Source organism: Rhipicephalus microplus, chromosome 4 (assembly GCF_043290135.1).
Source record: "Rhipicephalus microplus isolate Deutch F79 chromosome 4, USDA_Rmic, whole genome shotgun sequence".
Taxonomy (NCBI): domain Eukaryota; kingdom Metazoa; phylum Arthropoda; class Arachnida; order Ixodida; family Ixodidae; genus Rhipicephalus; species Rhipicephalus microplus.
Genome location: NC_134703.1, coordinates 226,151,017 through 226,223,105, shown reverse-complemented (window position 1 = coordinate 226,223,105; position 72,089 = coordinate 226,151,017). Strand labels below are relative to the sequence as shown.

General features: G+C 42.7%; 3 protein-coding genes and 1 long non-coding RNA gene across 4 annotated transcripts; 2 read left to right on the top strand and 2 right to left on the bottom strand.

Annotated features, from left to right (window-relative positions):
* Nucleotides 1-15,189: 15,189 nt before the first annotated feature.
* Nucleotides 15,190-24,945, bottom strand: LOC142814768 (uncharacterized). The gene is made up of 3 exons (XR_012895087.1): nt 24,592-24,945; nt 23,986-24,064; nt 15,190-19,937 (listed from the first exon to the last, which is right to left on the bottom strand). It is a non-coding gene; the product is annotated as an uncharacterized LOC142814768 (long non-coding RNA).
* A 5,605-nt stretch (nt 24,946-30,550) lies between these two features.
* On the bottom strand, nt 30,551-46,902 carry LOC142814771 (uncharacterized). Its single transcript, XM_075894029.1, has 6 exons — nt 44,659-46,902; nt 42,849-42,943; nt 38,318-38,410; nt 36,831-37,010; nt 33,023-33,257; nt 30,551-30,683 (listed from the first exon to the last, which is right to left on the bottom strand). Exons 1-6 carry the CDS (start codon nt 44,849-44,851, stop codon nt 30,574-30,576), a joined length of 906 nt encoding a protein of 301 aa, XP_075750144.1. The 5' UTR covers nt 44,852-46,902; the 3' UTR covers nt 30,551-30,573.
* A 75-nt stretch (nt 46,903-46,977) lies between these two features.
* Nucleotides 46,978-50,463, top strand: LOC142814770 (uncharacterized). The gene is made up of 2 exons (XM_075894028.1): nt 46,978-49,175; nt 49,519-50,463. Exons 1-2 carry the CDS (start codon nt 47,780-47,782, stop codon nt 49,737-49,739), a joined length of 1,617 nt encoding a protein of 538 aa, XP_075750143.1. The 5' UTR covers nt 46,978-47,779; the 3' UTR covers nt 49,740-50,463.
* Nucleotides 50,464-51,699: 1,236 nt separating this feature from the next.
* LOC142814486 (uncharacterized) lies at nt 51,700-62,737 on the top strand. The gene is made up of 3 exons (XM_075893246.1): nt 51,700-51,708; nt 52,210-52,447; nt 57,635-62,737. Exons 1-3 carry the CDS (start codon nt 51,700-51,702, stop codon nt 58,330-58,332), a joined length of 945 nt encoding a protein of 314 aa, XP_075749361.1. The 3' UTR covers nt 58,333-62,737.
* The last annotated feature ends 9,352 nt before the right edge of the window (nt 62,738-72,089 follow it).

The window sequence follows — 72,089 nt, the reverse complement described above, 5'->3', positions numbered from 1 at the left end:
AACCGTGTGAACACCACCATGCCCGACTCGGAGAAGATTCAACACATCCTCAAAGGGATAAATAACGGTGCATATCAGCTGCTCCTGGCCCGTAATCCTGCCACCGTTGCGGAACTTGTCACTTTGTGTCAAAGTTTCGATGAGTTGAGCAAGAAGCGCGCCCTGACTCGGCCACTTTCCTCGCACGCCGACTCGCTCTCCAGTGTCACTTCCGTTCCCGACCACTCACCAACCCTGCAAGAGATTAAAGACTTCGTGCGTGAAGAAGTAGCTCGGTAACTGTCATTGATTTTCTTCACGCAGCAGCCGCCGTCCTCTCGTCTGCCCTCACCACTCCGCGACGTTATTGCCGAAGAGGTAGCTAAGGCTGTTCCCGTCGCTGCCCACCAGCAGCCTGTGGCCATGCCTGTTGCCCATGCGCCGGCTATGCAGCCCATGGCCGCGCCTCTTACGTATGCCCAGGTGGTACGGAGCAGAACCCGCCAGCAGCATTTGCCTCCCATGTCTTCAGTTGCTCCCCACTTCGCCCCTTTTTCGACACCTTGGGCCGCACCACGAGTCAGCAATTCCTGGCGCACACCTGAAAATCGACCGATATGCTACGCCTGCGGTACTCCAGGACACGTGGCACTATATCGTCGCCGTCGCTTCCAACCACTGCACGACGCTACTCGGCTGTTACCGTATGACTCACAGCCCATGCACATACCTGCTCCCTATCCCTCACCGCAGTATGGATACACTAACGTTCCTGAGTCTCGGTCACCCCAGCCCTCACCTCAGACTCACTATCCCCGCTCCCCATCTCCTCGCAGGCGGTCACTGTCCCCAATGCGTCCTAGACCCGCTTCCTCCAACCGGAAAAACTGAACTCCGCAGTTCCAGAGGCAAGAACTGCGCCGTCGTCGAAATGCTCAAGTCCTCGCACTTCACCAGCTAACGTCGTCGCCATATCTGTCGATGGTGTTTCTACCTTTGCCCTCGTCGACACAGGTGCTGCCGTTTCTGTTACAGCCGCCCAGCTCTGCCGCTCCCTACGCAAAGTGACCACGCCGCTCTCTGGACTATCGCTTCGTACAGCTAGCGCAAAACCAGTTCGACCTCTCGGCACCTGTACGGCCCGCATATTCATCCAAGGCTCTATGTACGTTGTCGAGTTCATCGTCCTTTCGATGTGCTCACATGACGTTATCCTCGGGTGAGACTTTCTGTCAAATCATCATGCCATCATCGACTGCGCACGCGCTGAAGTTGAATTTTCGCACCTGTGTGATGAACCTTTGCACGAAACCCTTGAGCGGTCGCCAAAACTTGTCGTGCGTGAGGACACTGAAATTCCGTCAGCCTCTCTTGCCATTGTCCCGGTTTGCTGCGATGACTATAACGATGCTACGGTAATGTTTACACCTTCCGGCAATTTCATGAGCCGCAGAGTCGTTTCTTTGCCTTTCGCTACACTTGACGTCAATACTGGCCGAAGCAATATTTTCCTCCACAACCCCCTTTCTGCACCGCTTACGCTACTTGCCGGCGAATGTCTCGGTCGAGTGGATTACCTTGATTCTTCTTTATTTCTTAACATGCCAGACGAATCGTGCAGTAGCGCCTCTACCGAACTTCATGACTTTTCCCCACTGGAATGCTCGTCGAGTGACACCTTCTCGAGTTCCATCGCCGACACCTTAACTGCTCAAGAACGCACCGAGCTTCTTAATCTCCTCCAGCACTTCGCGAATTCATTCGACGCTTCTCAGCCGCAATTGGATCGCACTTCGGCAGTGCACCACTACTTTGACACCGGTTCGCACCAGCCATTGCGTCAAAGACCGTACCGTGTCTCTGCTGCAGAACGTCACGTCATCAACGACCAGGTCGAAGAGATGCTACGTCGTCGCGTTATTCAACCATCGCACAGTCCTTGGGCATCTCCTGTCGTTCTAGTTCGAAAGAAGGATAGATCAATTCGATTTGGCGTCGACTACCGGCGATTAAACAAGGTGACGCGGAAAGACGTTTATCCAATACCGCGCATTGACGACGCCCTTGACAGCCTCCAAGGAGCCGAGTTCTTCTCCTCCTTAGACTTACGATCTGGATACTGGCAGGTCCCTATGGCAGAAGCTGATCGCCAGAAAACTGCATTCATTACACCAGATGGCCTGTATGAATTTAACGTAATGCCATTTGGGCTTTGTTAGGCCCCTGCCACGTTTGAACGACTCATGGACAACACACTGCGTGGACTGAAGTGGTCTGTGTGTCTATGCTACCTCGACGACATTGTCGTTTTCTCTGCCGATTTTCCTACACATCTGCTTCGGCTCCAACTGGTTCTGACGTGTTTAACCAACGCTGGGCTCCAACTGAACCTTAAAAAGTGCCGCTTCGCTGCGCGAGAGCTGTCCATCTTAGGGCACATCGTGTCCAAGCATGGTGTTCTACCTGACCCTGCAAAACTGCGCGCAGTCGACGAGTTCCCGAAACCTACTACACTGAAAGAATTACGCAGTTTCATTGGACTATGCTCCTACTTTCGGCGATTCGTTCGAAATTTTGCGTCGATCATGTCACCACTGACCAACCTCCTACGCGCTGACGCAGACCTTTCATCCTGGTCTCCTGACTGCGACGTCGCGTTCGCCACGCTCCGCAGTCTGCTATCATCTCCTCCCATTCTATGGCATTTCGACCCAACAGCTGCAACGGAAGTTCACACAGACGCTAGCGGGGTTGGTCTTGGCGCTGTCCTCGCCCAGCGCAAGCCGGGCTACTCCGAATACGTCGTGGCTTATGCGAATGGCACGCTCACTAAAGCTGAGGCCAATTACAGCGTCACTGAAAAAGAGTGCTTAGCGCTAGTGTGGGCGCTTCGCAAGTTCCGCCCTTATTTGTACGGTCGCCCATTCGACCTGATAACGGTTCACCATGCACTTTGTTGGCTCGCCACATTGAAAGATCCTTCTGTCCGCCTAGCTCGGTGGGCACTGCAAATTCAGGAGTACGACATTCGCGTGATCTATCGCAGCGGACGCAAGCATTCTGACGCTGACGCCCTGTCCCGTTCGCCTTTACCTCCCGACTCGGCCTGCGGAACCACTGGTACCAACTCCGTCGCATCTCTCGACCTGGACTCGTTTGCCAGTGAACAACACAAGGACCAATGGATCGCTTCCCTTTTTGACTGTCTCTCTGGATCGTCAACCACTGCGGTATCACGATCTCTCCGACGTCAAGCTGCTCATTTCGCCATTTGTGACCGGCTGATACACCGACGCAACTACGCCCCTGAAGGTCGTAAGTGGCTCTTGGTTGTCCCCCGCAGCTTGCGATCACAAATATGCACCACCTTTCACGACGAACCCCAATGTGGCCATGCTGGAGTTTTCAAAACTAACGAACGCATTCGCCGTCGCTTCTACTGGCGCGGAATGTATAATTTTGTTCGAAAATTCGTTATGGGCTGCCCTGACTGTCAACGCCGCAAATCACTACTTTTTCTCTCGTCTGGTGCACTTCAACCGCTTCCGTGCCCTCCCAAACCTTTCGATCGAATCGGAATTGATCTCTATGGCCCTCTACCGACAACATCAGATGAAAATCGGTGGATCATAGTCGCTGTGAATTATTTAACACGCTACGCTGAGACCGCCGCCCTTCCAAGTGCCACTGCGCGGGACGTAGCGTCCTTCGTCCTCCATCGATTCATATTACGACATGGTGCTCCTCGAGAACTACTAAGTGACCGAGGACGAGCCTTCCTATCAGAAGTCGCCACGGCTCTGCTTTCTGAATGTCATGTTGTTCATCGCAAGACCACGGCATACCATCCGCAGACTAACGGGCTCACGGAGAGATTTAACCGCACACTCGGCGATATGCTCGCGATGTATGTGACATCTGATCATACAAACTGGGATCGCATTCTTCCATTCATCACGTTCGCATACAACACCGCGGCACAGTCCACCACTGGATTTTCACCTTTCTTTCTCCTTTATGGACGCGAACCATCCCACACTATCGACACTCTCCTTCCATACCGTCCTGACGCATCCCAATGCCCATCTGTGTCCGAAGCTGCCCGAAAAGCGGAAGAGTGCCTTGAACTCGCACGCACCTTTACGTTACAAGAACAGCAGCGCCAGAAATAAAACAACGCCGGCTCTTCACGAAGCCTTCGCTATTCCCCGGGATAATTTGTATGGCTGACTGTTCCTTACCAAACCCCCGGCCTTTCCTCAAAATTAGTCCCGAAGTACGAGGGTCCTTACCGCGTTTTGGAGCAAACCTCACCGATGAATTTTCTCATTGAGCCACTTTCTCCATCTGACGACAAGCGCCGGCGTGGACGTGACATCGTCCACGTCGCCCGCCTTAAGCCATATTATAGCCCTCTGCCTCCAGACTCTTAGGTCGCCCGGATGGCTCTTTTTCGGCAGGGGAAAATTGTGAAGAAGAAAACGCATCGTTGGCAAGCAAAATCGCCTCCGCTTGGGTACTGGGTCCTGGGCTTCGCTCGCTCGGCTCGTGCTGATCATCGCCGGCATCTGCTTGACCGTTGCTCTTTCCCGATCATGTTTCATCGTAGGACCACCGTCGCAACAGTCGCCAATAAACCCTTTTTCAGACATATCAATAGATTATCTCTGCCATTGAAAATCGTGGCAACAACCTAATTATTTTTATTGTGATAAGCATGCTGTTTTCTTTCATGTGGCAGAACTAATTTATACACTTCTTTCTTCTATTATTCACATACATAACATGAAGGATTGTGTGCCTTACATTTTCAGTTTCATTCTGTCTGTTATATTTCTTGTGCTTGTGAACTAAGGTGCTAACATGTGTCTCTGGCATTTGTGCCAATTATTTACATTTTCAGGTGCCTACGAAGGACCCTCGCAGGGGCGCCTGCGCAAGTAGGCGTTTGGTGTGTAGTGACACCACGGACACGAGCTAACGAGGGGGGGGGGGGGGGGGTTGGCTCCCTCCCACGCCTAGCCGTGCGTGGCTGAGCCGTGTCCGGGAAAAAGGGGATCCTGGGGGTTGAGCCAACACTGGGTGATTGGACCTTTAAGGCCCCCCGGCAGAGGCAACACACCCCTTTGGCCCCGGCTTCACGTAGACGGCACCTCTGGGCTGACCCACCCAGGGGAAATCGGCAGTCGCCTTTCCCTATCTCTCTCTATCCCTACATATTCGTCTTTTGTTCTCTTTTACATCTTTCCTGTCTTCTCCTCACTTCATTTTACTTCCAATTTTTCCTGGCGGCAAGGGTTAACGTGGTGTAAATATCCAAACTCGGATAGATATATTAGGTTATGCCAGTGGCGTACTACTGGCGTTGTGCGGACATGTTTACATGTTCTGCCATGTCCCCTTGTTGGGCTCTGTGGTGGGTGGTAAGCTCTATTATTGAAGGAACTGCACTTTTCTATGGGATCACGAAACCCCTTTTCCATTGATTGCCCCTTCAAAAGGTGACGCACCGAAGCAAATGTAATGCCGATTTCGGAAAAACAAGACCATTTCCCTAAGTACCACGTTATTCATTGCGAAAACTCGGACAAAAAAGCTCGCAACATCTCCCCATTCTTCGTGTCTAGGTGCCTAACCGAGACTATCGGAACTGGCTATAAGGCTACAAAGATGGCAAGCGGAGACTTGCTGGTAGAAGTTAAAGACAAGACACAGTTTCAGAAACTAGAAAAATTAGTAGCATTTGGGCACAAGCCCGTCACCATCTCTGTGCACCGAACGATGAACACTGTCAAAGGCGTTGTGTCAGACGATGACCTAAAAGACCTAACAATTGATGAGCTTCTGGCTGGCTGGAAGGACGAAAGTGTGATTCACGTACAGCGTATCGTAGTGAGAAGAGAAAACAAAGAAACTCCAACCAAGCACATAATTGTGACCTTCGGGTGCTCCACACTACCACAAGAGTTAGTTACGGGCTACCTAAAACTGCCTGTGAGATCCTACATTCCGAATCCGCGGCACTACTTCAAGTGCCAAAGATTCGGACATGCTTTTCAGAGTTGCCGTCGGCAGCTTACCTGTGCACGATGTGGTATCACAGGCCACTCTGCAGATGATGACTGCAAGGCCGAACCCCACTGTGTGAACTACAATGGAGAACACGCGGCGTATTATAGATCCTGCACAGCATGCAAAAAAAAGAAATTATTACCATCAAAGTCACCCACAACATCAGTTTCCGCAAAGCAAGGCATCAGGTCTCCCCTTTCTATGCAACAAAATCATTTGCTGAAGTGGTGCAACAGGGGGAAGCACCACTACAGCATCAGGTGGGCGCTCAAGCTACGCACAGCGTGCTGGAGCGACCGCCGCTTGCCCCTACTGCGGGAGCAGCCAAGGCTGCTCCGGCCTCAGTCAACAAGGCCCCACTACGGGCGTCTGCATGCATCGGCACAAGCCAGGGCAACGGGCAGACTGCGGGAACCCCGTCGACGTTTGGTGTAGAGGGTTTAAAGGCTTCGTATCTTGAGCCGAAGCCCACAACGCCCAGGGATCGCTCGGCAGAGCGACGGTCCAACGCTTCTCATGAAGCTATGGACACAACCGCCAGTCAAATGGCCCCTGCAGCACCGAAGGAGCGGCGAGTTTCTCTCGACCGCTCCAAAAAGACAACAGACAAATTACATGGCCCCCAAAAAGCCCTGTAAAATAAGTTTCGTTTTCCATAACCTGAAAGGTTATGGTACCATTCTGTTTTGTCATGAGCTTACTTTCCATCTTTGAGTACACAACACAAAACACATTTAAAACGGACACACAAATACTACAGTGGAATGCCAGAGGCCTATTTATAACCTACATGATATCAAAGACTTGCTTAATGACTATCAGCCAAAAGTGTTCTGTGTTCAAGAAGCTCATTCAAAGTCGGCTCATGTGAACTTCTTAAATCTTCGGTGCTCGCACGGACGTCTTTCGCAAATCTTTTTTCCCTGATGTTATGAAGCGTGGAACAAATTGCCGCGACATATTGTTGAAAATTCTGATGCTAAAAAATTTGAATGTGCTCTTGATATTTACTTTGCCGAGCAATGAATATGCTATTGTGTTATTGTTCGAAGTTGCTGAAAATATCAATGTCTGTATTTACTTTCCATATCCTATGCTTCCCTCTCTGTAATGACCCTCAAGTGAGGGTTGGCAGTATTATTAAATAAATAAATAAATAAATAAATAAATAAATAAATAAATAAATAAATAAATAAATAAATAAATAAATAAATAAAAGATGTGGTTTTTCGTAAAGATCGAAACGGTGGCAATTTCTCTTCTGGAGGTATGGCCATCATTGCAAAATGAGGATTTATGGTGTTTTTTGGCGCAAGGGCCATTTGATGGCCAAAGAGCGCCAGTTCATGGGATAAGAAATATGGACAATGATTGTGATTAGCGGCTGTATAAGGGCCATAAAATTCCTCGCAGTAAGGCGGGTAAAAACATACAAGTAATAAAATCATGACCATGACGTGAAAGGTGTGTGTGGTGCGAATAGATGACAAAAGTTGGTGATAATAAAAACGATGGTGGACATGTATGGCATTAGCACAAGTGCCTTACACGTTCGTACCCTTGCGCCCAAGGGCCGTGAGGCAAGTGCATTGTGGTGTAGCCACCGCCGCGAAAACCTCTCTGCAGAGGTCGTGCTACGGAATGCCCGGGTATATGATATGAAAATTATGAATTTCTTTTAAAAACGCTAACAATGATTTATAACTAAAAAGCGGCTCCCTACCAACGAACATTTCAGGGTGTAATAGTATATGTTGTCGGTAGGGTAACGGAAAATGCTGTTTTCTTAGAGATTCTAAGTGTTTGCACTGAATTAACATGCGAAGGACTGTTAATGCTTCACCACATCTGTAACGCAATGGTGGATCGCCACCGGACAAAAGATATGTGTGTGTCGTGTATGTGTGTCCTATCCTGAGTCTCGTTAGTATTACCTCTGTATGACGCGATTTTGATACTGGCAGCCAATGACCAAGGTGTGGCTTAATAATGTGTAGTTTGTTTTGTGTGTGTGAATCCCACTTGCTCTGCCAGTATACCCTGAGGTTTCGTTTGAGAGACGGCTTAAGATCAAGGGCCGGGATTGATATGGGTGTAGGGGCAGTGCTTTTGTGGACGGATGCAGCGAGCTGATCCGCCCTCACGTTGCCTTGAATCTCTCGGTGCCCTGGCACCCAGCACACTACAACATGTTGGTTGAGTGTGTAGAGTGTGCAAAAAATGGAGTAAAGTGAGACGAGGACCGAGTTTTTTTGTTTTTAAGACTGTGCAGAGCCGTTATCACACTGAGGGAGTCTGTATAAATTACTGCTTTTTGTATTTGTAAGTTTTTGATGTGTTTAGCTGCCACAAGTATCGCGTAAGCTTCCGCTGTGAAGATACTTGTGCCTGGATGTAGAGGGCCAGCATCCGAAAAGGATGGGCCGACAGCAGCGTAGGACACAGAGGAGTTGGACTTGGAGGCATCTGTAAAGAACTCAGGACGTGTGTATTTGTGTTGAAGTTCCAGGAAGTATGTTCGGATATGGGCAATAGGCGCATGTTTTGTAACTTCTAGAAAGGACACATCGCAGTCTATAGTCTGCCATTACCACGGTGGCGGATATGCTACAGGAGCCATTAAACTGTGTTCAAGTGAGACTCCAGTTTTTTCAGCTAGACTTTTTAGGGGAACTGAGAAGGGCTGCCTCATCGAAGGCCTGTTTTGAACCAGGATTGAGCTCGACAAATCATTATTAGTAGAGTATGAGGGGTGCTTCTTATCTGCTTTCACCTTAAGGAAATAAGCAAAGGACATGTAAGTTCTCTGCAGATGAAGTGACCACTCATTTGACTCAACATAAAGGCTTTCTACGGGGCTGGTGTGAAAAGCATCCGTAGAAAGGTGGATGCCCAAATGGTGCACGGGATCCAGTATCTTCAAAGCACTTTGAGTTGCAGACTGATAAACAACAGCCCCATAGTCTAAGCGGGTGCGAATGAGGCTTCGATACAGATTCATGAGGCGTTGCCTATCGCTACCCCAAGTAGTACGTGACAACATTTTTATAACATTCATGGCTTTTAAACATTTTGTTTTTAAATATTTGATGTGTGGTACGAAGGTCAACTTCTTGTCCAAGATTAAGCCTAAGAATTTATGCTCGGCTTTGACAGACAGACGTTGCCCATTCAAACGAATGTCAGGTTCGGAGTGCATGCCTCTCTTTCGAGAGAACAAGATACACGTGCTTTTTTGTGGGTTAAGTCGAAATCCGTTTTCTTCTGCCCATTTGGAGACCTTGTTTTAACCCAGCTGAAGCTGCCGCTCACACATTGCCAAGTTGCATGACTTGGAGCCAAGCTGAACGTCGTCGACATATGTACAATAGAACATATTGCGAGGGATGGACAAGTGCAAGGAATTCATTTTGATAATAAAAAGTGTGCAACTAAGTACACCACCTTGTGGCACGCCTGTTTCCTGGACAAATGTTTGTGAGAGAACACTGCCCACACGGACACGGAATGTCCGGTTTGACAGGTAACTTTCGAATATGTGAAACATTCTTCCGCGCACACCAAGGTGGGACAGGTCTCTTAGAATTACAAAACGCCATGTTGTATCATAACCCTTTTCGATATCGAGGAACACAGAGAGAAAATATTGTTTATGGACGAAGGCGTCTCTGATCTGTGCCTCGATACGAACAAGGTGGTCTGTGGTGGATCTACTTTCTCGAAACCCGCACTGAAATGGGTCGAGCAAATTGTTTGTTTCAAGGATATGTACAAGTCGGCAGTTTATCATTTTTTCGAAGACTTTGCACAAGCAGCTTGTAAGTGCAATAGGCCTATATCTTGAAGCTAAAGAAGATTCCTTGCCCTCTTTCAAAATGGGAATAATAATAGCCTCTTTCCAGGAGGTAGGGATAGTGCCAGAAAACCAGTTAGCATTGTACAAACAAAGTAAGGTTTTCCGTGTTTCTGCTGGTAGGTTTTTTAACATTTCATACACCACACGGTCAGAACCTGGGGTAGAAGTACTGCAGGAGTTTAGAGATGTTCGGAGCTCAGCTAGAGTGAAAGCTTGGTTATATGCCTCGTATCTAGTGGATTTGTGTTCGAGTTTCTGCTTTTCTATTCTTGTTCTGTATTTTTGGAAAGTGTCAGTATAGTGAGACGAGCTGGATACCCGTTCAAAGTGTGCACCGAGGAAGTTTGCCTGATCTTCCAAGGTATCACCTTGAGTGTTTACGAGTGAAAGTGTGTGTACTTGTTTTCCTGCTATCCTACCGACCATGTTCCAGACTTTGGCCTCTTGTGTATATGAATTTATCCCTGATAAAAACTTTTGCCAACTTTCTCTTTTGGCCTGCCGACGCGTTCTCCTGCCTCGAGATTTTATTTTCCTAAAGCTCTCAAGGTTTCCCGCTGTCGGCGAGTTCCGCAGCAACCTCCATGCCGTGTTCTGTTCCTTTCGCGCATTCTGACACTCAGTGTTCCACCACGGGACGTGTCGTTTGCCGGGCAGTCCAGATGTTTGTGGAATGCACTTGGCTGCTGCGTCAGTAAAAAAGGCCGTGAAGTACCGCACAGCTTCATCTATGCCTAATCCGCATATGTCAGTCCAATTTAAGGGAGTAAGCTTTTGAAATTGTTCCCAGTCGGCTTTGTTTACCAGCCATTTGGGAACATGTGGAGGACATTCATATATTATTGGTGTACTCAAAACTAAAGGAAAATGGTCACTTCCGTATGGATTATTTATGACTTTCCACTGAAGTAATGGTACAAGTGAAGGAGATGCGATACTAAGGTCTATGAAAGAGTAAGTTTTGTTGGCAAGGTTATAGTATGTTGCCTCTTTCCTATTCAACGGACAAGCACCTGATGAAATGAGGAATTGTTCAATGAGACGACCTCGTGCATCACAGCGAGAGTCACCCCACAGGTCATTATGTGCGTTCAGGTCCCCAAGGACCAGATAAGGTTCAGGTAGTTCGTTTATTAAAGACTGGAATTGAAGTTTTTCAAGACGGTGGTGCGGAGGTATGTACAAAGAGCAGACAGTGACAAGTTTGTTTAGAATAACTGCTCGTACAGCCATCGCTTCGAGGGAAGTTTCAAGGGGTAATTGGGTGCATGCTATACCTTGACTAACTATAACCGCTACACCACCGGATGGTGGCATGGCATCATCTCTATCCTTTCGGAAGATTACATAGTTACGTAAAAAGTTTGTGTTTGTCGTTTTAGGTGTGTCTCTTGTACACACAGCACTCTTGGGTTGTATTCATGGAGGAGTTCTAGTAAGTCATCGAGGTTTCGAAGAAGGCCTCGGATGTTCCACTGTAATATTTCTGTCTGCATATTTAAACAAGAGGGAGGCTGCTGTGTTTACAAAGAGTATCCTGTGTTGGAGTGAGCTCGTTAATTCAGGTGGCAGGACGGTCGTCCGGCCCCGTTATTGGTTTTTTTGTTTTTCTTGGCGCACTCCAAGGAGGCGCACCGCTCTTTCGGTACCAAGGGTGCCGTTGTATCTATTGCCTCCTCAGAGGCACTGGATGCCCGCACATGCGAGCTGGTGGTTTGGATTTTAGACCTCGCCTAATGAGGTGAGGCCTTGAGACCAGAGGACCCTGGAGTCTCCGACCTCAATTTGCTTGGAGGTGGAGTAGACTGAACTACTTCCGCCTTGGGGGCAGGCGCCACAGCCGACGGCTCGCTGTGCGCTGGCCGAAGGTGTGGCGAGGGCTGGTGCGGCGTTGCCCCCTGACGTGCCGCATCAGCATATGTTGTGCCGTAAAATTGCGACACTCTTCGTCTTGCTTCTCTTAATGTGATATTTTCTTTGACTTTAAGAGTGATTATTTCTTTTTTTTTCCAAAATGAGCAAGAGCGTGAGTATGCGGCATGATTTCCGCCACAGTTCACACAGTGTGATGGCTCTTCGCAATTGTCAGAATTGTGGCCTGACACTCCGAATTGTGCACAAGTTTGGTGACCACGACAGCTTTGTGAGCCGTGTCCATACTTCTGGCATTTAAAACAATGACGTGGGTTAGGTATGTATGGTCTGATCGATGTCTTCGTGTACCCTGTTTGAATACTTTCTGGCAGATTACTGGAAGCGAACGTGAGTATTAGGTGTTTCGTTGGTGTTACCTTTTTGTCTCTTCTAATGATGATTCTTTGTACATTGGTCACATTCTGACTCTTCCACCCCTCCAGAAGTTCCTCTTCGGTCAAGTCGACCAAATCAGCATCAGATACTACGGGTTGTGTTCAAAGATCTGTGTGGCGTTACAGTGATGGGAGTGTCACCAAAAGTTGAAAGTTTCTGTAGCTTTTCAAACTGTTCTTTTTCTCGAAATTCAAGGAGGAGGTCTCTGCTGGCCATTTTGGTAACTTTGTACCCGGCTCCAAGAGTTTCTTTGAGACATCTGGCTGCTACAAAGGGGGATACAGTTCTGGCTTGTTTGCTGGTTATCTCACTATGTATATCATGAAAATGGGGGAAGTTTTCACTTGATCGGTTAAAAAAGCCTAAGTCTTCGGTGCGTACGTGCTTTAAGGCGGTACGATCACTTAATAAGGGAAATGCTCTATACATGCCAGTTTAATTTTCTTCAGAAGCGTTGGTGGCCACCCACCACGGAGCCCAACGAGGGGACGCTTTAAGTTTGGGGATGCTAAAACCTGCAGACGCCAGCCGTACAACGCTACTATAACCCAATTTGCCTAGACCAAGGTAGGCTATTTGCACAGGGTTAACCCAAGCCGCCAGGAAGTTTGGAAGTAAACGGAAGAGAGTAGAAGACAGAACAGATAAATAGTAAGAGATAAAGACGAAGATGTAGGGAGAGAGAGATAGGAAAAGGCGACTGCCGATTTCCCCTTGGTGGGTCAGCCCAGGGGTGCCGTCTACGTGAAGCCGGGGCCAAAGGGGTGTGTTGCCTCTGCCGGGGGGCCTTAAAAGTCCAATCACCCAGCGTCGGCTCAACCCCCAGGATCCCCTTTTCCCCGGACACGGCAAAGCCACGCATGGCTAGGCGTGGGAGGGAGTCAAAACTCCCCCGTTAGCTCGGGTTCGTGTTGTCGCTACACACCAAACGCCTACTTGCGCAGGCGCACCGGCGGGGCATCATTGCACAAAGAAGCGTAGCATGCCAGCAAATTGTGCTACAAAGCTCTCTTGAGGTTGTGGCTGTTCGAGCTATTCTATTCAACCGTCTTATATCTATCTGCTCGATCTGCTTAGCTCCTGACGAACCATTCATTAAAACTGAGTTCAAAAAGCTTATTGATCAGCTTCCAGAACCATATGTGTTAATTGGAGATTTTAATGCTCACAGTTTGCTATGGTGTGATACCAAATGTGACGCGAGAGGTCGTGCAATAAAAAACTTTCTTCTCGCATCTGGAGCCTGTCTGCTCAATAAGGCAGAGCCAACATACTTCAGTACCACACACAATACATATTCATGCATAGATTTAGCCATTGGGTCACCGTCACTCCTACCTTACTTAGAGTGGAAAGTTATTAATAATCCATATGGAGGTGACCATTTTCCAACTCTTTAAGTAACAAAACAAAGGGATGACCGGCTGTCTTATCCTAAAAAGTGGAACTTTCATGTTGCAAACTGGGTGAAATTCAGAGAGCTATGTACACTACACCTCGAAGAGGTAGACCATTTGGAAGTAGAAGAGATGGCCGACTATATTTCTGAATATGTTCTTACCTGTGCAAAAAAGTGCATACCGCAGTCCAGGAATGATAAGGTTAACACAAAGCCATGGTGGAATCGGGAGTGCGAAATGGCTAAAAAACGGCAAAACAAAGCCTGGAGGACCTTTTCTCGCTACCCAACAGCAGAAAACTTGATAACCTTTAAAAGTTGCAAAGCGAATGGCAGGCGTGTTCGCCGTATAGCCAAACGGGAAAGCTGGACACGCTATATATCCTCAATAAACTCCTACACAGACGTCAGCAAGGTTTATAATAGGGTGCATAAACTTAAAGGACAAGGCCCAAATCCCTTCCCTTTGGTGAATGACGGCGGTGATACAATAGAAGAACAGGCAAATGCTCGTGGCGAACACTTCGAGAAAATGTCAAGCTCAGAAAACTATACAACTAAGTTCTTACGCCACAAAAGCATAGCTGAAAGTGTACCTCTGTGCCGGAACAAGCCTGTATCAGACGGATACAATAAACCACTAACACTATATGAACTGAAGCTCGCCCTTCGTTCCTGTGAAAGTTCTGCTCCTGGTTCTGATACAATTACTTATGAAATGATCAGAAATCTCTCTGATGAAACTCTGAACTGCCTTTTAGCACTTTACAACAAGATTTTCAATACCGGCAAAATACCCTCTGCTTGCAAAGAGGCAATAGTACTACCAATCCTTAAACAGGGCAAAGATCCCTCTTCGGTAAATAGTTACAGGCCTATCGCCCTCACAAGCTGCCTACTCAAAGTGTTTGAAAAATTGATTAACTGCCGCTTGGTCTATTACTTGGAATACAATGGCATATTGGACCCGTGCCAGTCTGGTTTCCATACAGGTAGATCCACAACCGACAATCTTGTCCTCCTCGAGTCGTATATACGTGACGCGTTTGTACACAATCAATACTGTCTATCTGTTTTCTTTAATCTTGAGAAGGCATATGATACTGCCTGGCGATACGGAATCCTGCAAGATCTACTGTCTTTCAGAATATGTGGCAGGTTGATTACCATCTTAAAAGATTACCTGTCTGAAAGGAAGTTACGTGTAAGAATAGGTACTGTGTGATCGCGCACATTTCTTCAAGAAAATGGAGCGCCGCAGGGAGGAGTATTAACTGCACATTATTTATAGTTTAAATGAACTCTCTTCGCTCTGTTATTCCACCTGCGATATCGTACTCTGAATACGTGGACGACATTCAAATTAGTTTCAAATCGTGTAACTTGACTGTATGCGAACGCCAGATACAGTTAGGTGTTAACCGACTTGCAGAATAGGCTGACGAGAATGGTTTTAAGTTTAACACTGACAAGACTACTAGTGTGCTGTTCTCGATACGACGAACGAGGTGTGCATCCTGACCCCTGCATACTAATGAATGGACAAAACATAGTTATCACGAAATAACAAAAATTCCTTGGTGTAATTTTTTATTCCGAACTCACCTTCATCAAGCACATAAAACAGCTGAAGTTAAAATGTCTCAAGACCATGAACCTTTTAAAGATTTTATCACATCAGTCATGGGGGACAGACAGGCACTGTCTCATATCTCTGTTTCGAAGCTTGGTTCTGTCAGGCGTAGACTATGGATGCATAGTTTATCAGTCACCTTCAAGGACAGCACTGAAAATGTTGGACCCTGTATACCACCTAGGTATCCGGCTGGCACTTGGTGCCTTCCGTACCAGCCCTATTCACAGCTTTTATGCAGAGTCAGATCAGTGGCCACTAGACTATCAGCGCACGTATCTAAGAGTCAAATATGCAGTTAAGATCATGTCTCTGAAGCAGCACCCATGCAAAACACTTATGAACGATGTGTCTACTACCTAGTTATACCCAAACCGTCCTTTTATCGCCCCACCGTTTCTATTGGCAATAAAACCTGCAGTAGAAAAACTTGAAATTGTTTTCAATGACTTGGAGGAAAGTGACCATGTCGAACACATCCCTCTCTGGCAGCAATGTCCAGTCACTTGTGACTGGTCTTTCATAGACATCATAAAGAAAAATTGTCCAAGTGCACTCATTGAGCAACATTTCTTGGCCCTTGAACACAAATATCGTTCAACCGCGTTCTTCTCTGATGGCTCAAAGTCTCAAACATCTGTATCTTGTGCAGCCTACGGACAAAAGTTCTCGGACACCAGAACCATGCATACGCATACCAGCATTTTCACAGCGGAAGCCTACGGTATCCTGCTTATTATACAACACATTAAACAACACAAGATACAAAAGTCTATAGTGTACACAGATTCTTTAGGTGTTGTCAGGGCCCTGTCTTGTGGCAAGTACAACAAGAACCCTACTTTCAACAAGCTCCTTAACGAAATCTATGCAGCCTACAACTTAAAACTTTCTATTGTTATTTGCTGGGTTCCAGGTCATTCTGGAATTGTGGGCAATGAAATAGTGGGCAAGAATGCACGACAAGCCGCTGGTCGGCAAACCATAGATAAAACCACTGTTCCGGGTGTAGATCTAGAACCTGTTGTACGTAGAGGTCTACGCAACCGCTGACAAGCTGAATGGGACAGAGAAGTCGACAACAAACTCCACCTTGTAAAACCCAGCTGAGAAAAGTTATCCCGCAATAATTGAACAAAATCGCCGAAGTCACTCTAACACGGCTCAGAATAGGCCACACTTGTGCTACAGATAAACACCTTTTGACAGGTACTGATCCACCTACATGTATACACTGTGGAGAGAGTCTAACCGTTGTGCATGTCCTCATACAATGTCCTGTGCTTCACCAAGCATGACTGACCCGTTTCAGGGAGCTCTATCGGTATCATATCCCACTTCATCCAGCGCTTTTTTTATCACTTGATGCAGTGGTTGACCTTAAGAGACTTCTTCATTATCTTGGGAAGGTCAAATTTTAACAATGATATCATTCCATCCTAGCCACCAGGCTGCGCCTCAAGTGTGAGGTACCGCCTGGTGCATAAAAATATGTCTGAGCCTTCGCAGTTCTTGCCCAGGCAAGGACTTCAGCTGCGAGGGTCTTAGGCCTTGCAGACTAATTTATTATCAGAGACTTCAGCCAACGAAATGAAGGTTTTAACAAAGTGTTATTCCTTTTAAATGCACCGTGTTTTAAATGGTTCATAGATATTTGCTACTCATCATTTGTTTTAATTTTTAAACTAATAACCGAAATGAAACAACACTTGTACTGGCACTCTTTGGCCTTAGATGCCCTTGCGCCAATAAAACTTAACGTAATAATAATAATAATAATAAGCCTATGAAGGACACATAAGTTCTATGGCAGTGACCTCCGATATCTACAGTGGTGCCGGAGCCTCAAGCAGCATGTCGCCGATCTCCACAAGGCGTTCATGAGATAAATACAGCGCCACACTTTCACAGTGCTATGATTATTATTTATGTTTGAAGATTTTGTTCCAAAATTGCTGTTACATTGTGTTTTGTGCCACCATCCTGTGGCTTAGGTCGAGTTCGTAAAATTACGGTGCAGTCACCTCATTTGCGTACCATCAACACTGCAATGTTGCTATTCACAGCTGGAGCACACAGACAAATAAAAAAAGGTATTCATTGTAGCAGGGCTGATGTGTAAATTAATGCTTCTCTTTTGCAAGTTCTTCAAGTCTTGCATAGAACACTGCATTATAGTGTTGCAATATAACCACCATTTATGATTGCTAGCATGCTGATTTAGTAGCTTTGTAACGTATTTTATTGAAAAGATAATTTTGCTTCCGCGTCACGACAATTGGAAAGATGTCGATGATTCAATCCCTCATAATGCATCTTTAAGAAATATTGTGATTTCTACACAGTATTGCATGTACTCAAGATGTGGACGTCTATTCAATTTACACATTAGATTGCACTAGATTCGGACGGTCATTTCATTTCCGCATAATTATACGCCTTTCCTTATCTGCGGAGCTTTCCGCATCATGCGGCTTTCCTTATCTGCGGACCTTTCCGCATCCTGAGCTTTCCTTATCTGTGGAACTTTCCGTATCTTATGGCTTTCCGTAGTCCAATATTGGCGTATGTGTGGAGCCGCACATACGGAAATTTTCAGTAGAGACGTAGGTAGTATTTTGAACCACCTTGCTAAGGAGCCAATGATAAAGTCTATATTACAGTTTACTGCACATGTTAAATCAATTGACAAACTCTGAGAATCTCAATATTAATCTGCCGATATTGTGAGCTTGAAATCTGGAACATTCGTAAAAACGAGAAGTAGAGATGGTGAAAAAAATGGCGCGCAATTAAGTTTGTTTAGAGGAGCATAAATGTCACACACTGCTTCAAACGATTGCCAGTAGCTTATTTATACGTCAGTGATTATGCTGGTACTCAGAATTGAACGGTGTACAAACGCACGAGTAACTGAGCAAAATGTGAAGTTTCCGGTATATCAACATGCTTTAACAGTATATCAACATGCAAATATCAACATGCTTTTTCGGGGGGCACCGGTCTAGTGCGGCAAAGGGGACTCAAGCAGCTTTAGAACCAAAGTCAACAAATTTTTTAACCACTCGCCACTCCCCCCCCCCTTTTACCCACCCTTTTCAGCGTGGGGCTATGTGCCGCCTCGGCTACCTTGCAAGGCGAGTTTGACCAGATAAAGTAACAACGGCACGCGCCCGTTGCCCCGGCGACGGTACCAGATATCTATCGCCAAGACCATGGCAAGGACGACGCAGCTTCCAGACAAAAACGTGTTTAGTGCCACTGCTAAGGTAATCAACGCCGGCATTTGCAGCACGTTGAGCTCGTGCGAGCCTTAATAATCCATAGCCGCGTTTTCTGGCAAGAAAACTTACATTTTCCGCGAAGGGTTGGTGGCTATATCAACATAATTTTGTTTTGAACTTCCGCCGTCCTTCTGATACGTATCTGTTGCGGTCAGCGGACCATTGAGCATGCAGTGCTGTTACTTTATCTGGTCGATCACGTCTCACCAGCATAGTCTGGGTGGCTAGATTATTTTAGGTATATGCTAGACACTGTAGTTCGGGTCTGCGTGCTTTGACTGATGGCGTAAAGCTGCAGGTGGCCGACATGGCCTGCATTGCTCACCGAATTTAGTACGCCTGAAAAAAAATTCAGACTGGCTGGGCATTTTGGCGCAACAGGGTGCAATTTAAACAATTTCACGGATTTGGCACAGCTTGGTGCAACAATCGGGAATTGTATCAAATCGGCGCAATTGGCGCAGCTGTTGCACCCCTGCTGAAAGGACCTGATGTTAAACTGTTCAAGCTTTAGCAGTACATTTTGGGGGCTATTAAGTCAGCCATTTTAATCTACCCGGTTACTGCTTTCTAATAAGAAGTTACAATTATTACAGTTATTGTTAACCCTAATAAGGGTTAACAATAACTTTTCTGCACCTTGTATTTACGTTGCCATTTTTTATTAAGACAGGTCTGCGGGTGTATGTAAACTCTTCCTTATTTCAGAGCACTGAGTCACTTAGAGAAGACCAGCCAAGTCCCAGACTTCTACGTATTTTTTACCTTGTAAAAATTTATTTTTACCCGGTAGCATGTAATAGTGATAGCGACCAGATGTTTATACTAATTTTTTCAGAGTCTTGTGTTCTATTGACCGAGTCAAAGTATGGTTTGTTTTACAAAAAATGCATTTTTTGCTCTTGTACATAATTTTAGACAACTTTGGCACACTTTCCTTTGGATCAAATGAAAGTTATTCCAAAGGATTAAGCTCAATTCAGTACACCACCATGTGTTGCTTGAGTATGTGCACAAACAATCGGCATGACATCTTTTGCCATTTTAAAATTATCATACGGACATAACAAAAAACGCCATTTCGAGAAGATGGAGTTTCAGTAGAGACGTAGGTAGTATTTTGAACCACCTTGCTAAGGAGCCAATGATAAAGTCTATATTATAGTTTACTGCACATGTTAAATCAATTGACAAACTCTGAGAATCGCAATATTAATCTGCAGTTTTGCAGTTTCTATTGCAGTTTCTATTGCTAATAAACTCCCTAGCGACGCCAGGTAGTAGGCAGGCAGCCGGTAGGAACAGAACTGCTCGAGCCGTCCAGCGTCTACAGCTCGTGCACACACTCGCGCTCCGCACTCCGAGAGAAATGGTCCCACTAGCCAGTGCCTTGCGAATTTTCCACTACAATAGAAACAAAAAATATTACCAGTCAGTAGTGATGCTCTAAATGCCATAACATCCAGAGTAAGCACTTCTAACAGAGCAAGCACGTCCCTACTTTCTTCAAGAAGTGTTAAATAAGTAGCCTCTTCTCCTCTACCACCATTTTCAGTGTTTCTATTTGCCGAGTGAAGGCGAAATAAAGCCGTGTATGCATGGGCATTCATGAAAGTTCATAAGTAGACGCACAGATGTGCATTTTTTATTCTCAGTGTTTCTTCCACTTTCACGTCAAACATTGACTGCTGACTAAGCAAGGGCCTATTCATGAAACCTTGTCGAATTTTCATTCAATCTCCAGGAGCACTTGCTGAGAATTTTTCGGTAAACACAACATACTACGAAGTCTGTACGTTCAGTAACATGTACCTCAAAACTAGAGTTGCAGTAACTACCTTACTAAGTCATCTATTACTTCATAGGTAGCCATGAATATTCAGTTGTCGAATATTATTCTGCCTGCTGTGTTGCTGATTGCAACAGCTGCATGTGCTCCTTAATTTATAACTATGCAATTGTTGCACACCATATTTGCAGGCTGATGTTTATGCAGAGATTTAGCCACATAAATTTATGCAAATCATTACCAAAAAAACTGCTTCACGAACGTAATATACATGCAGTCAACACGAGCGTAACTTGAGAAGCTTGCTTTGACATGTTCACACTCCAGAGATACAATTTAACTCATAAAATACGATGCCTATATTTTTCAGAGTCGAAATACGATGCCTATATTTTTCAGAGTCGCAATTTCATGATGCAACGCATATGTGTTGTACGATTTCTTTAGTGTGCCTGTCTATCTTATGAGGTCACAGCTCTCAGTTCTTGACGCAAAGCACCCATGTAAGCATGCCTCGGATAAGGGTGAAGTGTGTACTATATTTCAACTTTGGGGTGCTGAGCAGTGAAGTGCAGCTGAAATTCGTCGAATATTGAGCAATGTGTACAGCACGACTTTCAATACATGACAGCAAGGCACTGCAATAGTGTAGGAAATTAGAAGCATGATGCACAATATTTACAATGAAGACTGACTGAGAATGAAGCAAGTGTAAAACAATGGTCTTGTTGACTGAACGGACCAGATAATTCGGGAAAATTATTGGGTCAGAGTTTTTAGGCTGAGTGATGCATTTCCCAAAATAATGCAATCAGCTCAATACAGCACAGATGGTATACAATGGTTGGACACAGAGAGAGAGACTCCAGTGCTGCGAACTGTGTGCAGAGTCAGTTCCTAAAATGCTGACTGGCTATGAAAACAAAACGACAAACGGGTGCCATTTCGACATTTCTCTAGCACTACCATGATGTACTCCAGAACTGAAGAAATGCAGCTGCATTACAAACAGTGGAAGCATTCTGATGAGCGCAAAGAAGTTCAAGTGAACCTTCTTCAAGAAGGAGTGCATGTCTACTGTGTTTGGGGAGATAAAAGGTGGTGTTTCCTTGATAAAATAGGAGAGGCATAAACCCACAAAGACTCATGAGATTCGCTATCTGCATCGGCTTCTAGTTCAAGATATCTGTGGCAAGCTGTTTCACTGGCCATGTTTTTGGAGCCGCAGAAAGGGCTTTTTTTTCAATTGTGTTGCAATCTAGTCACTTGCACAATCATAGTCCGCTGTGCAGCTGTCGAAAACAGCGCCAAACGGGAACAAATGTTCAGATTCCCTTGGAACAAAGATAGAAAATTGAAGTGGATTTTGTGAAGAGATATTGTGAGTGGTATAGCCTTTGGATGCCTAGCGTAAGTTGAGTAATATTTATCGAAAATCCTGCATGGGTGGTTTCATTTGACACATTCGGTATTTACGTACAGGCGCTCCCAGCAAACATCCATGGCAGGTTGACTACGTGCCATCAACATATTGGCACATCAAAAGAGAATGTAAGGCGCCAAAACTGAAGTACAATAGTCGTTTGGATGTGTAGTTTTCATCAGCACGACCACTATCACTATCTACACAGCTACGACAAGCATACGGCGTTTGCTTTAAAATACACGGCCGCCATGCAACGTACAGCCAGCTTTGAGCTTGATACAGAAAATAGCAAGACAGAGCAGAAAACAGCCGCACGACATCATGCCAGGGGTGACACTGTGGAATCCACGGCACCAATTAGTAGTGGTTATACAATTAGTGGTGCACAATTAGTAGTGGTTAAGAAGGCAATGACCTCGCACCAGTTGGAGAAAATTATGTCTCAGTAATGCTTTGTAGACAAGAAAGGGCGCGTCCCTACTCTACTCATATAACAGGTATACAATAGGTTGCTCGTGGTTTCAACTGTTCCTCCAAGCATTTCTTTCGTAGCAAATTTATTCAAACCTGACCTGCTGCACATGCGAGCAGGACAGGTAACTAGGCTTAACAAACACGGTGCCTGACTGTGAGGCGAGCGTCGCCTATACCAGCTTGTTCACCAACGTGATGCAATGCGGAAACGCCTAAGAAGCTCGACATTACTAAATGAAAGTTACTGCAGACAGATTTTGCTTTCGAACTTTTTCAGCACAGCATTCTAGTCGATGTCATTCACGAACATTTGAACATTTTGTCAGGCCCTCACCACTGAACACGCAGATTTAGTAACGTATGATACTGATTGCACACGGTGAACATTGATACAAGATACTACATATCCAACAATCTGACCCAGCGACAGAGTGTTCAATTGCCAATGAAAAAACAGCTGAGTGCCCTCACTGAAGCAAACGCGTAAAAATAAGCACATTACTCTGTGATGTGTGTTAATATGCAAGTGTAAAATTAGTTGAAAAACGTGACAACCAAGCCCGCGCCACCTAAAACACAAGTGTGATAGCACATTCAGTCGGTTGTTTACCTCTTCAAATGAAAATACTATTTGGCAATCACAGCACATGCTTCTCTTTCTTTGTAAGTCGTAGGTGCAGCCATGCTATTGTGCGCTAGAAATTCGCAGCACACGCATTGCGTTATCAAGAAGAAAGCAAGCGACACGGATAAACGCCAATACTCAAAAAGTGATGCAGCACACGTAGAGCCTTTGAAATGGTAGCTGGTGCAGACTGCGCGTATCCCATGAGCTTTTGCGAGTTTATGCCTCACTTATTCATGGAACATGGCTTGACCCTCACTCTAGTATTGCAGGTCTAATTCTCAAATGCCTACAGAGCGCAAATAAAAAAAAAAGCAAAGAGAGATGTCATAAGACACCGTCTTTTTTTTTTCAAAACAAAGTGGGGCCACAGAGGAAGCAGCAGGAAGTTCAGTCAGCCAACACCATACATACTCAACTTAGCTATCTCTGATTGCCATATCTTTGCTAACATAAAATGCTGGCTTGGAGACCTGTGCTTTCACCCAGCCCTGTTCTTCGCTCTGCTGCTTGCTGCAGACTCGCTTACTGAACTTCTAGGCGGAGAGTAAAAGAAGTTGCAAGGCAGACAGCTGTGATGAAGTCCTTGATCAACATTTCTTGTACTGAATACTAAATCACTGAGACTCTTACATTACTAAGTCGAAAGTGTGGTTGCTAAATATTAGTGCTGTTCTTTTTCTTCGTAAGAATTATCCTGGCAAAAACTGACGTATTTGAGTGTGGTGCCAGTATTGTTATTATTTAATTCTGTACCATTCTCCTTTCTTGTAATTCCACTGCAGCTTGGGCTGTGCTAGCCTGCAGTATTGTGAATAAATAAGTGAGTGAGTTGGTGCTACACACTGGCAAATGTCTGAATATAAATGGCAAATATGTACAGATGTAGCTTACATATGTACCTAAACGTTTCAAATGAAGCAGTCATCATTTTTGCTCTAATTACTACTTTACGACCGAACAGAACATGAAAAAAATGTGACATAAAATGAGTGACCCTTGCCTAGCCAATTAGCGCAAATGTACTCGAATGGGCGACTATTGTATAGACGTGCGGCTTGTCAAAGCAACCAGGACATTGGAAGGTAGCATTTTGTATATGTTGTTAAAATCACTTTTGCTATGAAAGCACATTTACCTTCTAAGTTCTGACGTTCTTTTCACAGTCACTTTAGTAGGAAAGATTGTGTTGCACGGCGAGTCATTTTTTTCTCCATCTGCACGAGGTCAGTAAAAATAGTTTAATCAGAGATCACATAAATTTGGAGAGCAGACTACTATAAATAACCACACAGGAATGAAAACGTAGAATGTGTGACTATTGCACGCTAATAATAAGTAAATGCAATGTAATGCAGGTTGGTCATTGGGAATAGCGACATTGACTTTTTCAGATATTGACAACTCTACAGGTCTCACACCAGATATTTCCAGCTCCATCAGGGCCAACCCAAATACGGTTTTTTGATCGCGATCAACAGTGGCAGCTACAACTTATGTCTTTGTGCAGCCGCACATAATAGAGACATTTTAATACAGATCGGTCATGATTGCGAACGAAATATCTCATGGGACATAAACGCGCGGCATCAGGTGCCACACGCCAACATACACAACACACGGATAAAATGTGGCACATAAAAATTAAAACGCACGTATGCTCAAACATGTTTTTGTTGTGCCTTCCTTTTTTCGTCTAAATGCACGCCAGGGAAAATGTCATGGAAAATAAAATGACACTCACCTCAAAGAAGGTGGACATCCCTGCAAAAGCAGCTGTTCTTGATGTCCTTACCCGGCTCACTTTACCGATAAAGGCCTCTTTTGGCATATCGGCAACGCTCAGCGGAATGAAGCCTTTTACGAGGTTGTCCACAACGGCGCGGTAACCATCTCCGCAAATGAAAAACGTGACTTTTGGTGTACCTCGCATTTCAAATGACTCTTCACAGTTTTACTGAACCACATCTGTTTCACACTTGCCGCACAGTTCGAAGAGGCATAGAGTCTGCACACAGAAGACGTATAAACACGGTAGCAGAATACAAGCAACATAACCCATCGCACAACCCGCAAGCGCCATATTGACAACTAATGACTCCGAAATGGGCTTGTCTTGGCTGCTTGTAGTTAGCTTACTATACCGAAGTTCACATGAAAAAAAAACTCGAAACTGGCGAAAAGAAGAAAACTCATTCACACGATTTCAAATTCATAAACTCACATTTTCTGCACGCGTAAAAACGCACGCAGTAAGTTTGATTGGTCTCAATTGTTTTTTTTTCACGCTACCGAAAATTCCATTCTGGCTTCCGTAGGGCGGCTATCAGGTGGGGTTGACTTATGGCTTGTAAACATCCAGTCGCGCAGAAATGCAAATGGCAGTTAAGCATTCTGCGATGATCCCGTTGATTCTCATCAATGCAGTAACAAACTGGACCTACCTACAGCGGAGAGCATGTGAAAAAAAAAGCTTTCTTGAACTTCACTAAGCTTCCCAGCTGATTATTGTTCAGCAGCATGTCGTGATGGCATACGTTAACTGGCGTACATAACCATATATAACCGCCAAAGGAACGCGACCAGTACACCCAACGTCGAGAAGACCAACAGAAAAGAACACATCAAAGATTAAATTCATCCGTGTTATTCTAGATTAACGACGAAAACATAAAGCGCAGATCTGCGAGATGTTGACTATTTTTTGTTCAATACACATGGTGATGGTAGAGATATTCTCTTCTGGGCCCCGTAATTAGTGTGGTGTTGTTTAGAATTTTCGCACGAGCCGTAAGTGTTACATAGATGAGTATTCAGCTGATCTTACTGTATCTGTAAGCATTATTATATTCCTTATCTTGTATATGCATATGCCAGAACTCAGCGTAATAGTGTAAAAACAGCTGAGCTGTGGAGAAGAATTATCTTTGGCTAAGTTGTAAATGATGCGTAAAGCTCTGTTTTAAATAACGTGGAGCTTCTTTGAACTGCCGCTAGTAGGAAGAACAATTAAAACGTGAGACAGCTTAACGCACGAGACTGGCCTGCACATCCCTCAGCAACTTTTATGTTAACCGAACACCTAGAGTTTTACATGGCTGGCACAATTTTCATGTTTCTATAGCTGCAAGCCAGTGATTCCTGTCTTAGCACATGCTTTACCCCGTGGCGAAAAGTGATCCCTCTCGTTTAGCCACAATAATTTCTAGTGCACTTTCTACAGTCACACTCCATTTTTACTAACCGAAAATTCTACGAAGATTACGATATTACTTAACGCGAATTCTACGCGCAGCTTTTTGTTGAAGCAATGCTAACTGCAGCCACATGCACTCCGCAGCTAGAGAAACCTAACCTTAATTCGCTACATGTTGCCACTAAACTGCTAGTGCTCAAGCTTCACGCACACCACTATGTGCGTTGAAGGCGCCGCGAACTAAGCGGAACGCCTACAGCCACTTTACGACAATCGAAGCCTGCCGCACTGAATGCGCACAAACTTCGACCATAAAGAAGGAAAGCGAGGGGTGGGGAGACAGCCTGCGTGACTGAGGAAGAAAACGAGGCTGCAGTCGCTCTTGATATCTACAGACTCCGCGTTTACTCTCTCGACTTCGATCTATCGGTTACGCCTCAAACGCAGACAGCGAAGCCGCAACACCCAGGAGCACACGCCTTGAGATTAGCTCTCGCACACAACTGTATTATCGGTGCCATAAGTGAATGGTCATCAGCAAGATTTTCTCTTGGGCGCTGCCGTGGTGGTCTAGTGGCTAAGGTACTCTGCTGTTGACCCGCAGGTCGCGGGTTTGAATCCCGGCGGCGGCGGCTGCATTTCTGAAGGAGGCAGAAATGTTGTAGGCCCGTGTGCTCAGATTTGGGTGCACGTTAAAGAACCCCAGGTGGTCGAAATTTCTGGAGTCCTTCACTACGACGTCTCTCATAATCATATGGTGGCTTTGGGACGGTAAACCCCACATGTCAATCAAGATTCTCTCTTGGTGGGTGCAAATGGCTGGTGTAGGGTGAAAGCACTGCCGTAGCTTGGGTGGGTGCAAGTGCTAGTGAGGCTTGAGGGAGACAACTACCCCATTTGTTCCCCATACTGACGCCCGTGCATAAGTGTGCAAAACAAAGTTATTAATAGATACTGACAATCTTGTTAATATTAGGTTAAACAAGAAACAACCCAGTATGCATCCCTATGTAACTCCTAGCTGGCGTAGGATCCAGTGTTTCTCATGAGGGATCATTAATTTTAAAATACTAATGTCAAAGCGACATACAAGAATTCAAAAGTTAGAAGACTCGATTGCCATCACAATACAGAAATTCAAGCTTGATAGAAAGTATTTCTTTGTCTTATTTTATAAGTCTAAATCTTCCTAAAGTAAATAAGGAAGGCTGGCCCTAGACAGTTCTCTTCAATTCTTTAGAGAATGAAGTCTCTCTGCAGTTACACTACACCAACGTTCTTTTGAACCATGCTTGCATGGCATTGCAAGATTACGTCCCTCAATGAAATGAGACAGATGTCTTTAAAAGATGTTTTCTAGGCATTTAAAAAAAATCAAAACGGTAAAACAAAAATGCACAAGTTTGTGTCACGCAATTACTCAGATAACACATTTCAATCAATGCACATTCAAGTACCACATCATTCGAACTGAACAGCTAATGGTCACAGTACTCATGTCTTGAAAACAAGAGTGACCCAAGTTGTTGTTTTAAGCTTCCACGCATTGTTTTAAATGGTTTATCAGTGTGTTTGGTGGCACAAGCTTTCTTCTTTCTGATACTTGGCTGGGCTATTACAGAGAAGGTGCACAATTGCAAATAATTCTCGATGCTTTGTTCTGTGCACTTTCATCTGAACCATTGAAAACGGCTTGTTGCACACATGCGTGTACAGCATAATCCCCATTGAACAGCTATTTTCTACGATACTCATGTCTTGCAAACAAGAGGGGCTTTTTAGCTTCTTCGTATCGCTTCAAATGGTTGATGAGAGTGTTTTTGTGGCTCAAAACTTCTTGTCTGTGATAATTGGTTGTGTTTGTCACTGAGATGGTAGGAAGAGGAAATAATTCTCTACGCTTTGTTTCGTGTGCTTGCATGTGATCCTTTCAAAAGAGTTTGTTGTACGCATGCATGGAAGCATCGCCTTACTTGGCCAGGACGAAAGTATTGCGAACCAAGACATATCGGGCCAAATACGAAGGGGTAGACACGGTATGCAGTGCGTGTGGAGAGGAAGATGAAACTGCCGAACACTTGATAATGTTCTGTAAAGCGCTTCACCCTATAGTTCAGGATGATCAGAATCAGAATCAGAATCAAATTTTATTGTTACTGTGAAGTAAAGTCAATACAGACAGTATACAGAAGGAGGTCCCGTAGTCAGAGACTGAATTGGGACCTCCTGTGCATGATGAACATAAAAACAAATAAAACATCGACAGGAAGGAAAAAATTCCAATAATCATAATGATATGGGGGATCAAGCACATTTCATAATATAAAGAAACCATGTAAACACGAGATGTAAAGAGAAAAAAGAAAAAATATGTAAATATATGCACACATATATACACACATACATATATACACACATACATATACACATATATATATACACACTTATATATACACACATACATACATGTGTGAAAGCATGCTTTAGGGGCTATGAGAATGAAGTGCTACGTGTTGTATTGGTTGACAAAGAGCTTTTTTAATTCTTTTACAAACGAGTGTGGATTCATTACTTTTAAGATGGATGGAAGTGAATTCCATATGGAAAGTGAGCTAAAATGAGCGGTTTGTTTGCCATAGTTAGTCCGGGCTTTCGGTAAGATGAAGTTTTTTTGGTAAGCAAATCTAGTGTTGTTGGTATTGAGAAGTGAGGAGGATGGGATGATGGAAATGGGAAATAGCTCATTTATATGCTTTGATAAACATATGACTAGATTATACTTAACCATATCGCGCACTGTAATGATGTTGTAGCTGTAGAATAGTTTTTTTGAATCGGTGTAATGTGAACTAGAAGTGACTATTTAAATTGCTTTGTTTTGAACAGTCTGTAACGGTGCGAGGTGAGTGTTGTAGGTAGTGCCCCAGGTAGTTATACAGTAGTTGATGTGAGAATGAATAAATGCGTAGTATAAAGACAAGAGAATGGAACGTGAAAAAAAAGGGCGAGACCGAATGAGGATGCGTATACCATAAGACAGCTTTTTCTTGACATCTAAAATATGAGAGTGGAATTTTAAGTTTCTATCTAGTTTGACGCCCAAGTAAACACAATCATTACTAGCGTGGATCGAATGATTTGGGATACTAATTGAAGGATCCGTTACTAGTGATCGCTGATGTGATGAAAAGAAAATGAATTGGGTTTTTTGAGGATTGAACTGTAATTTGTTTAGCTTACACCAGTGTAGTATATTGCGAAGATGTGTGCTCAGCTTATTTATTAAACCGTCTATGCTATTATCGGAACTGAAAATTGTCGTATCATCAGCGTAGAGCAAAAATTTACAGTGTATGATAAAATTTGGTAGATCATTGATACAGATTAAAAACAAAAGTGGGCCCAGAATGGACCCTTGTGGTACTCCTATGTTCGTTGTTGTTCGTTTGGAGTAGGTACCGGAAATACTGACCGTTTGGTTTCGATTGAGGAGATAACTGCGAATAAATAACAGAGCAGGACCACATATTCCCATTGCTTACCTACTGAAACGTTCCGCATATACGGATCCGTACATACGCAATTATTGGACTACGGAAAGCCGCATCATGCGGAAAGATGCGAACACCCGCAGGTTACGAAAAGCGCCATATCATGCGAAAAGATGCGGACATCCGCAGCTTACAGAAAGCGCCATATCATGCAGAAAGATGCGGACATCCGCAGCTTACGGAAAGTGCCATATCATGCTAAATTACCCGATAAGCAGCTTACGGAAATCAGCATAATGCAGAAACCATGCAGCTATCTGCTGCATCTTGCAAAGATCAAATGGACATCTAGATTTTGAGTAAAAGCAATTGGCCGTTCACGTTGTTTGCAAAAGCAAGTACTGTGTAGAAATATATATGAATATTTCATTCTTAATAAGTTGCATGAAGGTGAAATATGTTTGCTATCTGAAACAGCCTTGATGAGTAAACAAAGGCTTGAAATAAACAAATGTGTTAAGAACCTACCTAATTAATATGCTGGACATCACAAGCTGCCTTCATACTCCAACAAAATAATGCAGGGTTTTATGTAATAGAAAAAATGCCAGCTAAATCTCCCTATAGCTGCTTAGGATGGCATAATAAATGTAGCTTCTGTTAGAACTAAATGAAATCAGTCCTTGCCCAAGAAAAGCGTTTACATGCACTTCACTAGCAGCCTTGCTGCAAGGACTAAATCTTTTTTATTTTCTGTGTATCCTAGCTGTGATATCAGTTTGCATGCATACCTCAATGTTGACTTCAAATAACATGACCTTGCACCACCACTTCACGAGTGATGGCTCACCCACAAAAAGATGGGGCAAAATAATGTGCAACAACAATTTAAAAATGAACAATTTATAAAAAACAGTTTTCTTGCTCGTACGGTTGCTGCTTTGATGTGACCTGTAGTGTCAGGTGGCGACCGCTGCGACTGGCTTGCCAGGAAAAGGAGAGGATACCCCCCCCCCCCCCCCCGCATGCTTCTTCCAGCTCATTTCTTGAGAACTTTCAATAAATCTGCCAGATGCCGGTTCATGTTCCGGCGACGCTGAGCAACTGGTAGCTGGCTTTCATGCACCTTCAGGTGTTCCTCGTATGCATCTGAATACATAAATTATAGACAGATATGAGTCAGAAGCACATTTAGGCAGCTTAATAATGCAGAAAAATGAAACATACAGAATGACACTGAAAAAGAAATGCCCATATTATTTTTTTGTATATACATCAATAACAATGGAAAGTGCGTGAATGAGCACCATTGTAAGTAAGAACATGTAAATTACGTGCTTATCTCATAAAAAATAACTAAGTACGTCTTTCTTACTAAATTGAACAGGATGATAAACCTATAGTGAAATCACATTATGTGAAATCTTGAATTAAATATTCAAATATTTCTTGGATACTAACTAAAATTAAAGTATTGCCATTAAAAGTCCGCACTCAGAATATATATATATATATATATATATATATATATATATATATATATATATATATATATATAAATATTTATATATATATATATATATATATATATATATATATATATATATATATATATATATATATAAGCACATTTACTTCCCTTAAACTTTGGTTTGTCTGCAATATTACTACTTGAACACCTTTTCAGCACAAAACACTGCAAGTTATGAATCTGAGAGATATAAACACACGTAGACAGGATCGCGCATTCGTCATTAAAATACGTGCCACCCAGACCACAACAGCCCACCAAATAGAATACGCATGAGCAAACAGCAAGTTTTAAACCTAATAAAATCATGTTATAAAAAATTGAATAACACTTTGCACTGTGCAGCATTCCTTGCAAAAGCATGACACTAGTATTCATTGCCATATTGAAGACATAATGAAAAGTAAATTGTAATTCAGCTGGATGAGTATGTTAACCTATGTGATTTCCCCTACACAAAATTAAATTTTACTATTTAATCTCTGGCAAAAGAAAATCGAAATCGTCGCACTGTTTGAGACTTAAAAAACCAAAAAGTACTAGCACTCATCAACGTTGATGATGTATATTCATTCAAAAAACAGACTAAATAAATATTCAATCACTTATCCACTAACTCCAAACACTCTTCGAAAGGGAAATTGCTTGGACATGTTAGTTGTTCATCGTTCTTCACAAAACAGGGTGCAAGTAAGAACAGAGGCACGAGAAGAGACCAGGGTGAGCAATCGTCTTGGTTTCTTTCTTGTCCCCTGTTCTTATTTGTGCTGTTTTATGAAGGTCCTAACACACTCTAGAAACTATGTAATCGAGGCTGATATGACACCATAGTGACTACCTTGATGTACTTCAAGCAAGGAAAGGTTATGAGAGGAAGTTTTAATATTATTTTAATATTATTACTTCAACAGCACATTGAGTGAATATACAGAAGCCAACACTTTATTGACAGTGAAAAATTCGAAGAAGCTTGTTTAGTTCAACTCATGGGCAGCAACAGTATTTATTCATCCTGTTTATATAATGTAGAACCATGACCAAAAGTCATTAGTCATGGTGCCCATGAGTTCCCTTTGATTTTGCCCTCAATGGCTGCCAGATCAAATGTGATATATGTAATATAAGTGTATTGTGTAGTGATCTGAGTCAGTGATGTCTGCATTTTACCAGTCTTCCAAAACTGCAAGGTTGTACTGGCAAGAACTGAATAGCTGGTGTCACAATCCATGCATAGCAATATTTTTAAGGTGAACATATTCAACAGAGTCTGGCTGGGTGAAAATCAATAAAAATAAAATAAACTTTCCAGCCGCTTGTAGTCCAATGTATTTACACTTCAAATTTGAAAACTATAAACTGATCCATTGTTTCAGGACCATTTCCTCTCCTTCTTCTGGGGTGACTGCTTGACAGGCTCATAAACGAGAATGGACAATATCAAATGCCATGCTTTTGTTGGCTCCACATAATGTTTCGTTTTATATTTTGATTTAGCTATATCAGACTGCCATGCCAAATCCAAAGGCCAAGCCTAGTTAATCGAGTGCTTTTTCTTAGCAGAGTTGTTCATACGCTAGGTATGATCAATTGCAACATATTCAAGTTTTTGACTACATATACTTCTTCAAGATTGAGTTAAAACCCCAAGTCGTTTTTATGACTATTGCATAACCACAAATGAGTTCTCACTGACCGACGAGATTTTCCACATTAATATTTCCCTGCTACTTAAATATTTTTTCAGGTAAATTACTGAAAATTATGTTGATGGTTTCAAGTGCGAGGTGCATGGTTGGTACATTCCTCATTTTAATGCTTGTAAGGATTACCTCAAACTGTACAAACTTGATGATACTCCTACGAAAAAGAGATAATAAATTTAGCTCTGGTACTTGTAATGTACTGGCTACCATAGGCAGTGCAAACAGTTACCATATATACAAAATAAAAGGCTTACTTCTCAGGGCATCCAGCTTCCTAGGCGTCAACGCTTGTTTTTCTACGCTTGGTGGCCCACCATCCTCCTTGTGAAGAAAGCGGCGACATGGGGTGCCCGTGATGCTCCTATTGTAGAGATTTTGGATCCCCCATATCGCCTTGGCTGTGTCCCTCACCAAAAGGGTATCTTTTGGCTGCGCCATCAGGAAGAGCCACTTTTCTTTGGAGATTTTGACTCCATTCCCAAGATCTTTCTGCATAAAAGAATACATAATGACTTAATGTAGATCATTCATGGATAATGAAAGCAATTTTTAATAAATGTCTTAATGCAAGTTTATATAAATTTTTGTTTATAAATCTTGACTTCTCAATTGTTAAAGAACCATTTTTGACAAAGTAACATAAAAAATTTAAGTTGGATGTAATTTCGATGACAACCAGGAAATTCCTCAGTTGAAAACTTTACCGTAAACATACATGCACGCTGATAATGTAGTGTCATCATCACTCAGCGTGAGGCACACACCCAGACCTTATCTGAAGCAATCTTCAGACCTTGAGTACTTCCCCAATTCAACCTTTGCACCTATGGTCCCACTACACATGTGCAACTGAATAATATTTTTTTCTTTCCATATATTTCTCCCAGCTGCTTCTTAGTTCAGAGGAATGCTTTTTTACTGTATCGAGAGATAGCATATGTGATGCAATGCATGACAGTACACATCAGTACATGCAGTTCCTAGCTGAACATAGCTGCAGGTGACTGTTTTTCTGGCTTGCTTTTTTCTATTTCTTCTATCATGCTTCAGCATGTACCATAATTTTTGTTTGTTCATCAGACTGGATGTAACTTGAACTTTTTCATCCTCAACATCTCTAAAGCTTTCACCACCCGTGCATTGCTTTCTGTCAGGCAGAATATACATTTCTACGCAATTTGTGTTTTTCCAAGCCTTTGTTTTCACTTAGACTTGGTTATTCATTTGAAAAAAACGCCTTAAATTTGTCATTGAGCTCTTGGCCTCATAAATAAAAAACCCTTTTAAGATTTTGAGATGCTCCTCAAGTTCTTTTGCTGTAAAAAATAAAAAAACTCCATCATACTGCAAACTGCAACACATTTGAGAACACAGGGAAAAGCTGGACTTCCTAGTCCCGAGTGCCACAAATGTGTATGCAAGCCTGAGTTGCACACAAGGTTGTCAATAATTAATGGCACAAAAATATTACAAACTAGTATTGTTAAGTAGACTACACAAAAAGGAATAGAGGTATTCTTATTATAACAAGATATTACACATAAAAGAGAACCATGAAAAGGCTAAGTAAACATCGTCTTTGGTGGCTGCACGTGATCTTCATTTCTACAATGAAAGCAGCACTCAAGTGCTGTACCAATGGTGCCACCAACCAAGTGAGCCTCAGTAAAAGCTGGCACTTTCACCTTTGTGGCAGCTAGGGATCAAGAGTGCCTGAGTGAAATTTCGGGGTAGAAAAAATTGAAACAAAACTGCCATCAACGTGGCACATGGGATACAAAGGGTCAAACATATTACTGTAAAAACTCACATATAGTCCGAAGTTTTTCTCAAACTTCATGATGCAACATTTCTGCTCCATACTATATATGCTGATTTGAAAATTTTCTTGCCAGAATTCAGTTTTGGTTTTGACACTGTGCAGTGCTATCATCATCACCAAGCTTATGCAACAGGTACTGTTGCAATCACATCATGATGCCCAAAATTTTAAACCATATAAAAAGACTGCAAAAAGCAGCATTCAGCTGCATTTAAAGCATTTTTTACGCTGAGTGGGTACTGGCAGACTTGAATCAGAAGCATGGAGCACTGCCGGGATTCTCATCTACATTTGTGCTCGACGTCTATTGGTGTCACTACCAAGAAGTGACTGCTGTGTGACTACTGCTGCGGGTCATCACCCAGGGGAGTTTGCATCTCAGCTGCACCCAGTGTGCAGCTAAGCAGAGGAGTTCAGTCCTCGCATCATTTCAGGTTAGATGGCAGTGATTCAATATGCATTCAGAAATGGGGGAAAAATGAAGGGGAAGAACACACAAAGTAGGAACAGTGTGCTGCAAAGCGATGTCCACTACAGACATGAAAAAAGCAAAAAGCAGGAAAGTTCGAAGCCTGCAGACGGTTGCCATGTCCTGCCAACACAAAAAGTTGCCGGTGATAGCAGCGTACCTACTTTGCGCATTTCTCTTCTTGTTTTTTTTTTCGTCCTCCCCCCTTTTTTTCCCCACCCTCCGAGAACATTTTGAACCACTACCGTCTAACTTGAAATGAAGCAAGGACTGCACTCCTTTCCTTTATAGTTTTTTATTTTGAAACGACGATTATGAACCGGGACATGCGCCTCCACCAGATGACGTCACTACAAACCCCCTTAAAATTAACACGCCAAGATGACAAAGATAGGTCCTCCTATCAAAATGTCGGCCAGCCTGTCTGAGACACTTACACTGTTCACTTCGATTATCCCACTACATGTTTCCATCTGTTGGCTCCTACCTTGACTTTGAGAACTGCAGCAAACGAAAGAAATAATGGCAGAGATGGCACCTAGACGGGCAGGTCGGATGCGCAGGAGACGGCCAGTTTTGAAATGCTAATGGCAATGCAACAAGCAGGCTTTTTCTTGTTCTGCTCAATTTTAGCGCGGATGCACGTTGTAGACACTGTTTACCATAAATAGAAGGTGCACATTAGACTTCAGTAAATATGATAAGTGCATAAATCAGTGTATTCAGTTTCTGCTTTCCTTGGCTTATACACAGGTAAAATGTTTTTGCGTTAGGTGTCCCCAAAATGCACCTCAGACTTTATGCGCATCCGACCTGTGGGTTTTACAGCAATATGTACCCTTGTAACACCAAGTCATGTGTCCCTATAAAGGGACACATGACTGTGTCCCCCTTCATAAAAAATGGCTTGATGTCCCGACCGCTTTTACGTTTGTGCACACAGGGCCAGCAAGTGGCACATGGGAAACAATGTTACTTGTCATAAGTTGCTGTGTCATTAAAATGTTTGTATACAGGGACATGACCAAATGCATTGTTAGTATTGCTTCTGTTCTTAACGCAGAAAGACACTGGAGGGATAAAAAAGTAGAAATGAAAAACTCTAGAATATATTGTTGGGCTAGCTGATTCATTCTGAAGAAAGGAGATGAAGGACGCAACCCACACAGATGACAAAAAAAAAAGGCTACAGAAACAACATCCTGTCCAGCCCCCCACCCCCCTCACTTTTTTTTGATATACATGGGTTGCACCTTTCACCTTTCTTCAGAAGGTAAATGCAGAATGCCATGTGATGACGATTTTCACCTTAGCCAGAGCACCAGTTATGGGAACTCGCTGCTAACTTGCTTGCAAAATTCTACAACAGTTACGCAGTCTCAAACCGTTTATTCGGCCAAACACTGGTTGAAATACATGCAGACTTGGTGGTGCATAGGCATGCATCTACAGACTAGTATTGATTAGTTTTTCAGCTACAAGGCCAATAAAGGTGCTGTTTTTGTAGGAACCTCCCCCCCCCCCCCCCCTGTTTTTTTTACACTCAAGTATTCGAACTTCACACCCATTCACACCAAGTCCATATAGACGGTCAGCAACTGTACTACCGGTGCACCTGCACAGTACTGGGCATTTGTACACACAAGATTTCTGTGCAATGAAAACAGGAGCGAAAAAAAGATGACAGTAAGTCCACCTTCATAAGTGATCATGTTATTAGTGGTGTGTGGCGTATACCAGGCAATTATGAATGTTTTACAGGGAACCTTACCTGGGTAGTCTCAGCTTCGGAACAGTGCTGAGCTCCTTGTGGCATCACTGGCATCAGAGCTGGTAGTGGTGGTGTCTGCTGCGCATCTACTAACAGCACTGCTGGTGGTGGTAGCGGTGGTGTTGCTGCTGCTACTGCTGGTGCTACTGGAGGTGGCACTGGTGTTGCAGCATGTGGTGCCTTTATTTGAAGTAAATATTCGAGATGTTAGCACTTTCAGTGATTCAACTAACACACAAATATCTCAACATCTAAGAACAAAGTAACTTTACGTGTCAAAAATGCCTTCATTTTATTGCAAAACTTTGCTATACAGGATTCCGACATTTCAGTACTGCTAATTAAGTGTGAAATTATAAGAGCATGGATGTGTATTGAAATCTTTGCAATATGTATTTCATGGGGAGACAGAAATTTAAGTAAGACGTATTATTGCGAAAATCACATTAACCAAAGAGACTAACAACAGGAGAAAAATATGCATACTGGGTCAGAACTGATGCCTATTGGGCAGTACTAAACAAAAAGCACCAGCTCATGCCAGCAGTATAGTGCAATTCCTTTTGCTCCTGGCCGTCATTTTAAAATAAACGTAACATCAGTAACAGTTTACGATGCAGCACGTCATTTGTCCCACTTTACACCAGTAGTATTTCACCATCACTATCGGCGAAAAGATAATTAAGTAAGCTATTCAACAAGGATGGTGAATAAGACTAATTCTCAGCAATTTATACCATATTTCTATAGAAGTTAGAGAGTTGCGCAAGTTGGTACTTGCATGATGCATAAAAAGAACATGGAACAAGATAAACAAGTAGACAGAACAAAAGTACCAAACACATGAAGAAAAATCTTGTGATAGGTACTATAAAGAATTGCCATTTCTTTTCATCAAAGTGCTCGCAAATTTTTTTCCTTATGTGCGTTTGGGGTGTATATTATTGGCAGACTACTAGCGCCTGCACGAGGTGCACGTGCCCTGTTATGAGTAAAAGAAGATGGCACTCTGTAGAAAGAAGGATACACGCGATTTGCTTATGTGCCGTTTGAGTATAAGCCTGTGTGGCATGTGAATTCTTCTGTGAGAGTAAATCCATTTTTTATTGCGACGTCTCATGTGAATTAAAAACACCGCAATGACAACAATCTGTATTGCATATTTTCTGATGTTAAGTTTAGTTGAGTCAGTACTTATCTTATTTTTCTTTTGTTAAAGCTTAACAATGCCCTGACAGGATGCCTGTTCAACGAGCCATATTCTTGCACAACTTGTCGTGCAACTAACTAACTAACTTGTCGTGCAATTTGGGAGTGCCTGCAGCAATGACATATTAGCACAATGGCAGGAAAACTATCGCTCAAAACCCTAGAGCTATGTTATAGTCTCATGAAATCTCATAAAAATAAGTGCTCCTACTATGGACATAATTATCCACTAACACTGCTCCAGAATGAGTTCACTTCTAACGACCATTGATGCATACCGTATATTGAAGGCTGTCAACCACGTCATCTCCAGCAGCATGGCGGTCCTCCTCCCTTGGCCCACAAAACCCCTGTGCAATTGCCTCTGGCACCTAAAATAAGACATTGCAAGTTTAAAGGGACACTAAAGGGCAAGATGACTTTTCTCACCCCATAAGTAAAGTAGCCTTCGACGATACCAAAACACCACACTTGCAGGGAGAATACACTTAATAAGCGAGAAAACCCGCAAGAAAAATACAGGTGACAACGCCACCTTAAAGTTTCCAGACCATTTGCTGTGACATCACAAATTTTGAGGGCTCCTACTAAGGTCCACGTGGTTTCTAATTGAAGAAAATTCAGTAAATTGTCATCAGAGGATGGCACAGACCTAACACATTAAGGTTGAGGAAATCGCATTTAGACAGTGGAACCTAAATACAATAAATACACTTTAAAATCTTTGACATCACACACGCAGACTTCGGCACAAAATTTAAAAATGAAAATCTGAAACATGAACATGAACATTTTTTTCTTTAGTAACAAACCAATGGTAGTGAAATAATTGACAATAAAGTTCTCAGAGTACAACTTATCAATCTAAACCAATTCACTGTTTTCTCGTACGTCCCATCAAAGGAGTACAGCAAAATTTTACATACTGTTAATTTCAATAAAATAAGCAGCTATCGACCCAATCATTAGGTTACAAATGTTACTTTACAGCAAGATAATTGGCCTGTTATTTTCGGAGACTATTTTATTGCACGAAGTTGTAGTAGAGGTACAGAAAGAACATGTAGAGGTGCGGGGCTGGAGTGGTTTCTTTGTAAACCAAGATGGCTAAATTGAAGGAATACTGTGACCCAAATTAAGCATGCAGTTTTCACCCCTTTTTCTCCAACTGTGGAATGCACTGTCGTTACATAAGTGGCAACCACAGAAACAATGCTATTATGATTTATTTTATTATTAAACTTTGTTTTTGGAACACAGTGGCACAGAGCAGCTATTTTTATGATTAGAAGCAAAGCTTCATTATGTGGGAGTGAGGAAATTGACTGTGCATTTTGAATTGTTTGACACGGTAAGTCTAACGTAATATTTTAATACCACACATAGGCCACACACTTGTGCATTAAAAATAAAAAATATGCTTTATCTTTCCTCAAAAACACAAGAACCTATATAATTTTTTTAATATGACAACTTTAAAACAATTACACACTCACACTGGGAGCGCTGCACAAGGGCCACCATGCGGCGATTCTTATAGTAACTCACTAAAAAACACACGGTGCTTGTAACCAGTTTACGTTAGTGGGAGAGTGAAATGTAACAGAGTACATCTTTTCTTATCAGTTGGGGTTTTAGAGTTTAAAGGCTAATTTCTGTTACCGGGCCTCTATTTAAATAATTATTTTTGCATTCATTTCAGTATTCAGCATTACATGCACTTCAGCACAGCAGATGGAAAAGCATTGCAGGGCCTTTTAACATGCAAGACTGTAATGCCCTGTTTACGTTTAGCCTCACGTGCACATGTGCACGCAGTTGACAACAGAGGGGGAAAACAAACGTGAAGCAAGGCAGGTACCAAACTAGTGATGTCATAGTTCGTTAGTTGTACACATTCCTATATATTTGATGGCAATGTCACAAGTTTCTTCATTGTACTTCAGCATAGTTGTGTGCGATTGCACATCACACACTTTAAAACTATGTTCAAGTTTGTTCCTGGCTGTATTACCCATTGATGTTTCATGGAAACTGCATGAGTTCACATAAATCTAGTCCCTAGTTATCTCGTCTTGAATATTTTCAGTCAGTACTCCTGTAAGTGTCAAGGAGATTATGAGGACAGGGCCTGCATGAATTTAGTGCAATATCTTTCTTGCAATTAAATGAAAATCAGTGGGTGAAGAAGCACACTTTGAAAACATTTTCATGAACATCTACTTTCCTATAGCTCGAAGCTGCTTTCCCACACAAAGAATGCCCTGTCCAACCAGCTCAACACAGAACTCATGCACTCTTCAATGACCTCGAACACCATTTTAAAATAACTAATGTGCACATGCCTTCTGCTGCTGACTGGTACAGTTGAAGCATGCTTTCTTCAGCAATTTTTCTGCATCGATAGGGGGTAAATGGAAACACGATATATAGCAGGGTGAGCACAGATTTGAAAGTAGAGAATCCAAAGATAGTCAAGAAGTTTCAAGGCAGTTTCAACCCATGAAACACTGCATCTAACGAGAAATTTTTGTATGAATATGATGTTTCAAACTCTGACTAAATTTATCGCACTTCTACACAACCAGTTGAAACTGAAAATCACAATTAAATCACTTTGCTAAATGAAACGGTTTGTAAAATTGACACCTGGAATTGTGAAATTGAGGTACTTTAAGTCTTCTATGACTGTTTTTTTTTGCTAACCCATGAGTGCTTCTGTGAATAGCTAGTTTTTGTGCACAAAAACTTAAACCTCATATATTTGGTCCAGGTGATTACAGACCAGGTAGGCAGTAACATAGAATGTGATGCAGCCAAAATGCAACCATGAACAGAATGAATGCAGCAATTTTGCAACCAGGAATAACAAAAAAGTTGCGTGGAGACAACTCCCATCGCATGAAAAACAAATACAGATGGCCATGTTCATGCGAAAGCATTGACAAGAATAAATCGCTGCCACCTGCATACTACCTGATACGTGAAAACAACAGGTTGATTGAACTGTTTCATGCTTGTTGAACGAATGTAGCTTTGTGAAAACAAGACCAAGCTAGTGACTACGGGTGACAAATGTTTTAACACAATAGCATTAGTGCCAGCGTCTCTCATAATCATATGGTGGTTTTAGGACGTTAAACGCCACATATTTATCAGCGTTAGTACCAACACTTGAAGAAAAAAGCATCTTGAAAAAGAAAATTGAAGTGTTCAGTGCCTCTTTAATTATCTCCTTCATAAAAACTTCTTTTAATCTATTTTGGTAGTCAACTTGAACCTTCTGAGTACCTACCAGAGGGTGTTAGGTTTTACCTTAGATTAAAAACAACAAAAACTTTTGCTGTGTTTGAACAAGCTTTAGCTATCACTACACCATAGAAAAGTCCAATGCTGATGTCATCATAAGCAGTGCCCCAACACACAACAGGTCAGGACAGGTGCTAAGAATTTTCCTAGTATTAGCAAGTCTTGGCATTTAAAAAGCATATTAACTACATGAACTACTCACTTGACCGAGAAAAAAGCGAGAAAGAGCAACCTAAATGCAAGAGGCAAAAGTGAACTCATTAAAAGATGATAGTAAAAGAGAGAAAGCGAGATGAGGTGGCATGAGGGTTGAGGATTGAAATGGACATTAGGACAGAGCATGAACAAGCAGAAAATATGCAAACTTGCACTGTGTATTATTTTCGAAATGGACAGTTTGCTGCACTAATGCAAATGTATAACAGAAAGAAGAGAAGGTTGTACTGTCAATTTATATTAAATAGCCATGGCCCCGAAGTTCAAGGTGTTTTCAGAGAGAGCATTCTATCCCAACACGTCCAAAGAGCTTGAAAGTCCTCGATGAATGGATGGATGGATGGATGGATGGAAGAATGAAGTTATTCATTTATCCATCTATCGAAACAAGGGTACTGAAAGTGCACTTTTCAAAGTCAAGCATTTTCAAGGTTTTCAAGGACCTCTATGAACCCAACATGCAGTGCTTACCCATTCCTTTGACCACAACGTCTTGCAAATCTTGATTTCTTTTTCGTTCTTCCACTAACTTCTTTCTAAGGGAAATAATCTCCTGCTCTAATCGAGCATACTTCCCATTTTTTTTTCCGGCTCATGCCTAGCTTCATCATCTGCAGGCCAATCCATTGACATAGTCTCCATTTCTTTCCGCTTTGCCACCTCCTTTCTTTTCTTTCTTTCTTTTTGGCTCAATTCTTCCTGCGAACAACACTGCATGAATACTTTGCATGGCTGCAGAGTACTGCCTTGACATGCACGGATCCTTTGATTACCACTGATAATGAATTTGCTGAAAAAAAATTTCATTCTTCAACACATAATAAGCAATAATTGCAATATTACATATAAGTAATTATTGGTAATGTTTCCAGTGTCTTGTAAGGAATTACATATATATAAACTTTTTTAGCATTTGCCAGAGAGTGAGCAAGCATGTCTTGGAATCCCACAGTCGCAGCTGTCCCTATATGCAATTATTGAGTCTAAAATCGGCCAATGATCAAAAACCTTGGGCGTGGTCATTATGGTTTACGGCATCACTATGAGAGAACAGTAAGCAAGTTCAAGCTGACTTTGATGAATAATTGCAAGATTCAGGTGACATGCTGAGCTAGAATGAATGGCTCACATGTTCTCAGGAGCTTCAACTACAGATTCGCAGCATTTTCTCGCCACGCTCAAAAATTGTTGTGCTACCCTTTCAATAGACTTAGAAAGAAAGGATTATTGAGACATTTGTCAGGATAAATTATCAGAGATGCTTCACAGGTAAAGTTTAGTTACCTCACAAGGGGAAACCCCAAGAACGTCGTCAAATACGTGATGTGGCCATCGTAGACGACGCTTCTGCACTTTTCGTGCAAGTTCCTGCTTGGATTCTGTAACAACAACACCACAACAAGGCTACTCAGAAAAAGTGATATTAGTTGCAGTAGGCAAAGGAATGCACAATAATGCAATATTGCTGATGCACAAGTGATAAAAAGTCTGCATATATGTATATATAATTAAGACATGCAAAGTTTTATTGACAAATAAACATGGGCACTTTTAAAATAAATGGTGACTGCCAGCTATGCAGCTAAGTAGTAAAATTATTGACTTGTTATTGGACAAGAATAATTTCATATTGGCAGCTGGCTGCTAGACAGACATCCTAACTTTTAAGAATCTACAGACACTAAAAGTGGACGACGTGATACAATAAAGAAGCCAAAGGGCTATTACTGTACCAAGTATATTATCACCTACGCCTCATTAGTTGTGACCTAGTTGCCAAGGTAACAATTGTGAATCATGACCAAGGCAAGGGGGTGATTGCCCGCAGAATAGTGACGTAAAGTTTTGCACATGTTGTACTTAATGCATACCTTTTTGTCAAGACATCTGTGCTTTATTTGCAATGATGCAGGTTCATAAGCGCAGTGTAAGAAGATTTGCTCTGCACTGGTAAGTAAGCAATGCACTTAGTTCACTGTGAACTTGTTGCTGTAGCCTGTTTCAAGAGGGTATCTGAATAATATTGCTAAAAGCAGTCCTCTCTTCAGTGAATATATCACAATTTTTTTTCTTGTCCGTATTTGTTACATAAGTTCTACTCAATCCAAGACATATGTAGCATAAAAATGTAAAAGACTGAAGTTCTTTCTGATGTGCTGCTTCAGCTGATTCAATGCCACTGCTCTCATTGGCTAAACAGGCATAGCATTGTCGAGTGAGAGAACTCTTTGGTTTAGAATGCAGCCTGGCTTCAACACCCGTTCATAAATGCACTTATGTTTGATGCATTTAATTAAATTGATGTTGCAGCGACTCAAAGCGATAGCTCACTGCAACACAATTTACAAACACAGCACCATTCAAGGCATCAAAGGCAGCATTATAATCATGTTACGGAAACTTTCTTGAAGCAACAAGGCACACTTAGAGCTGAGCTGCACTCTAGGAATGCGAGATACGATGACCCAATGGGTGAAATAATGCTTCTATACAGAAATCTAAAATTGAATAGAAACGCGAGAGCACCCACGACAACAGGATAAAAATGTAACGACGTTTCGGCATCCAGAGAGGGTGCCTTTGCATTGGGAAGAAGGCTCCCTTTCTGGGTGACGAAACGTCGGTACATTTTTGTTTTGTTGTGGTCGGCGCCCTAGCCTTTTTATTCAATTATTCTCGACTAGACGGCCATTTATCGTACCCTTAAGTTCCAAAATCTAAAACTCATCAACACATCTGAGAAAAAGCCAAGGAAATAATCTTAGTGCTTTCTTCAGCGAGCACAGTGGCACAACAATATATGTATGTGCAATTTGCCTACGTCTACAGTGCACAGATATACGCAAGCTTTCAGTGTTATATGAACCACCTTAATTTTTTTTTCTGCCACAGTCAAACGTTTTGCATATGCGTAAGGTATTAGCGTAACGACAAAAAAAATCAGCGAGATCAACTGGCGCCATACAAATTTACTTATAATCGGTTACTGTCCGCCGATGGTACTGAAAAAAGGCGCGGAGATAGCAAACAAAAGATAAAATTGTACAAGACGTATTGATCAGACACACTTTACAGCATACCGTACGCCACTCACCAGCCAATTCGATGACGTCCCCGGGAAAGAAATCCTCAAGATCGCCATCTCCATTGTCTTTCTTGTGGCGCCAATATATCATTTTATTTTTGCCGCTTGCGATGTCTTTCTCAGACGACGGAGAGAAATCCCTCACCAGTCGGTGCGACACAATAGCTCTGGCGCCATCCTTGTATATAACGTACGCATACATTATGATAAAAATCAAGGTAGAGAAGAAAAACAATTGTAAATGATACAAAAAGACAAGACAGCGCGACAGCGAGGAAGCGTGCAAGCAGATGGCCCTTAGAGGCTAGGTTACGGAGGGATTCGTCTGCTTTGGGCTTTCATGGATTTTGGCTATCGTGGTGGGCTCTAAACGTCGTCTGCTCTCACTAGAAGCATTGAAACCATGCATGTAGGAATGAAAAGCAGAGGCGTAGCCAGGGGAGGACATTCAATTGCTGCCAGAATTTTTCAGTTTACATCGTTCTATTTGCAGGCGCACATACAAACGCGTATGCATAAACATGCATAATTGATGACTGACCCCCCTCCTCATCATAAAAATTCTGGCTATGCTTCTGGAGGTAAATATATGAAACAGCACCAATTTTTAAACTACCCACACTAACTATCCGTCAAAAACAAAATATTGTATTTGGTGAGTGAATGAATAAGGTAATTATTTCTTTTATTCAAGAGCCATCAGAGCGACATATATGTAAGGAATATTCCTTCCTCCATGATATGAAAGGTCATCGCGCACATCTTACATGGTGGATGCGGCCTTACGGAAAGGGCTCTTCAATTAATGATTTACAAAGGCGTGCACATTTTCCAAGTACAATTTCAACATATTCTTGTAATTATTCACTTCGACAGCTGGCTTGAAGGTCACTCGATTGAATAACACCAGTTGCAGTGGCTGCATTTCGATAGAAGCGAAATGCATGAGAACCATGTGCTTAGAATTTAAAAAATGCTAGCTCCGTAAAAAAACTCTGGTTCGTCGAAATTTCCAATGAGGCTTGCTAGGGCGTCCCTCGTAAGACCCCAACAATATTTATGTTATAAATAATTAGACGCTAAATTAAGCAGCTCTTTGAAACAGGAGTTGACTGACCTTAACTGCTTAGTGGAACTTGGCAATATTACATCAGGCAAATGGGACGATGCGAAAACGAGCGTCTTAAGGAACATGCGTAAAAATGGCTAACAAAGCAGACAAATGGGCATATCTTATTGCCCGTTTGAGCTCCGGCATTTCACTACTGTTCACCTCGGTTTTATGACGAGCTGATTCTAGGTAGAAGCGGGTATATGGGGATGCGTGGCTTCCCTTAGAAGCAATATCATATTAAGAAAAGCGGAGCTGATTGCGTCCGCGATACCGCTGTTAAATTTCTTTGCACGCCACTGAATTGAATTTTTGCGTGCACATTTTGGTCAGGATATCATGTTTTACGGGTGTAAAACAGGCTCGCCATAGTTATACTTTGCAGTGTTCACTGGGACTCACGGATTCACCTCAGTTTGAGCCTATAATTAAGGAAGCCGACTCATGAGTTCTTTAGCATAATTTAGCCTTTTCGATGCTGGTGTCATTTCTCTTTAATGTCAGTACCTCACACAACTCTGTCATACAACTTTTGACCTGCACTTGATAATACAAATTTCGGTGGTTACAATTTAGCCAGGAACTCACACGATATACCTTCATCAAGAACTTCCCGTGAAATGTAGCTTGGGAGGAGAGGTGGCACATGGGCGCCATCCGCTAAATCACGCTCTGATTGATAAATATTGATGCCGATCATAAACGCTCGTGCGTTGAGATATGTGAGCACAGGCGATTGTAAACGTGAGTAGTTTGGTCGCCTAACAAAGGCACAGCTCACTCAGACTCATTCAAGAACTATGTTTTGCCCTTAGGGCTCACTGGGACTCAGACTAAAATGTTATTCAGCCAGGCGCAGTCGTACTCAACCTCGCAGATCGATCAGAGTCTGGTGACCGAGTGTGTTTGCCAATCTATGTTTACTTTAGTGAATCATTCAATGGCAAATTGATATCGTGACCGGCATATATGTATTTTTAAAACTATTTATTGAAAAGAACACGCAGGAGCAGGTAGTCTTCCCGATGGCTTTCGACAATTGGAAAGCAGCACGGGCAGTTTGATATCAGTCGAAGTTCACAGAAGCAATGAATATCTGCAAGTAGTTCAACGCAACATGAATGACAATACATTGCTGTCTGTTGCCTGGGTAGAGCGTATCAGAAAATCCTGAACACGCAGGGGGGGGGGGGGGGGCGAGGAATAAATAAAAAAAAACTTTAATTTTCAATTTTAATAGCAAAATCGGTTGATCGTTTGAATGCACTGACCTTGTTTAAAAGTGGTGATTTCAACATATTTTGAAGATCTAGAAATGCACCATTTTTTCTATGCCTTTTATTTACCATGTATTGGTATGGTACGTATTGGGTTGATTATTTTGGTATCAGTACTTGGTTGCTTTTTTCCCCTAAGTGTTTAGAGCCCCCGGAGCGCCCTGAGACAATAATCCGAATATGCATGATGCGTGTCATCAGTGTAACTGGTATTTTAATTTTTGTTTTAATAAATATACACACTTCTTTTTTTTCTTGCATTTACGTAGAGTTCTAACAGAACTTACAACCTCTGCTTACAAGATTGAGTTCGGATGACAGTTCAGCCAACACCAAAGTTATTTAACTGTATGAGTTGCAAAACTGCGTTCTAAAATTTAGAAAAAATGTTCACTCAATTTTTTGAAAGTTAACTATCATTTGCACTACCTCAAAACAACAACAAAGCACAAATAATCAAATTATAGTAAGTATTTTACTCAATAGATGACGCTACATATTTTTTGCGTTTAACCGAAAAAACAGTAATGTATTCGCAATTTGATACAGGAAGCCTAGAGAAATTCACAACTCATGCGAGTACTATGGACGTGCTCCTGTGTGTCGTGGTGGTTTGACAGTTCGACATGAGTTCACTCATCGATCCCCAAAGTTTGTTTGCGCCAGGTGTTCTAGGGACGACCACATTCAAGTCATTTTTCTGCGCCGGCTGCTCTATGAGGCCGTGCTTTTTGAACGAAAAATGAGCCAGGATTCACCAAGGAACACTCGAAAACGCTATCTCGACAGAGACGAGCCCTTCGTGCTGCCGCGGTCGACGGCGTTTTGGAAAAAACAGCGAGAGCGCAGCGGCCCCTGTGACCCTCGCTACGATGCCGAAGTCTCCGCGGACGCGCAGGCATCAAGCGGTCACCCGTCGCCATCGACCAGTGAGCCTGCCTTGACCGCAGACGGCGCAGACGATGCGCTTAGTCGCGGCGACAACGTCGGCTTGGACCCCGAGGATGTGCGCTCATCACAGGCCGATAGATACTTTGACGACGACACTGTCTGTGAACACGCGGAGACGGATAATGGTGCGTGCACTGAAAGTGTTGAAGAAACCCAGCTGCATGAGCCTTTAATGGATGACATATTCAGCGACTGCAGCGACTGTTCTGAGAACGATGGTGACACTGAAGCTAGCAACAAATCGGAAGAGGCGCTCCCGACCTTTCTAGATGAGTCGGAGTTACTAGCAGCAGATTTTGCGCTCTTGGACTCTCATACTTTGCCTGGGTCAACAACATCGAAGGCAGCGGCAGTAGTTATGATCATGGCCTTTGTGATAACTCATGGCCTCATCTGGGTGGCCTTAGGTGATCTTCTCAGTCTTATTGATGGCCTCTTTGGCTTCAAGGGGAACACTCTTCCACGAACAAAGCACCTGTTCAGAAAGATGTGGTCGTCCAGAACAAGGAGCCTCGTCAAGCACTTTTTCTACTGTGATGTCTGTGGCAGCCTGCTGAACTCCCAAACTGGTGCAAGTACCATGAGGTGCCCCACTTGTTCTGTAGACAGTGACGTCTCAGCGCTGAAGGCCAAAGGAAATGTTTTTATTATTCTAGACTTGAAAGAGCAAGTAAAATCATTGATTGCCCGAAGTAAAGATGATCTCTTCAAGCGACTTATTCAGTTGAATGAAGGCAGCAACGAAACCTCAGTGGCCCTGGACAACATAACAGATGGGGCAATTCTCAGGAAACTGCGCCGGAGTGGGACTTCTGGCAGCATGGACTTGACGCTCACATTCAATACAGATGGGAGCCCCATCTTTAAATTGTCAACATCATCGATATGGCCAATCGAGTTCTTGATAAATGAGCTGCCACCTGAGTGTCGTATGAAAAATTGTTTGGTTGCGGGCCTTTGGTTTGGACGGCACCCTGACATGTCACTGTTCATGGGCAAGTTCGTGGAAGAAGTCAACAACTTTGGCCACCTGATCTGGAATACAGCATCATCAGTCATTAGGTCGACCATCCATGCTGTCTGCTGCTGCGTTGATGCACCTGCTCGTGCTGCTGTGAATAGCATGGTCCAGTTTAATGGCTTGTTCGGGTGTCCCTGGTGCTACGCTTGCGGAGAGCATCATGAAGGTAATTTGTTCCCGTTGTGTATATTGCACTCATTGAGTGCCGCACTGTTGAGAAAATATTGCTGGTGCCTAAACTACTGCTACAATATAGTGTTTTGCTAATAGTAGTAACCTGCTATGAAAAACTTAGAATTGTAAAGCCTTTATATTTTCAAATTCAAAATGCCTAGTATCTAAGAATAGAAAGCAATAGGGCCCAGTGTATCTACTATACAGAAAACCATTATTTCAAGTGGTTCATAGCCTAAAATAAAGCTGTGAAACTGTGTTTAAATTACACTTTTTGCATTGTCTGATGATAAGGGCTTTGTGGTTACTGAAGCTTTTCTACCAATTTTTTGTAGGACGCCAGAGGTACACGAATGTCGTGGCAGATGAACTGCGAACACCAAAAGGCATGATGCGAGACATGAAATTTGCCATTGAGGTCGGCGAGCCAGTGAATGGGCTGAAAGGACCTTCCCCGCTTGCAAGGTTGAAGGGCTTTGACCTTGTCCTCGGCCAAACTGTGGACTACATGCATTGTGTCCTTCTTGGCGTCACCAAGTGTTTTGCGGAGGCTTAGTTCGACTCCAGCAACAATCAGGAAGCATTTTACATGGGTTGGTATTGCTTTGTAGAATACAAGTCGGGGTTCAGCCCCATGTTTTTGACTAAGGACAAAACATAACTCGTTGTGAACGAATTCCCCCCAGCTTGTCTCAACATGTCCTGAAAATGTCTGAAGTAACATGCTTACCTGTAGCTAAATATATGCTACATGATGGGCGCAGGTTATAAGGGCTGCTTGTCGTTAGTTAGTGAGAACCTTTTTATGGAATTCAAGAGACATTGGTTTCGTACAATGCAGAAGGGTTGATAGGTGGGCTGGTTGGTATAGATTTATGATGAAAACTTGGCAGAGCAAGAAAGCAAGGCACAATGTGTACCTGCTTTTTTCTTTTGTCTTGTTTGTTTATATGGCCTAATTTTCATCATAAGTTTAATAGTTTCTGCAGTGCAAGTTTAAATAAGTTTCCATGTCTAATTCGCATTGTCAGTTTACTGTAAATCAATAAGCTTTCACAAAATTCACACAGCTCGATTCCTTGACATATACAATATATTATGTTGTGTGTGGCAGTTTGTCATGCGTTTGAAAAAAATTATTCAGGTGATGTGCCTTAGAAGGCAGCCCAGTGTCACAAAAGTTCATTATTACATGCATGAACATTTGGACTGAAACAGTTTTAACATATGTTGTACATGAAATGTGTCGTTAAATATAAATGGTATGATTGTTAGAGAAACATTCAGTACATACGATTCCAAAATATCTAAATTATGCTGATCTGACCTGTGAGTGTCTATTTCATCTTACTTTGCAAATCTGGCATGCTTGTGTCCATTGTGTCCAGGTTATGGAATTACGTCACTTCTGCAAAAGCTGAAGTCGTGTATCTTAGTATTTCACTTCACAACATAGTATTATATATAAATATATATATATATATATATATATATATATATATATATATATATATATATATATATATATATATGTATATATATATATATATATATATATATATATATATATATATAGTAAAAGATCAAAAATGCTAGCTAATGCTGCTAACAGGGGTAAATGCTAAAGCAGCAAGGCATAAGTAGACTACATCAGGGATGACAGGTTGCATTAAAAATATCATATTGGGACAACAACTTCAGAATAAAAGCCTGTTGGATTTTTCACAACGATGAAGGCTTTGAAATATAATATATATCTATGTTTTGCTTTCGTAGTTTTCTTACAGCAATATTTTGTTAAAGAGCAATAGGACCGGCTTATCCACTCGAACGTCGCTTAGTGTGGCGATGCTGAGCGCAGTGCCACTCAACGCGGTGCGACTGCACACTGGAGCGATGTAGTGCAGCCACAGAGGGTGCTTTGCAACATCTACTTCAACAATGGAGCATGTTTTACTCGCACAGCTGTGCTATACAGTTAGAGTGACACATCCCATTACATGTGCGCCGCTATGGTCAAGTGCCCTGCCACACCCTGATGCACTTGGTGAAGCACAGCCATGCAGTGCTGTGTTCCCCATTAGAGTGATTGAGTTCATACAATATTTTCTAACCTTAGTAAGCAGTGAGTGGAAACAAAATACAAAAGAGAAAAGAATTTGTTTCAGAAGGAAGGCAATGTAGGGGTTGTGTTTTTTTAAATGCTACAGACCACTTCTGACCTGTAGCAAATGGCCTTAATTGAAGCTCAAAATAAACAATTCCTAAGCATCTACCTTTATTCAGATCAAAAATTTGGTAAAAGTCATTTGCATTAAGGTAAATACAATTTCTCAAATGTAGTTACATTATATGAAAGAATCACTGGCAAGTGTAAACACTCTTGATAAGAAAGAGCACAGTATAAAGTCATGGGAGGCTAACAGCAAACAATACTGAAGCTGAAGTTAAAGGCTAGAGGGCTGTTTTTTTTTACATGTTGATAGCTGTCATCTCCAGTTGGTGGTTCAAACCGAATGACATTGGTAAGTAATATGCTAGAACCTCTACTCACGAGTTGCACTTAACTACTAACATTACCAACTGTTATCTGCCCAGGCCTATCATTTTTTTAAGTACTTGAAAAATGATTCTTATTATATAATTATAGATGAACAGTATATTTTGGATAAAAAATGTTGGCCATGGCATCAAGATATATGGCCCAATTACGATTTTTCTGGTTTATTCTCTTACCATGCACAGGCAATGGTACATGAGTTCTGCAACTCATTTGATGTGGAGTACACTATGCTGCCACATAAACATGCTGGGAAGTAGAAAAAAAAGCAACTTGTTGATCACACAGTTCAGTATTTCAGCACTCCAGAGGCGTATATCTCGTGCCTGCAATAGATGCTTATGCTTCAATATGGCAGTCTCTCTTTTATGGTATTTTTTTGCAAAACTATGTCCCTCTTATAAAATGGTGGAATGGGTTACTTATATCACATTATACGGCAGGGCGCCAATCAACTGTCGCACAGGTGGACAAGAGGCTGCTCTTCATCAAGCCTCCTCAGTGCTTCACTAGGTTCCCACACTCGATCAGAGAACGTTGCCATTGGAAGGCGAGTGAATGGTGCCACTGGCTCCTCTTCTATGCCGTGCCATGCTGCTCAGAGATCCTGCCACAGCGCCACCTGAACCACTTTGTGCTTCTTGTTGAAGCTGTGTACATACTCCTTTTAGAAGAGCTGACTTCGCCACAAGTTCAGCGTGCTGGTAAGTTGCTCAGATTGACTGTAGAGTGTAAAGGGTTATCCGTTAAGAGATGAAAATGTTTGCTTGATAATTTTCTTAGTTGCAAAGTCAATACGAAAGGTAAAATTCATGCTCAAATACAGGTGAGCGTAACATGGCTCTCATAGCAAATGCTTTTGTTCTAATGTGAAATCTTGTGTGGGTGGGTTTCTTGTTGCTTCTAAAAAGTGTGGTTGTTTAAAAGTATGGTTGTTTAAGAGTCCCTTTATAGACTTGGGCCTTTTAAAGAACAAACGCATTCCGTAGTAAAGTTGGTGATGATCATGTCTGAAAAGTATAAAGTGCCCAAGTGGCACATAAATGGTGGAAAATTAAAACAAAGCTGTGTTTTTTTCGTTCTTCATTGAAGTTAGATTTGAGAGAGGCAAAGGCAGCACACACGCATTCCACCATATGGTGCACTGCTTGGAATTTCCACAGCTGGTTGTTGTTCGCTTGATTCTATCTAGCCTTATGAAGGTGGATCGCTTACTACAGCGTGTGTTTGCAGTTCTTTGTTATACAATGGGTAGTGCCAAGTGCTTAGTGTAAAGGCGCTGAGAAGAAATGCAGAAAAAAATTTTGTGGGACAAAGGCGCAAGCAAGTGCAGCTTGCAAGACCGAAAGAAAGTCATTGGGGCCTTGTCACTTCACATTATGTGGCTTGCTCTTACATCACAATTTCAGAGGACATAAGGGAGATACACCACTTGTGTGTGCTAAACTTAGAAAAAGGGGGTGTGTGCATTGGCTGAGTCTGTTTTGTTTCCTGTAGAAGGCATCATAACAAAACAGTTCACATTCTTTGAACCAGCTCTATAATGAACCAATCTCAAATACAGTTCAGAAGAGATGCCCCTCATACAGTGCCTTGCAACTTGTTACCAACCATGATTCTCAATAAGGTATGTGAAGGGCTTTTGTAGTAGCCATATGTTTCTTTGTGACCTTGTGACGGGTTCGGTAAATAAAACCAGTCGGGCTAGCTGTGAAACCTTATTCTCTGGAGAGAAAAACAGGTGAGCGTTTCATTTACCTGAAAAAAATGTTTTCACAAAAACAAAAAAAAACACAAAATGGCGAATTCTAAGATCAGCAAAAGGTAGTCTAACAAACACTGGCAGTTCTCGTTAACAAGGGGAAACCCCTACGAGTCTAAAGTCTCTCCAGTTCTTGAGTTGAAGTCCAGACACGCAAGGAGATAGATACGGCTCACTAGTGGTTCGCGTTCTTTAACAGTCCAGCGGTGAAGCTGCCGTGGGGGCAGCGCTTAAGCTCAGGCCCATAGCTCGACGGCTCGTTCCCTCTCCCGGTAGACGACGTCATCTGCAGCACTGTCTTCAGCTCGAACACCAGAACCAGACCGTGCCGGGAACTAGCCGATAGCCTTGGTGGTGGTTGAATCGTCCCCAGGACTCCGTAATTGTCGTCGCCGGCTAGGTGCATGCCTTGACATCTCGGTACCTGCACCTGATAGCTCACATTCGGCACCCTAGCCGCGTTCTTGCTTGCTTGCTTGTTCCTTTCTTTTGTGGCTCTCACCCACTAAGGGGGATTGGCCAAGAAGCCGGTGGTTAATGCAAGTCAATACCTTTAGATTTTCTAGACTAGGGGAATATGATTACTGTGTTTTGACTGTGAAATTAATTTGCCGCAATGTAAAAAAAAGCACCCACACGATTCTTCCTCTTTCTCTGATGCCGGGGCTCTGGATTCCTTTCTGCGATATTCTTGTGGGTTTTCTCCTTTTTCAATTACCAGTGTTTCACGCACTGGCACAGGTAACGCATTGTCAGTAGTCCATCTTGCCGTGCCTAATTAAAAAATCACTTCACCCGTACACTTCACTCATATAACAGACCTTAATGCTTTATAGAGGAGTTCTCTGCCTGATAATCATATTAGAGAAATTAATAAAGATATAAATTTATAGAAATTAACAGCAGCACAACAATTATGATAAATGTTGCTCTCACATCAACATGCCCACCAAAAGTATTAGAATCTAGCATCACGTCATGGCAGTTGCCTTTGACCAGGCTTACGACCACATACATGAAAATTTTGATGGTGATGATGAGTGCCTGAACACTCACTGTGGAGATAAATGAAACAATATGGCAGCTGTGATATGAGCTGGTTATGGCACACAGAGACATGTGCCAATGCCAAAGTTTGTATTGGGCATGGGACAACTAGCATTAACCAACAAATATTACACACTCACCTGTGCAGCCCCCCCCCCCCCTTCACAGTAAAAAACATTTACCTCCTAAAAATTCATGCTGCATTACTTAAGGTATATTGCCACCTTCTCAGAAATCTTTTTTGATTTTGATGGCTTTGTGTTGGCAATAAAGTGGCTGTTTAAAAACCCAATTTGGGCATATTAGACAAAAAAGTGCAAGTATTCACAATGAATTACGGAAATAGTCAATAATATGCCTCCTCCTGCCCCTTATTGCGGGAACGATATTAAATACCGATCCTTTAACAGCAAATGAAAATCACCTGGCGGTGATGTAGCTGTACAATCAGGCTATGCAGTGAATTAGAATATTTGCACTGTTGTCAGTAATAAGTATAGTATATTAAAAAAACAGAAGAGGGTAATTTTAGATGGTTGCAATCCACTCAAAACCTTGCATCAAAAGCCATTGGCAGTTTCCAATTATTCAAATTCATTGTATAGATTATTGTTCCATAATTAAGCATAGGATTTTCATTGAGAAATGTTAAATCATTCAAAAGTTATGACTTTTGTTGCAAGAATAAACTAAAATTAAGCATTATATGGGCAATAACCGCGTACAAACTCACGGGACGAAGAGAATAGACACAAACAAGCGCTGTTTGTGTCTCTTCGTCTTGTGAGTTTGGGTGCTGTTCCTGCCCATAATATGTCACCAACTAGGCCAACTATCAGTCCTGCTTCAAAAATGAAGTTTTGAAAAAAAAGAAATAAAAGGAGTTTTCCTCTAGCCACTAGGCTCATAGCTGGGACCTTCCTCAGCTGCCACAATCCTCGTTTGGTGGTTCAGCTGCTCCTAGTTTTATAAATGTTTTTCTTGTCAGCCATTGACTGGCGGTTCACAATCTTCGAGTGATTGCGGTGCTTGCAGAGACAAGCTACTGTGCTGTTGTAACTAGGATTGATGTCAGCTTGCCTTAAGATATCTATCGTGCCACCATTTCGATTACAGAGCTGACATGTTCAATCTAACAGTCCAAAGAAAGCGGTGTGCGAGCCTACGTGGACAGTTTTGGGGACATGCTGCCAAAGTGCCCGACTGAAGCATTCATTCATGTTTTGGGTTTTTGCGCAGGCATAATTCATAAAAACATATTTAAACAGATGTGTGCCTACACAGTCTTTTCTTCATATAGCATGTCTTTCAAAAAACATCACTTGTGCTTGTATTGACTTGTGCCCAGCGGTTTCACTCAATTGTTTGCAGGTGCATCGACTTTTTACACTTTGCATTTCAGCCTTTGTTTAACTCAGAACTTAGCCAGATTTTGTTTTTATTGGCAAGATGACAATCTTGGTGAACTGATAAAGATAGCTTTCACAATGGTAGTACAGCACGTTGGCGCAATGTAAACATTGTGTCACATTCTGAGCCTCAATACGAGCAAATAATGCAATTAGCAATACAAAAGGCCACAATTACCATTACTCCATCTTAATAGGCTTTACAATACTTCTTCACAAACCAATCTAAATGTATCCTGCGAATTTGGGCACTAGTATAACTTTGTGTTACTGATCAAAATGTAAGTTTCATTTTCACAAAGCATCACTTCCAGATTTAGGGAAGTATACTGGTAATTTAAAAACGAAGATAACTGTCGAACAGAAATATATAGAGAAGTCGTTTGTGCTGCAGAGCAATCCTGAATGCCTGTACATTTGAATATGTTGAAAAGGGGAGATAGTTTTTTTTGAAGTATTGTTTTCAAAGGTGGCGACGTACCTTAAAGGGGTGCTATAAAGAAAAATGATTTCTCTTATATGAATAAACTAGCAATAGAAAGATGCCCGATAAAAAAAACCTCAAAGGAAACACTATTGCATAGCTCACGTCAACTTAAAAGGCATTTTGTAACATAGGTAAATAAAGCTCACGTACCACCAGAAGTTCACTGACACAGACTGTGGTCATAGCCAGTCAAATCAGTCGCCGGTGCTATGTAATGTGAAAAAAAGCTACGTAAGGTTATGCAAGAAGCTGAAAACTCGTTCAACTGAGCCATTGCAATCAATATTGATGTATATGTCTAAAGCCTTGAAACTAATACACAGTTATTCAAAGAGTTTAAATTTGTTTGAAAATGATTCTTGGGACTTTCTTTAGCGTTTCAAAGTGTTTATGCTAAATTATCAAATCCGTTTCGGGGTACCTTAAAAGCAGCACATGATGTGATGTGCAGCATGCTTTTTAGCATCATCTGCATTGTCACTGTCACTGTTGGTGCTTTCTCGACCATTTAGTTCTTGTGAAAGATTGTTGTCTTAAACATGGTCACTTTCCTAATTGCTGTAAAGAAATTAAGAATCGTCTCCTTTGATATGCCGAAACTACTCCACACCTCAATGTTTACAATGAAAGTGGCGTGGCTCAGAGAACATTTTATTTACAGTAAATTTCTTCAATAAATATGGCGTTGTAATCAGACGTCAACACAACACAAATATAAAACAAGATGTATGTTGCCACCACCACCAAAAACTAGTGCTTTCTAGATGGCCAGTGTAGTGCCGGTTACTGACACATTGCCTTCGGAAGAAGTTGTGCTGAAGTTGCATGTTACAGTTCTAGGTGTTTCTGTGCAGCCTCTGTTTCCAGTTCCCGTTAGGACGAGGTCTTTACCACACTGCTTCTAAAATAATAAGACTTGATATATATAATCACTGCCTTATGAAAACTTGATGTTTTGTGCATGACGAGTATTCTGCCCCTGTTCTCATTTACCGCATTGTTTTACCATGAAGAGGTGCAAATGTCAAAGTGGCATTACTAAAATGCACGACCTAAATTAGTTTAATATCTTCATTCATGTAATTTTTGGTTTTAGCATTGCCCATTGCGTCATATTAGGCCTTTTGAAGTGTTCAATTCCATTCAGAACTACAGCGTTCATTTAGTACTGAATATTAAAATCCAGGTCGTCTGCTACAAGAGTTCGTCTCCCGGACGAAGACACTCTACAGTCCACGCATGATGACATTTACCCTGCATCAACTGCTGCACCTTGCGTCTTCTGTGGAAAGGTTCGGGCCACTATGGGCACACTCTGCCTTTGTGTTCGAGAGTGGCAATGGAAGACTGCTGAAGACAATCACGGGAGCAAAAGGGGTGCCAAACCAGATTGTAGAGAGGCTCGTGATGTTGCAGCAGCTGCATCTTGTCACTAAACTACGGTCCTTTGAAACTAAGGTCAAAGATTTCACCTGTTCTCTTTTTGGCTATCCGAAAACTTTGGCAGTGACATCTATTGACTCAGTATCATTGTTTGGAAATCCTGATCCTCCGCCTGAGTTGACAGCAGAGGAAATCAGTGCTTTGCACTCAGTGTTTATGTCTGCAAGTGATTTCTATGAACATTTTCGTTTTGCCTTCAAGAGAACAATTTTGCATAGCAGGCATTATACGAGGGCAAAAAAGAGTGATAGCAGCATTGTGCGCACTGCTGAAGAAGAATATTTCGTGATCGACAGGATTGTTGTTGTGCAGAATTTCTCACACAATCCTGAAGAAATAATTCTTTTGTGCAAGAAAATAGTATGCACTGAAAGTAATGTCAAGCTGCCTGGCCACATTAAGGAGTTTTTTTTTCACATGTGTCTAAACCATCTGTGTTGAAGGTTTCGGATATTGTTGCACCTTGTTCGTTACTTGCATTTCCAGCTGATGAGAAAATGTATGTGTGTGATTTGCCGAACTCCATCGAACGAGACTGATGCCTTATGGGATATGTCATAGCAATTTCTAGTGCACAAATGCTGAAGGGACACTAAAGAACAATACAGTTGACTTCCGCAATTAGCAAATCGGCGAGGAAAGCGAAAAAAATTCCTCTTGCGGGAACTTATGTGGCATGAGAAAGCGACAGGGAAGAGGAAATTGACTGAAAAACATTTTATTGCAAAAAGTGTGTTCGCACACTGTATCAACCCTTCCTGCTGTTCACAAAACTACGCGGACACCACTTTGTCTACGTCCGGGAACAGTGCAACCATCCAGGTTTTGCTTCTAGCTCCCACGCCATTTTCAAGCATACCAATAATGGGAGCCTTCTTCTTGCCCTCAAATAATGGTGCCCTTGATGATTGTGGACAGCGAGCTGGACGAGATGCTGCATTCTTAGTAACGTACATTCTTTCTTTGCCCTTTTCTACCTGAATGACAATTTCAGCCTTATTTACTAGGGTGATGAACTTCCGCTTTTTCATTGAAGCGGGCATTTTTGTGGGCAGACAAATCGGCTTTCACGATCGCTTCATGCAATTTACGTTGGACTAAGCATACACAGTCACTGCTACCACTCCATACACGCGACGACGTGCGGCAGCAATGGGCACGCAAAGCCAACAAAGCTAGTGAACCACAACTTACTGCAGCGCAAGAAGCTCCATGTAGATGCCAATTTCGCTACCTAGTCTATGATTACGAGTTAGCATAATAAGCGGGTGTTTTCGTGCAAGTCTTAAAATATTACCACATGACCACTGTAAAGTTGTCACACATTCTTGCGGTTTGCATTTAAAGGTGTAAAGGTGTAGTTACTGCTAGTTAAATAAATTTTTGGCTTGGGCACTCTGCAGTGGCTCGTAGCGATGAACGAATGATCATCATCATGAACGCCAGCTTCTCTTTTTCGTAAACAGTCATGGTGGCGGCTACCCAAGTGCACTGTGGTCATAGTTTTTTTGCAATTCAAGTGTATTACTCATGCATTTGAGCAATTTATTAATGCAGGTAATGTCACGATAGTGAATTATTTACACACTTTTTTCTAAGAATTTCGTTATTCAAGGACTTCTGTTGAAATATGTTTCGTATTCGTGAGTCATCAAATGTAGTGACTCTCTTGTGCATTTACAGATTCTTCGAAAATATTTCGTCGCAGTAAGAATTGGGTTCCCTCAAAATTTAGTTATTGCATGTTACGACGGTACATAAACTTAGCCTGAACTTCTAAAATGCCATTCCAGAAACCTCAAGGTGCATGTTTCATAAAAAAACGTTAGTTTGAAAGGAAACCAAGGTTCGGTAGTTTGCATGCTATTAGCAAGCTCAGAAGTAGGCTTTTCAGTTCATTGCATTGACAAAGTGCAATACTCAGTTACTTTGAGTATAGAGGTTCCTTCCAAGGCACCCATCGGTAAATTAAGTCTTGCCCTACAGCTGCTCTTGATCAAGTTTTACGCGAAATTTGAGCAACCTATGACATCGCAAGGGTAGGGCAAAACTTCTAGGTTGCTATTAGGTGGAATTTTATGAGCCAGCATTGCACACTTAGCAGCAATGAATAATAAAATTATGTTTAGACTATGCCGCATCAGCGTGCAGAGCTTGGCAAAAATGAAACCTTTTTTTTTCACCTATGTGTTGAGAGGCAACGGCACCAGAAATTGTTTTCTTTCAATTTATCAAAAGAATGCACGCGTAATATTTTATACCATTTTGGAACCTTTTTTTCTGATATTTCCTTTTGCAATCTTTGTTTTTTTAAGGCAGTCTTACTATTTTTCTAAATTATATTGAGGGTCTGCTACGTCACGATTTTTGCACTATTGCATTCCACTGGTGGTGCATGTTGTGTGCTACATTTGCTCAATTTCTCAATTACTAATATGCAAATCTTTAAAATGATTTAGATGTTCTTGGACATCAACCTTTCACTTTATCATGAATAGTTGTTTGCTTCAAGTGTCTTTCTAAGGGTACTGACACAAAAACTTTGGCCTCGCGTTTTTCTGCTGCAATATATTGCTGGGGGCCTGTTAGTCATAACATGACGCATCCTTTGCTGCAGCACATGACAGATAAATAATTATAGGCCCCTCATTATTGACCACTTTCGGTTTCGATTTGAGAGAGAGCTTCAAACACGAGAAGCAACCGAGTGCAACTATCAACAGCTAGTGTGTGCAGCTCTCGACCACACTGGCACACAGAACTGTGACACACTTTTGCACGGTAACAAACCTATGCACATGGATATTTGTATACAGAGCTCACTTATTTTGAATTGAATCGTTAGCAGCTATTACCATGTACCTGAAGAAATTATGGAAACTACCTTGACATACTCAATCATAAGTGCACACATTCAATCATTTGAAAGGCATCAGTATGAATATGAGTGAGTGACAAGTGTCCTGAGAAAATCTAAGTAAAAACATCAGCGATTACTTACATGAGTGCAAGTTTCCATGTAGCATCATTGTGAGGGAATGTCAATGAGTGCGAGTTAGTCTGAGCTTGAATGCAAGTGACTACTCATGATTTGAGTGAGTGACGAGTGATGTGATCATGAACATGAGTGAACACTCAATGATGAGAGTAGGCGTGAGGGGGCGAATGGGTGAGCACTGAAGGGGGGAGTAGAGGGAATATTCTTCATTGAAGTTATGTGTGGATGTGAGTAAAGTGTGTGTGCAAGTAAAATGAATACTTATCAATGCAAGTACCAAAAGATTTCAAGCAAGCCCCCCCCCCCCCCCCCACTCCCCCTACAGCGAATAATAACCTTACCAGATTTGGGAGGGGGCACTTTCTCGTTGCTCGACTAGTCCCTGGCACTTATTTAACACCTCCCGCAAAAGGGAGAAGGGCACTTGCTTGGGTGGGGGTGCTTGCTTCGCATTTTGCAGTACCTACAAGTCTGATTATGGGTAATTGTCAAGGGGTGTGAGCAGGTGTAGTATGACAATTATATTGAACAGGCAACTATGAATTGGAGTTTGTACTCATGCTTATAAGTAACATTTTTCCACGAAAACTTCTGTATCTGTTTTATTACTTTTCCATATGCATCACTGTTATTCCTGTGATACTACAAGCTTTTTCATTACTCAAGCCTGTTTTTCATGCAATCTATACCTCATCCCCAATAATCATGATCCTGTAAGACTGCAGTATATAGAAATAATTAAATAAATATTCGGGATATCTCGGTCTACCCACAGTTCTTCATCACGGGGGGGGGGGGGGGAAGGTTCATTGCAACTCTCTTGCCCTACTTTAAAGTGAAAGTATGAGGCATATTTTGCACACTCCCCTCTTGGGGGAAACCTGTAGTTTAGGTGAAACCTGTTTCACCTCTTAGATGAAACCTCTGACTGTATGTTCATGCACTTTCCATGCACTAGCTTAAAGCCATTTATCGTGTGCGCCTTACAAAATCCATTCGTTTCCAAACCGTTTGTGTATTAGATACCCCTGTCACAGTAGACATTTCAGTGTAATTCGAATGGAATTAGATTTGTATATAATGAGATTATGTGGCTGCTACAGAGATATATACCATTAGAATTCAATGAATTAGGCAGTTCGAGAAACACATTTGCCGTCACAGTCAAACAAAATGTCTACCTTCTTAAGAGGTCGCATTCAGCATTACCGATTTGACCTGCATGCATGCGTACATGCTAATAATGTAGCTTTTGTAGGGCATCTATAATTTGAACTAGAATGCCGTCACAAATGTCTCTACTTTTCACCTGAGTGGCACTTGGATGCCGGTGTTGTCGGCGATGATGTAAACATACGGATGCCTCTGGGCATGTATATGCATGTATCCGTAGTGATGGCTCAGCTGCATGAGCGCAATGAACCCAGGCAGAGAAGAGACTCTTGCTTTCATAAAGCTGCGGCAGTTCTGTTGCAAGCTGTTCACGTGCATGTGCAAGACCGTGTTTTAAAGCGAAGAAATGCGAAACGCTCTGGGTTTTTGTTATGTATGAGGTTATGTGGGAGGTTATGCACCGCACGCCAGGTGTGCATATGTTACTTCGCATTCTAGAAAACCTAAATAGACACAATAAGGACGTTCATTTTGACGCTTTCTTTTCTGTCATGCTGCGCATGGTGTGTTGCTTGTGGTTATTCTATCAGCTGTTTGTACTGGTTAAGTGGGTCATTCTGGCTTATAGTGGCCATAAATTATGTGATATATAAAAATTCTGTGCACATTTATTTAGCAAATTCTTTCCACTTGTCTGTTCAGAAGAATAATAAAGTAATTGACAGTTACAAGGGAGCACCCACCCTGTCTGTGTTTCTTTCAATTGTGTGGTAGTTATTTTTGTGCGAAACTGACTATTCATTTCAGCATACCTTCACAATTTTTATCACTCTACATTTCTTTTCATCAACCTTTCCAGCAATTTCTTTCTGAATGGTCAACATTGATATCATGTATGGTCATAATGGCGTTACTTTTTTCGGGATGTGTACACCACATCCCGAAAAAGCTTCACAGTTAGGTAAATTTAGTGCAAGGTCATGCCGTCGTTTGAACGCCAGGTTTGATAATACATAGATGGCTACTCCACCATGATTGCTTGATGGTCTGTGTGCGTATTCAGATGAGTAGTTGGGGAAGCCGAAAAGATTTTTATCAGCGTCTGAAAGCCAAGTTTCGGTGATACAAATGATAGGAAAGGGCTTTGTGATTGTAGAGAGAAGATTTTGAATGTCGTCGTAATGTTTCCGCATACTACGAGCATTGAAATGAATAAGCGAACATGAGCTGTTAAAAAGAAAATGATCCACCTCCGAAGTGTTTAGGTAAACTGACATGGTGAATCAGATACAGCGATGGTGAAAAAAAACAACAGCGTATGCGTAAAAAAAAACAGGGATATCTAGATTATAAAAGAGAGATCAGATTCCTTAGTAATGCGGTAAACCTGACTGTCGGTAGTTTTCCTTGCCTTAATTGCACAATTTTCTGTCCATAAGAATTTCCAGTTATTGGCTTTCTTTAGAGTTAGAGCCTTAGTGAATAATGATTTATTTGAAGGCGTTAGGTGATCATTTACGTACACAGGGCTGTTGATTGCAGAAGAGATACCAAGATCCCCAAGACACAGCTTAGCTTTACGTGCCTTAGAAATGAATTCATTCTTCTTCGAACGCGAGCAAAACCTAGCAACAACATTCTTTTTTTGCTTGACCTTCGTTGGGACACGGTGCACAATGTCAAAGTCCGAGGGCACAAGGGGGCAACCTACAGTATCGCCAACGTTTTGCAAAATCGCTACACAGTCTTCCCCTTGCGTGCAGGGAATGCCCTTGATTTCTACATTGTTGATTCTGGAGTACTGTTCAAGTTCTTGAACCTTTTTTGAGAGCAAGTTGTTTTCGTTCAACAGTCTTTTATTATCGGCAGCGAGTACCTCTTTTTCTGAGCGCAGTGTCTCAACAACGTCATTCAGGATTTCCATGCTCTGTTTTAAATCGTCAATTTCGCTTTTGAGCTCCTTAACATCAATTCCTGAAGATTGCATTCTCAACAAGGCTTTACCGAAGACATCATGAGCCAGACGGTCAGTCTCATTGTTAAAGTTCGCTTCAATTGCATCAATGCGCTTCGCAAGTTTGGCACACGTCGGCATCGCTTAACAAGTTTCAGTCACACCATAAATTGCAAAAGAAAAAAAAACTACAGTACTTCGGTAGCAGCAGCAACAGCGAATTGAACAGAAGGGTAACCTTAGAATACTTAACTACTAACCTGCACGAAAGACAGAATTCACTTCAGTACGTGACCATCCCGCTGTCGCTGCTGCAATGGAGCCTTGGTGGGGACGGTAGCTTTATAAGTGTCAATTCAGAGCAGGAGCGTCACACAGTAGGGCCGCAGGAAGCTCCTTCTGGTGTCGTCAGGCTGCCCTCAACGGGTTGACGGATCGGCACAAATGATGAATTTGATCAGTCAAGGCCTATGGTAGCTCCTCCTCACGGCGGCAGAATGCCCTACACGTGCCGGTAATCGCGCCGGAAGGACACGATACGGTATCTGTACGAAAGACAGAATTCAATTTAGTACGTGACCATTCCGCTGTCGCTGCTGCAATGATGGCTCAGGGTATTTCAAAGCAGTTGGGTTTAGGGACAGGGAGGGCAAAATAGACTTTAAGCGGGTAGAATTAACTGGAAGGAGGTTATATGATTGGTGGCTAAAGTCAAAGCACGAGTGAAAATTAAACGCATCACAGCAAAGTACGAATCCTCAACCTCACTTTTTAAAAGCGGAAAAATAAATCTAGTTTTTTGTTCATTATATATTACGGCTTGGTGGCACAAGCCACCACCCGATCTAAAGGGTACAGTCATATCCATTCATCCATCAATCCGGATGTAATTGCCTAACACACCCGGACTTCTAAGTAACACGTCCTCGCATCGATAATCCGTGACGAAATCTTGAAGCCAACGTCGTGGTTTTCTCAGTCTGCGCAGGTCATCAGTAGCTAACAGCGCTTGAGTGGATTGCGCAGAGTCATCGTGCAGTTGTCGGGTTGTGTCTTGTGTTTCCTCATGAAAGCACTTTAACTGTGTTTCGCTGGCTAGCCTTGTTTCTGTGCGATTGTTCTTCGTTCTGGTGATTGTGAAAGTTTCTTTGTCGCGGTCAGTTATCGTGTATGGTTCGTCGTTCCAAGGATCGAGCTTCCCGGCTTTGAATGATGTCTCGTACCATGACTTGGTCACTTACTTTATAGGGTGCTGGCAGATGCTCTCAGTCGTGTTTGGTTTTCATACCATTTAACCATTTAGGTAAGCTGTTATGTTGCCAAATGCTTCTTGCCGGACCATCTCAATGTCTTGTTGGGGCTCGTGGATGTCTACCTGCAGCTGGGTGTCAATTATCCTTCGAGGTGTGTAATTAAACAACAGTTCGAATGGTGAAATTTTGAGTCCAGCGTGGAACTGTGCGTTGACTTCGAAGGTGGTTTTGGCAAAGTATTCACTCCAGTGGTCGACGTCTCCATTAACATTGTTGCGTTAAGGTTGGAGAATTCGACCGTTAGCTCTTTCAACAAGTCCGTTTGTCCGTGGTGCGTACGGCACTGTGAGAGTGTGTTCGATGTGATGATGATGTAGATAGTCATTCATTGTCATGGACGTGAACGCGCTGTCATTGTCACTGATTATGGTTCTTGTAACTCCGAATTTAATGACAATCTCTTCTTCAATGAATTGGATCACATGTGATGCACACTTGCTCAGCCCTGCCCATGTGACAATGAACCTCGTAGCTGAGTCTACAGCTGTTATGATATATTTGTTCTCATCAGCTGTGTTGAGTGGCCCAACATGGTCGATGGCCACTGTGTGGAAGGGTGTTTGTGGCATCTCCCTTGGGTTGAGAGTTCCTGGTTGTACATCCGTTGCGTGGTTGTGCTGCGGAAACACCCGGCACTCTCTCACATACTGTGCCATGTCCTGGTCCATATTCTGCCAGTAGTAACGTTTGGGTAGTTTGGACTTCGTTCGCAGGGCGTCTCCATGACCAGCATGATCGTGGTGACTTTGCATTAGAGCAGATTGTAGCCATTTGGGCACGACAACTCGTTGTATTGTCTTCCCATGTTGGGTTACACTGTGCATGAGTATGCCATTAACGACCTGGTAGCTTTTGCCAGCTTTGCTTAGGTTTCCCGTTTCAGTGGCAGCTTTGATACCTTTGATAATAGTGACCAGTTTTGCATCTTTGCGCTGGACTTCACACAGACGTGAATCATTTGCCCTCAGCACAAACACTGCGTTCACCATTCTCGATAGTGTGTCTGCCACGGTATTTGTCTTGCCAGATGTGTGACGCACAGTGAAATGGTATGTGTACAGGTCTAGGACCATGCGTGCAAATCGCCTGCTGGGATTGTTTTTGGACATAATGTGCGTAACAGCCCATATGTCTGTTATGAGCTCGAAATGTTCTAGTCCTTGCAGGTAACAGTGGAAACGTTCGGTTATGGCCCAGTGAGCTGCGATTGCCTCAAGTTCCGTCGAATGCTGTGGCTGTCGCTGTCGGAGACCTTTTGGCTTGCATATTCCACTACCCGGCCGTGTTGTGTGACCATGTGTCTGCGTAAACACTGCTCTGAGCACTGTGTGGGAGGCGTCGACATGTACTTGTGTCGGCAGGTTTGGGTTGAACGTTGCCAAGATAGGTGGCTTTGTCAGTCGTGCCTTCAGCGTGTCAATAGCGCCTTGAAATTCAGGCGTTCACTGAACGATGGTATTTTTGTCTCATGAGAAGTGTCGGTGGTTAAGCAATTTTCGCGGAGTATTTTATGTAGTTGCGGTAATGTGATGCGAGTCGAAGGAATGATCTAACTTCGCTTTTTGTTTTTGGCACCATGTAGTTCTTTATCTCTGCAATGCGTTGTGGGTCGATCGTCACTCCTTCTTGTGATATCAGAAATCCAAGGAATGGTATATCCTTTTCTGCAAACATACACTTGCTGTATACAACACGCAGTCCTAAGTCATGAAGAGCCTTCAGTACCTTGTCAAGCACTTCAATGTGTTCATCAATAGTGTCAATGAAGATGCACACATCATCGACGAAGACGATCACATGACCACAGTCGATGAGTTCTTGAAGACCTTCATTCATGACGCTCTGCATTGTTGCGGGTGCTGTGTATAGGCCGAAAATCATTCGTAGTGGTTTGAAGTGTCCATGTTCTGTCACGGTAGCAGCTTTCGAAATGTCTTTTTCACGTTGTGCTATGTTCAAAAAGGCTTTCTTGACATCCAGTTTTGACAGATATCGTGATCTGGCCACTTTCTGAATGAGTGTGTAGTGGCATCGGGTAGGCTCGCTTGACCGTCTTCGCGTTCAATAATCGATAGTCTACACACAATCGTTTCGATGTAGTCTCATGATGTGGTTGGTCGACAACGATTACAGGGGAGGCGTAGGCGAACTTTGAAGGGCAGATGATACCTCTTCTGATCCACTCTTGTGTTTCTTCCCGGATGAATCTCCTGTTGGCATCGCTTGTGCTGCAGGGCTGCATCCTGACCGGCTTTTAGTCAGTGAGCTCGATTGCATGTTCGACATGTGTGCACAGACCCAAGTCATTGTCTGCGTGGGTGAAGACATTATTGTTGTTCAGCAGAAACGCTTTCAACATTTTTGTTTGACTCTCTGTGAAATCTTCGGGAACAGGTTTACATCGCATCAACTGGGCGATTTCGTCCGCTGATAGTAGTTGGGGTACTTCACGTGTCACTGCTGTCTTCGTATCAATGGCTCCACACACTTCGATGACGTCTGTTGAGTGGACTTCTGGTTGGCTCGACATTTCTTTGGAGTATTTGATGCCTTCGCTCTTTACGGGGTTTTCCGTGCTCAGTTCTGTCACGAAGTTTGACAAAGACGGTTGTGTGTCAGAGTCACTGCTGTTTGATATACCGACATTCTTTTTCAGTTTCTGTATGAACTCTATACTGTGAATGCCGTTATCATAGCGTTCAATATAGTAAAACGGAATGGCCTGTCTCCAGTCAATGCCTACCATGACTTCGTATGGGATATTTTTGATCCCTTTAGCTTCTACTGTAGCACAGGCATCACCAATGATGATCCTCGCTTGAGTCACACCGGCTGGCTTGCACGAGTTGCCAAATGGACCACCCAATACACAGTCCACGTCAGTAGCAACCTCGAAATTGTGCTTTTGTGCAAACTGCTCGTCGATGAGTGTTACTGCAGAGCCTGTGTCCTAAACTGCTTGTGATGTGGTGTCATTTCCAATGACCTCTAGTAGTATTATCCTTTGCCCACTCGTCTCTGCGATGGCGACTTTATTGATGCCTTGTGGTGAGCTTTTCACTTGGAGACGTAGCACAGCTGCTGCTTTTTCATCTTCTGTGCGTGTGTCTGGATCAGGGCAGTCGATTGCTCTGTGTCCTTTCCTTTTGCAACGTGCGCACGTGTCGGCCGGCAAGCGTACATACTTTGGTGTCGTTGTGGTCGTTGGTTCAGCTGCATTTCTCTCGCTGAGCTTTGACAATTTTCTGACTGCCGGAGGTTCTTTTTGTCGCTGATTCCAACATCTCGTCTATCCAGCTGTTGGGCGTAGTGCAAAAACTCGGTGATAGTTCCACGTCGCAGGTCGTGAAAAGCTGCTAACATGGGTTTCACGCTTATTGACCGTACTCCCTGTATGAGCCAGTCAACCACATCGTCGTCAGACCGTTTATACGAGGCTCGTCTGATGCGTTGGAGGCGTGCGTACATATAGTCTGTCATAGTTTCATTCTCTCGTTGAGCTCTTTCGTCGACGCAGGTGACCCATTGACAGAACAGGAGAGGCTTGTCAAATTCAGTTTTTAATGCCGTCACCTATGATGTCCAGTCGGCGTGCAGGTGCCCAGTAGTTTGGCGCCAAGCGGCTGCGCGGCCCCTAAGTCGCGAGATTTCTACGTTGATTGTTGCTGCCTCAGTCCATGCGCACCACTCGCGCGTTTATTCTACGGCAGTCTTCCACTGAGCGAAGTTGTCTGATGAAGTTCCCGAATAGGTCGGCAGCGTTCCCGTGAGATTTGGTGTCGTAGTTATTTGCAGCTGAGCACTGGTGGCATTGTCGTTCGATGTGCCTGGCGGTGTTCCAAACTGCCTTTCAAGAAGTCGCGCCATCATTTGCAACGTAGTGTTGAGCATCGCGAGCTCCATTGTTCCGTTTGCGTTTTCGTTCGGCGTAGTTCGGTTTTCGATGGCGTCCATGCGTGTCAAACGAGTTGGAGAGATGCTGTCTTCGAAAATACTTTGAGGCGTTGTAAGCTTCAGCTCGTTCGTGCCAAAGCCACTAAAGCCACTTCGTCCGCGATCAGCGTGGAGTTTTCCACTTCGGTGTGGTCGGTCTCCATATTGGTCGTTGTCGCTGGCTGCACTTGCTGTTGCTAAGCCTCGGTACGTACAGTGTTATCTTCTCGCTTCGTCTTCTGTTCTACTTCGGCCATAGGTTCGTTGTTAAGTTCTCGTCGCGATGTCAGGAGTTGATGCGCACGAAGACACGACTGACTGAACGACAAACAACTGATTTATTAACGATTCAAAGAGATTACATAACTGATACCTCGAGAACCGCTTCGCACTCGCCAACCATCTGTCGCATCCCCTTTGCGGCCACTATCTTCAACTGCTAGTAGTTCCAAAACATCACAATAGGTAGCGCCAGTTGTCCGTAATGAATGTATTTGCCTAACAATAAACTATATTTGATGAAATAATCAATGGCGTCTGCAGGCATCAGATGCGTCGAGATTGCTATTTGTGGCTCATTTGAAGCACAGTACTGCACGTTATCACTGAGGTATTTATTACTAGTGCATTCTCGGTTAACAAAAATATAATAAATATAACTGCTACTCAAGAGGAATTGACTGGGATATAAGTTGTTTCGTATTTTAATTTTGCAAGCTTGTTTATTTCTCAGATAATAGAGCTCCTGTTAGAAAATGTGGTTTCTAGGTGTTCTGTTTAATGAGTTTGCTGTATAAGAGCAAAAACCTCCGCTGTCCAATGTATTGATGTCGCAAAGTGTCCAAGAATGCCTTGGATACCTTGTGGCTTAAAAGCTGATAATATGATGTCTCTTTTATAAGCAGGGTACTCAGTTATGCCTTTGTTTATCAAAGCCTATGTGCTTGTAGCACACTGGTGTTACTTATAAACAAGTGTCTGTTACATCAATCTCTGCTATAAAAGACTTCAATGTTATTCAACTAAGTGGAACCAAACAAAGCGGTACTATTTATCTTTCACGAGCTGTCAAGTACCCGTACGAAGGAGCGCACTTGGTACAGAGGTGCCATGATGTGGTGCTGTCAACAATTTCTTTTGATGCAAGAAGGAGCTGAGCAATTGATGGCATAAAGGGACCACCTCCTCTTGCCAAGGTGACATCATTGGATTTAGTCGGGGGGTTTACCTCTACACTACATGCATTGTGTTCTTGAAGGAGTAACCCAGCAGATCACAGAGCTTTGGCTGACTTCCACTAGCAAAGCCTTCTACATTGGGAACAGAATTGCGGAGCTTGCGGAACAGAATTGAGCGCATCAAGAAGGTTTGCCCACCAATTTCTTTCACCTGGTTGCCAAGGCCACTTTCAGAAAGGGCCTTCTTGAAGGCGACTGAATGACAATTCTGGCTTTTATATTGTTCCGTAAAAATGACACTAGGCGTGTTTGTTCAGAATGTATATTGACACTGATGCGTATCGCATCGACTAAGATGGAGGACAGCACGCACAACCTACAGACCACTTCCTCGTTGTCGTCTTCTGATCGCTGATATGTCAGCTACGTAGCATTAAATCCCCCCGGCGGTAAAAGCGCTGTCTCGATGCAAATAAATTATGATTTTCAGTAGGCAGATGCAAAGGCTTTAGCATGCTGACGTGCTCAACATCACTGGGTGTGGTTGCAGGCAGGCTTGTGGTCTCAGCTGTAGGAAAGATCTCATAGGTGACGTCGGTTACCTAGCGGATGACCCATATAGCGTGGCAACGACTTCTCTGATGTATGTCCGTGAAAGTGCGATTCAGGCTTTCGGTAAGGCCATTTGTTTGGGGATGGTAGGAAGTGGTCAACTTGTGCTGCGTTGGGGAAGAGCGCAGAAGAACGTCGAGTACTCGGGACAAAAATGCGCGGCCGCAATGCATGAGTAATTGGCGAGGAGCGTCATGGTGTAGGATGACATCGTGAAGCAAAAAGTCCGCAACGTCAGTAGCGGTGCTGGTCGGGAGCGCTCAAGTGATGGCATACCTAGTCACGTAGTCTATAGCAACGGCGACCCACTTGTTGCCCGATTTCGACTCAGGAAAAAAAACCGAGATCTACACCAACACGGAATAAAGGTTCGGTTGGAATGTAGATCGGTTGAAGCAGTCCAGCCAGGGGTGAAATAGGTCGCTTCCTACGTTGGCATTTATCGCAGGAGGACATGCAACGGCGAATGAACCTGGCGAGAGCGCGCCAAAAGAAGCGGTGACGCACACGGTCCTGCATCCGAGATACACCCAGTTAACCAGCAGTTGGTTCATCGTGCAGCTCTTGCAGCACGGTTGAACGCAAATGTTTCGGCAGGACAAGAAGAAGCTCATGTCCATCTGGTTGGAGGCTAAAATACTTAGTTCTAAACTAAGTATTTCTAAAGTATTTCTAAAGGGTCTAAAATACTTAGTTTTTCAGCTTTAATAGTTGGCAGTACCCAACCTCAAGAAATAACCAATTTTAACTAGTACATATCATGAGATGCAAATATGTGCTCAAGTAAAATAGATAACTATATCAGATAATTACCAAAGTACTTTAATGTCATTTGATCACCTTAGTTGTACACGTGTTATATTTGCACAAATAATGCTGTTCAGTTTACGAAAAAACAGTATTTTAAATGTTGTATTTGTGTAATGAATAATCTTTCTATGAGAAATCTCTAACAGTAAATAGTGATTCAGTTTTTTCCAATTATATGAACATACACAAGAAGATAAAAGGCAATTCATCCTTATATTCAGTAGAGATAGACCAAGTCTCACTCACGTGCTCTGTCATTGCCCCAAGGCACAAAGCACAAGGGGCTA

Coding starts and splice junctions, on each gene's coding strand:
- LOC142814771 (XM_075894029.1), bottom strand. CDS start 44,851: ATGTATGCGTACGTTATATACAAGGATGGCGCCAGAGCTATTGTGTCG. Junction 42,944..44,658: donor GGACGTCATCGAATTGGCTG/GTGAGTGGCGTA, acceptor TTGTTGTTACAG/AATCCAAGCAGGAACTTGCA. Junction 37,011..38,317: donor TTGACAGCCTTCAATATACG/GTATGCATCAAT, acceptor CTTCAAATAAAG/GCACCACATGCTGCAACACC.
- LOC142814486 (XM_075893246.1), top strand. Junction 52,448..57,634: donor GCCACAAGTTCAGCGTGCTG/GTAAGTTGCTCA, acceptor ATTAAAATCCAG/GTCGTCTGCTACAAGAGTTC.
- LOC142814770 (XM_075894028.1), top strand. CDS start 47,780: ATGAGCCAGGATTCACCAAGGAACACTCGAAAACGCTATCTCGACAGA. Junction 49,176..49,518: donor TTGCGGAGAGCATCATGAAG/GTAATTTGTTCC, acceptor AATTTTTTGTAG/GACGCCAGAGGTACACGAAT.